The sequence below is a fragment of the Nelumbo lutea genome, chromosome 3 (genome assembly GCF_056320005.1).
Source record: "Nelumbo lutea isolate HS-2025 chromosome 3, American lotus-T2T, whole genome shotgun sequence".
In the NCBI taxonomy this organism is placed as follows: domain Eukaryota; kingdom Viridiplantae; phylum Streptophyta; class Magnoliopsida; order Proteales; family Nelumbonaceae; genus Nelumbo; species Nelumbo lutea.
The window spans coordinates 108075346-108147434 of NC_142686.1; the positions used below are offsets into that span (position 1 = coordinate 108075346).

Below are 72089 nucleotides of genomic sequence, written 5' to 3' on the forward strand. Positions count from 1 at the left end.
CTACATACGGTAATTCAACAACCCTAATACAAATCGTGGTTTGATTCAGCACAATTTCTAAATATGCCGAAAGAAAAAAAATAATAATAATTAATCAATTCATTGGACAAGAAATTCCCATTAAATTAATTCACAAATAGATACATTAAAGTTACCAGAAGCCACTTAACAAAACAATAAGATGAAAATATCTTGCAAGTAAATGGAAATTCCTCCAAACCCTAATTCCCAAACCTTGGCGGGCTCAATCCGAGCCCGACCCAACCGAGGCAGTTCATTTTTTTTTAGAGAGGCTGGGTTCGGATCTTTGGTTGTATTTGGTTGTGATGTAAACGCAAATATATATTCTGGTTGTGATGCAAATGCAAATATGTACTTTGTATAAGTACTATTTTTCTGGTTCATGAATGCGAAGTATAACCCATTTTTCTGCATTCTTCAACGTGAGCCCCATCATTAAATACCTTAAATTTTTTGTCAAATACACCATTTATCAGAATAGCACAAGTTTGTATACAAAAAATGGATGCAATAATGTTCTATTTTCATGATACAAAGATGTCAGGAAAAAAAAAACATTTTTGACATCTTAATTATTACATTTTTATATGGCAACCAAATACTCGCAAAAACGAACCGGGGTACATAAATAGACCGGCTCTGCGTTTGTATTGAAAATAAACGCAGCCTTCAAAACTTGAACTGTACTTGATCAAAACTTTGGCTTTTCTTTATCGTTTTTGGAGTTAGTCCAATTAGACTACTAGTATATTCCTTAAATAACCCATACCTAATATGACCTTATCCCAACTTTAGTTAAATCTAAATTCAACCTAATTATACAAATACTATAAGTGTTAGAGTACCTATTATACATATGGACAATTATTAAATATTAACCATATATGATATATAGTATTTGGATTTACCAATTGAGTGGTAGCTTGATTGATACCTATAAAAGATGCAGTTTTGAGTCCCGCTATTGGCTTGCACCACCTTTGGAGAAAAGTTATTAGATTGTTGCTGAAAAGAGTATGCCAAGAAAAAAAAATAGAATTAAGGCCCTATGAGGGCACAAAGGCATGCATTTCAATACCAAAAAATAGTTATTTGGATCTCACTTTTATGACATGCAATGGAATCAAAGCAAATATCTGCTTTATAATATCTATACATATAGACATGTATGTATAGTTATATATCAACTTTCAGTATAAGCTAATTGAACCAATCTAAATACTAGTAAAGGCCAAGTATATACAATTGAGTAAGATGTCGATATAAAGCGATGATCAGATTCATTATGGAGACAATAGATTTTTATTTTACCCGTTTACTTTACTTTAATTTATTTTACTTTGTTAACATTATTTTAACTCTCTTAAACCCAAACCCTAATTATAGGTATAAGCTATAATCATGATTAATTGGGTTTGACCGGACTGTGTCCATTAATAAATTAATAAATGGAAGAGAAATTGTCTAAAAGTCATCATGACTTTTCAGCATTCCTGAGATTACAGAATTCCTAAAACAGTTCGTAAATGCAACGTTTTAAAAAACGATTCAAAAATGGAACCGTTTTGATCACCAATTTCTGGGTTGACTGTCTGATTGTCCGGTTCGAATGGATGGCCCATTCTGACAGCAAAAATAAAAAAATAAAAAAAAAACAGTCAAAAACCGTTAAATGGATTGATGGGCCAATGATTTGACCACCTGAGTCAATGGTTTATTGACCATCCAGGTCAACCATGGTTAAAAAACACTGCATAAATGTGTTTAGTGAACCCAAGGGCTTACAACCTGTACGAAGCAGAGATCATGCAATAACCCTAGTCAATGGAGCTGGGCCTGTCAATGTAATGTTAAGCCCTATAGGTACCCTCAATTTCAAAAAGGAAATCCAAGAAATGATCAGAACCATATCAAGGGAAGGAATAATAAGAACAAGCACAAGGTCGTTTTCAGCTCCCCATTATGCTGGTGCGGAAGAAGGATGGGTGTTGGCGTCTATGTATTGACTATAGAGCCTTAAACAAGGCAAACTATACCCGACCGCTTTCCCATTCCCATAGTGGATGAGCTAATTGATGAGTTCCACGTTATTGGGTATTTACCAAATTGGACTTGCGATCTGGATACCACTATAGCAAGGTGATTAACACAATACGGCATTTCCGAACTCGTGAGGGGCACTATGAATTCTTGGTGATGCTCCTCGGATTGAGCTACGCTCCCTCCACCTTTCAAGCAATCATGAAGGAAGTATTTAGGGATTATTTGAGAAGATTTGTTCTTGTGTTTTTTTTTGGTATTCTCGTTTATAGTAGCTCAACGATGGACTATATATCATACTTCAAGCTAACTGAAACCATGTGGATGCATAAGTTATTCACCAAATTGATATTTTAGTAGCAGGGGTCAGCATGGACTCAAAGAAGATCCAAGGGGTCTTGACCATCCACACTTGATTTTTGATCCTCTACTTCACACTTTTCCTGAAAAGGCTGAAATCCTATTGTCTGTTTCACATTTTAATACTTTTGTCAATAAAATATTAATTATTTTACTTAATTTTTAATTTTTAATTTTTAAATTTTAATGTTTTATTAATAAAATAATATTTAAAATATTTAAAATTTTCATTATTTTACTATTGTTTTTATAAAAATATTAATATTTATTAGTTAATATTAATTCATTGATGCATTTATCATATAAAATGCAAAATTAGATATTTATGATTAACTATGTATATCAAGGTTTTTGAACTGATGTTGATCCGGACGGTTGGACCATTCGGCTCGGGAACCGTCCAGGCAAGTGGTTTCGTTTTACCCCAAACCTAGTTTTTGGCAAAAAACTGTTGAAAAAGTCAGCAACCCGTTGACCTAAGCGACCAATTCAACGGTTTTTTTAATTATTTTTTATTTTTTAAATTTGTTTGTCAAAATGGGCCATTCGTTCGATCTGGATGGTCGGACTCTTGACCCAAAAACCAATGGCCAAAACGGTTTCGTTTCCGCGTTATTTTTTAAAATGTTGGTGTAGATCATTCATAAATGTATATGAGATACATGGAATTAAAAAGTGTAGTCCACACCATGCCTACAGAATGCCACTATGGGTGTGGATTGGTCCAATCCACACAATTTGTCCACAATTCATAATAGTTGTGGATTGTGGTGTGGTGTAGATTGGTCCCTGCCACAGGGTGTGGTGTGGACCAATCCACACTAGACCTGTTCATGGGCAAGGTTGGGTCGAGCTTTTACTCCTCATTAACAGGATTTTTTTCAGGCCCGAGCTCGAGCCTGAGCCTGGCCCGACCAATGAGTCTACAATTTGGCTTGAGCCTGGCCCTCTTTAAAAGCCCAAAGCCCGACCTAACAATGATTTTTTTCACTTTCACTAAAGATTGCGTAGTGAGTTTGTCTGAGTTCATCAGAGTTCACTGGTGGCGCAGTGTTCACTGGTGAGAATGAATTCACCCAAGTTAGTTGGAGTTCACTGGTGAGAATGAGAACATTGAGAAGTGAGAAGATGGAACATAGAGGGGGAGAGAGAGAGAGAGAGAGAGAGAGAGAGAGAGAGAGAGAGAGAACTCACCACTGCAGTTCACTAGTGGCGTCGGTGTTGAGTTCGCCAGTTCTTAAGAGTTGAGACCTAAGAGGCTAAAAGGGTGAGAATGAGATGAGTGAGTAGTTGATTTAGGACTATTAGGGTTTAAATGGGATATAAAAGTTGGGCGGGGCCGAGATTTTGTGACAAATCCCAAGCCCGACCCATAAAATAATCGGGCTCGGGCTTTTAGGCCCAAGTTCAAGCCTGCGGGCTAAAGTCCATGTGCAAGCCCATCCGGCCTGGCCCATTTACATCTACCAATTTTTCATCCACACTACAGAACACCCCCTTAATCACTGCAGAGATTGCATAAAAATATTAGCCGATCAACACTGAAGCGAGAAACAATTTGATGTGGGAGAGCTTGTATACTTGCGCCTAAAGCCTTACAGGCAGAGTAGCATTGGAGCAGAGATCTCATAAATTAGCGACACGCTACCATGGGCCTTTCCAGATCTTAAAACGCATTGGAGTAGTAGTCTAACTGTAAACTCCATCTCGTCTTCCACGTCTCTTAGCTCATCAAGAAGATTTTAGGAACTCAAGTTCAGCCCAGGCCCACATTAATAACCACCATTGACAACAGATGGTACACTCCAACCCAACGCACTTGCTAATTGCTATTCTGAGGCGCCGCATGACAAAGCAATAAGGCAATCGGGTAGTAGTTGAAGTCCTAGTGCAATGGCATCGGCATGGTACCCCTTCATGGGACTCCACTTGGGAAACTTGGTCTGAGTTAGTGAAACGGGTTCCAAGTGCACGACTTGAGGACAAGTCCGATTTCAGCAGGGGGAGTTGATACAGCTTCCAGAAGATGAAGCGGGCCAGACCCACCACCCAGTAGACGGCCCATGATCAACCCGGAGTAAGGGACCTTTCACGTGCATGGCTACATACCGTTAGGATGGCGGTCATAGAATATTCCACGGTGATATGGAAAAGATATAATATCTAAAAAACTTCTGACCAATCAATTAGAATCATAAATGTGATAGGTATTATTAATCAAAATTCATGGACCAATCATTGAGTGAGGAGTGACATCTTCTGTAACGGCCTCGACCTATATTAATCCCATGAAAAACATGCGATAAACGTCGATCATTTTACCTCTAACCACTGCTCAAAGGAAAGAAGAAGCTTTCTTATCGCCTTCGAGTATGATACCAGAAATATGATATGATCATATGACTAGGGGGAGGGCCAATTCAATTTGGCGGGGGCTGATTCGAGCTAGTCACGACATCGTTGCCGGTGATGGAGAGGAGCTCGATCGGTGAGAGCGGTCATGGCTCTAATCTGCGTCTCTAACGTCAATAATCGCTTATTCTAGAGGTTCTAGAAACAAGAGTTTTTGGCAATCGGGAACTAATCGGCCATGGACGCGCACTCTTCATTGCAACGCTCTGGTAACCGCTTCTCTTTTAAGTGGAGAATGCTTGTTCCCAACTTAAACGTTTGACTGACGGTTTTTCGGTGATCGCCAAACTGGGTTTATTCTTCTTGAATTTTAACTTGAGCCGGCCGGTGAGGATGACGCTGCCCCATCGAGTTGTCCTTTGGTCGCGACAGACAGGACTCGATCCGCAGCTTCACGTACATCTCGGCCACGAGGCGGAGCTTCCAGGGATGCAGGGATTGAGCAAGAGAAACAGAGAGAGATGGTGCAGCGGCTGGAAGATTGGAGCGAGAGGCATACAGGGGTGATTAACAAAATCAGAGAAAGATAATATCGGGAGAATAAATCCAAACCATAAATGACCCTTTTTCCCTAATTCACTATTTAGGATAATTTGGTTATAAAAATTGTATTTATGGATAATTTCTGTCAAAATAAACATTAATGATGTTTTAACAAAAGATGAGTTTTGAAAAACAAGACATTTTGAAAAGTTCTAATGAATTTAAGAAAAGTTGAGTTTTAAACAATTCCTTGAGGCCTCCTTCGTTAAATTGGTCAATGGATAACTTTTCAGGGTAAAACTTATTTATCTTCCTCCGGTGGATAAGCATCTTTTCAATTTGGGAGAAATTTTCATAAAATATGATAAAGCTATTTTATTTATTTTAATAATTGTATTTTATGGGTAAAAATATTATTTTATTATTTATATGAAAATCTGAAAATTAAAAGAACATGTGTAAATAAATTTATCCAATTAAAAGCTAATGCACTTACCCAAGTACTTACAAAAGAACTAGACCTAAATGGAACGGTTACGAGAATCCAGAGCTTTTTTTTTTTTTCTTTTTATTTTATTTTTAATCCGGAGAGTTGACTTCTTCTGAGCACGATGTGAGGACGAATTATGTGAGGACTGAATCCGGTCTCCGGTTCTGGGTCTGTAGTGTGTTACCGGTTATTGAATGGTTCGAGACAAGACTGGTATATCCTGTCCGGCTCGACCCATTGACAGCTCTAAACCGGAGGGCACTACCAGTACCGCAGTAACGCATCTGCTATCTTTCCCGCGCAAAGCGCATAAACCAGAGGTCATCTCCTCTGTGACTCTGTTGTAAATTTCCGACCTCGAACCAGGACAGAAGAAAGCAGAAGCAGTGTGAGAAGTGTAGTAGCAAGAAAAAAATGGAGCTGAGCCTTAGTGGTAACGCTCTTAAATCTTTTACGCGGTCTGTCACCTGCCTCGCGCGGGTGGGTCACGAGCTTGCACTACAAGCTTCTCCTTCTCAGGTACCTTCTCATGTCCTGCTCTTATCTGCAATATTCTTCTATGTAAAACGATTCAAGTTTCATTAACCGCGTGAGATCAACGTTAATCACCAAGGGGAGTGCTTTCTTTAGTTGAATTTCAATCAAAGCAATCAATTATGACATCGATAATGGGTTAAATCATTCTCCTTTTCCTCCTCTAACCCACCATTATATTAGGTAAGTGTAAGCAAAGTTTGTTCTAATTCTTTTCAAAATCTAAGCATTAAATGACGATTTTTTTTATAATTAGCATTAAATGATGATTAGTTGTCCATTCACCCTTCTAGGGTTTTGGGCTTGGATTTTTGTTTTTATGCCCTCTTCTCTAACACACACGCGTTGACAATTTGGTTTAGACCCCCAAAGGCGACTGAAATTCGTATCTCTCACTCATGTTTACTTCCCGCTGGTTGCTGTTCAGGCTGATATAAAGCGATAGAGAAGGAGGGTATTTGTAAATAATTTGAGAAGGCAGGATTTTACTTCTATTAATCGTTAGTGCATTTCCTTTTCTCTTGCAGCTGTCTTTCCACACTATCAATTCCTCCAGGTCAGCCTACCAGTCAATTACATTGAAACCCGACTTCTTTGATGTCTATAAAATTTCTGCTGCTCAAGTGCAATGCAGTATGCTTTTGAAGGTATACATCATTCTATAATATGCTTGATAAAATTATCCGGGGCAATACGGTAAGCCAGTTGCACTGATTAGGTGAGTTTAGGCTGTTTGCTCTATTCTCAGGACACCCATTACAAGTGTTGATCGTCTCTGCATCAATATGCCCAACCCTGACGCATCAAAAGTGCAGTGGACTTTAGAATGCTACAGTGGTACTAAACTTCTTTCCTTATTCTTATTTTTTTTCGCATAATCTTGGTTATCTAGGGGCAGGATATTTCCTAGGTGTGAGCATCTGGTTGGGCATTGAAACTCCAGGGTGATTTGCATTTTGGTATGATCACTAGTGTGTCCATGTTTTATCGGGTGGTAGCAGAACACCAGGGTGACACCACCCTAACTTCAATCTATGAATTTGAATTTGGAGAGGAGAGTACCTTATTGCATGATATGTTTATCCTGATATGTGTTTGTTCTTTTTTGGAGAGGGAAGTTGTCCGTCCTAACTCAACTAAGCCCTGTCTGAACTACATGTCAGCTACATGAATCTTATTCTGCTATTTCGCTTTGTTCAATGCTGTATCCATTGTTAAATTGCAGGCTCTGATCATTTATCACTTCTTCAATTCATGCCCTTTTTTGGATAGCCCCTGGACCCTTACTCTTGCAACAGATAACATCTTCCTACTGGTGCTATAGATGGTCTTGTTTGTTTTAGACTAAACCATTTTAGTATACTTTTCCTTATTTTATCACCTATTGGAGCCATTCTTAGGTTCATTAAAATAAGTTCATTTTTGGTCCTATATTTTTTTTTGGCTCATCTATCTCAACATTAACATTTTGCAACAGTCTTTTTTGGACACATTATTTTTTGACAGCTCTTCACCTCGCTCCATACAATATTGCCACATCATTATAGCTGTTTTATAAATTTTTCCTTTCAACACAAGTGATATTCTGCTATCACACAGGACTCTAGATGCAACAACACTCTCCTAAATCTCTCCCTTGCTGTGGATTATCTAATCAAGGTAGTGCAAGAGGTCATGTTTAGATATCTTTTGGTCTCCAGTCCTAATTGCAGCCCAATTTTTGCTCCTATTATTTTAATGCATCTTGTTTCAAAGGCATTTAGGGGCTATTAGGTTTGAGTTTGAGAACTGTCACTTTGTGCAAAAAATGCAATGGGTCGAGACTGTGTTCAGTCTACAACCTACCCTTTACCTTTCAAAAAAAAAAAAAAAAACATTTCCACAATTCTGATTTTGCATTTAATGCCTTTCTGGTTTCGTCAACTAATGCAAGCAATACACACCATGGGACCTCCTCTTAAATATGTTTGGTCAATTCATCCATTAATAATGCGAACAAATAGGGGCTAGGTGCTGAGATTTGGTGAAGTCCTATCATGATTGGAAACTATAACATCTCTCCCAAAGGCGTTCTAACACTGATTGTTGCACCCTCATACATGTCCTTGATTAGGTACATATACCTATCTAATACTGTTTTATTTTTTTAAAACCCACCGTATTATCTTTATAAGAACTCTATCATATATTATTTAGATCACTAAATACCACATGAATATATCTCTTCTTCTTTCTTAACTTTTCTATTAATTGTCTCTATAAAAGATGACTTCTATGGTTGATCTCCTTGGCATAAAACCAAATAGGTTTTTTGATATACTTGTTGTGTCATAACAAAGCTGTGTGCCCTAACTCTTATCCTAATATCATTGTCTAGTTAATATTAGCTATAAACCACTTAGATTGTTTACTGAAATGTACTCTTTGTGAAACATGGTGCAGGCATGAGGAAAGCATACTGGATCAATTGTAATGTCGAGCCTGACATACAACATCTTTCTCTGGATAGGAGACGGTTTCCAAGTAATTTTGTAGTTAGGCCTCGTGATTTCAACAGACTGCTAGCTAATTTTCAATCTTCTCTTCAAGAGATCACAGTGATTGCAACCGATCCTGCTTGTTTACCTCCTGATGCTGCAAGTGAAATAGGAGGAAAAGCTGTTGAACTTAGAAGTTATATAGATCCAACAAAAGGTTAGTTTAAGTTCTGTGGTTTTGCTGTATTCTCATTTCTGCAGTTTATCTTCTGTGGATCCTTATGCTTCTTTTGTAATTTAATTGCAGACGACAACGATACAGCCTTACACACTCAGCTATGGATAGACCCCAGTGAAGAATTCTTGCAGTATGTACACACTGGAGATCCCGTGGATGTGACATTTGGGGTGAAAGAATTGAAGGCATAGTAAACCATGTCCTCCAACCTAATTATTTCTGTTTAACTTAGACATAGGTGATAAATCATTTGTACAGGGAAGATGTTTTACAACTCATTGGTCATGATTAACATTTGTTTGGTTGTAGCAAATCACAACCATATCATTAACATTTATCTTACTTTGTAATGCTTTTCTAATCCAACACATCCACCAACATCCAAATAGTTCCATTTTGATTTACGTGAGGGATTGATGTTTTGTTTCCATCCAAATTGCAGGCATTCCTTTCTTTCTGTGAGGGTTGTGAAGTTGACATTCAATTGTTTTTTGAGAAAGCTGGCGAGTAAGATATTTGTAATATGTAGTTAACTTCATTTATCATCATAACCATCATCATCATTTTTGGTTAAGGTGGGGGATTAATATGTTTGTGACAGTCTGTCAGTTTTAGTAATTGTTGTTGATAAGTGGCTTTCTAAATAATGCATGCACTGGATACGAAGATTGTCTAATTGGTTGGCCTATCTTACCATAGGCTGGAACACCATAATCACAAATATTTTAACTGTGCATTTGTGACTTTACTTTCAATATTGCATGGGTACTGGTTGGATTGATGAAAGGGAAACTAATATTTAGTATATCGTTGATTTGATAACTTTACTTTCTGTTTTCCTTTTTATTTTTCTTTGGTATGCAATTTTATTGTATGATTGGATTATGATTTTGATTCTGAACAAACTGATTTTGGAGGAACAGGCCTATTCTAATGATCCCAAAATTTGGTCTAGACGATGGGTCTAATTCAGACTTTGAGGCAACACTAGTCCTTGCTACCATGCTTGTATCACAGCTTCATGAAGGAAACCCGTTTGAACATCCACCAGCGGCCACTGCATCACATGGTCAGGCTGATCAGGTAACACGGTCCCAAGCACCACAAGCAAGGTCACGAGTGGCTGTTTCTGAGCATCCATCAGATCACACCAGAATTTGGTCTGAACTTTCAGGTAAGTTTCTCAATCACTCAACTTTGACTTCTAATATTGAGACAAGGCTCTTCAACTAGCTTGATTTATAACAACTGCAGGCAAAAGTGGTGGTGGTGGTGTTGACAAAAGACAGGGTCAAATGGAAAGGGTTCCAAATATAAATGGACACCGTGCTACAGAAGGAATTAATACGATAAACAACCCAAGGAATGGATCTGCATTGGGAAACAGAACTGATGGTCCTGATCCGTATCCTGACATTGGGAAACAGAACTGCTGGTCCTGATCCATATATTCATATCTTGCAAATAAAGCCCTCTCAAATCATTCTTTACTTTGATTATTTTAATGAAATTAGGATTTGAGCTTTAACGGGGCGAATTGATAATCAGTCTTCTGTTGCAAGTTTTTTTTTTTTTTTCTTTATCAATAACTGTGAAATGTATTAATTAAGATTAAGAAAATTACAAAGCAAGGGGGCTAAACAATCTTGGCTCCCTAGAACAATCATTGAACACCAAAATACAATTACAATAGGACCCAAAATATAGAGTTTCTGTTCACCCCTTGCTTAGCTAGACCATCTGCCAGTGAGTTTGCACTTCTCTTTACCCATTTGTACTGAATTTCAATATCCTTAGTCAGCCACTTAAAATTTCTCTTTTCATTGTTGTAATTCCTTATCCTAGAGTTTTCCTCTTTTAATCAGTTCACCACAACTTCAGTTTCCTTCTTTGACCAACTTACTAAATTGCATCTCCTTGACTCTTTGTACCCTGATGAAGGAAGATTTGGCCCGACCTCTTGACCACCCAAAACGTGGTAGAAGCAACAGCTCGACATGGCAGTATGCTCAAGGCGCGAGCTCCTAGAGGAGGAACCAGTGGTCCGAGCTCCCCAAAAGGAGCCCAAACTCTCCCTTTGACCTTGAGCCTTACGAGGAGCGCAAAGGGCAACAACCCGAACTGGCTCGCCCCAGGGCAGTTCAAACCACACCTCTACCCGAACTCAAGACTTCACCTCGCACACCACTCCAGCACTTCGGCTCTAGGCCGCCGAACTGAACAACCGTACCTGACACCAAAGGAGTCCGTATCCTGAGGCGGTGCACCTGATTGACTTAGGATCTGACGCTTGACAGAACTCCTTGTAGTCTCCATGCCCAGAGATTTCAAACTCCCCCCTTTAGATAAGTATGATGGGTCCTTCGACCCTAACGACCACGTCGATGCCTTCTAGTCCCAGATGCACCTGGAAAGGATAGTGAATCATGCATGTGCGTGGCCTTCACTACCACTTTCAGGGGGTGGCCCGCACCTGGTACAGGAACCTGGCCCCCGGGTCAATAAGAAGCTGGACCCAGTTCGTGCAGGTTTTCACCGCGCACTTCGTTACCAGCAAGTGGTGCCCCAAAACCGAGGAGAGCATATTCGAAGTAGTCCAGAGAGAAGGAGAGTCCATCCGGGGCTACATCAAGCGATTCAATGATGCGTGCTTGCAGATAACGCGACTGGACCCCGCAGTGCAGCTTGCAGCAGCCAAGAGAGGAGTGACACATAAGGAGTTCAAGTGGCACATGGTAGTTAGCCAGCCCGCGATTGTAGCTGAATTCCTCAAGCTCACGGATAAATTCATGAGAACAGAGGAGGAGATCAACCAAAGAACCGAGAGCGGGATCGAGAAAAGGAAGAGGGAAGGCGAGCCCTCCAACCCAGATGACAGGAGGAGGAAAGATCCAGCTCGGGAGACGAAGTCGAGCTAGTCGTTCCGAGCTCCCTTAGCAGCTCGGACGGACTACACACCCTTAAACGCGAAGCGGGCTGAGATCTTGATGACGATCAAAGACGCCCCGTACGCAAAGTGGCCACCTCGCCTAAAAGGGAACCCCAACGAGAGGAACAAAAACTTATACTGCAGTTTCCATAGAGACCACGGTCATAGTACCAAGCATTGCAATAATCTCCGGGACGAGATAGAGGGACTCATCCGTCGCGGATACTTGAGAAATTTTGTACAGCATAATAATAATAATAATAAGACAGGTCGGCAAGGGGAGCACGGTAAGGATGCCCCCGAGTCCAGTGGCAGGCCGGCCGAACCGTCGCAAAGACAGCCTCTGGAGGAGAGGCCAGTTCGGGGAACCATCCACGTGATAGTGGAAGGTTTGGTAGTAGCGGGTTGCACTTCGGCAGTGGCCCGGGCGTCAGTTCGCGAAGCTGCCCGAGAAGGACAGAACCCTCCAAAGAGGTCGAAGACAGAGGAGCTGATTTTCTACACGGAAGACGATGCGCGACTTCGAAGTCAGGCGCGTGCTTTTTGATTCAAGCAGCTCAGTGGACATTCTCTTCAAGTCGGCGTTTGACCAGCTTCAGTTGCAGAGAAGCGAGCTGAAGCCCGCAAACACTCCTTTGGTGGGCTTCAGCGGAGAGGAAGTTAGGCCCCTCGGGAAAATAACAGTACTTGTGGAAGTCGGCACATGGCCCTGTGCGGTCAAACTCAACCACGATTTCCTGGTGGTTGTGACCCCCTCCCCATACAATGCCATAATAGGGCGGCCAATCACTCATGTCCTACGGGCAGTGGTCTCCACATACTACTTGGCAATGAAGTTTCCTACAGACTTCGGTGTAGGAGTAGCGCGGGGCGATCAACTTGAGTTCCGCAAGTGCTATGTTGCCGCCCTGAAGGGAAAAACCAAAGTGCCCGACCACCTCGAACTGGAGCGGCCTACGGAGCAAGGTGAAGAACGAGCTTCGCTCACAGAAGAAACGGTCGCAATCCCAACTTCAGCTGCGGACCCGGCTCGGACACTACAGATCGGTACTTCCGTCCAGGAACCTCAATGAACCGAACTGGTGAGTTTCTTACTTCAAAATTTAGATATTTTTGCATGGTCCGTGGCCGATATGCCCGGTATTGACCCCAGCCTTATAACTCACAAACTTAATATTGACCCTGTAGTCAGACCCATTAGACAGAAGAAACGCAACTTAGCCCCAGAACGCTGGAGGGCGGTCAACGAGGAGGTTGAAAAGCTCATCGCAGCAGACTTTATAAGGGAAGTTCATTACCCGAGCTAGGTAGCCAACCCGATGCTAGTAAAAAAGGCAAATGACAAGTGGCGCATGTGCGTCGACTACACCAACCTGAATCGAGCTTGCCCGAAAGATTGCTTCCCCCTCCCCAAAATTGACCGCCTAGTGAACGCAACCTCGGGACATGAGTTGCTAAGCTTCTTGGACGCCTACTCGGGCTACAACCAAATTAGGATGGACCAATCCGATGAGGAAAAAACCACCTTCATAACCGAGTTCGGCCTGTACTGCTACAAGGTCATGCCCTTCGGACTGAAGAATGCTAGGGCGACCTTCCAAAGACTCATGAATAAGCTGTTTCAACCCTTAATTGGCACGAAGATAGAATGTTATATAGACGACATGGTCGTCAAGACACAGTTTTCGCATGAATTAATACAAGACTTAGATTCTGTCTTCCAAATTCTGCATCAATTTAGCATGAAGCTAAACTCAAACAAGTGTGTCTTCGGAGTCACCTCGGATAATTTCCTAGGATACATCGTCAACTGGCGCGGTATTGAGGCCAACCCGGACAAGATAAAGGCCATCCTAGATATGAGACCACCCCGAAAGGTAAAAAGGTTCAGAGGCTAAATGGCCGCATAGCTGCTTTGAGCCGCTTCATGTCTAAGTTGGTAGACCGCTGCCTGCCTTTCTTTAAAGCAATTAAAGGCAAAGGATTCGAACGAGACTGCTAGCTCGCGTTTGACGAGCTAAAGAACTACCTCGCTAGTGTGCCGGTCTTAACCAGGCCCGAGGAGGGCGAGGTCTTGGAACTGTACCTCTCGGCAAGCGACGAGGTGGCCAGTTCGGTACTAATAAAAGAAGTAGATCGCGTCCAACGACCCATCTATTATGTTAGTAAAATTTTGCAGGGAGCAGAGACGAGATACTTGCAGATAGAAAAGCTGGCATACGCATTGATAATTGCAGCTCGGAAACTCCGCCCATATTTCTATGCTCACACTATCATCATCTTGACTGACAAACCTCTGAGGCAAGTCTTACTCAAGCCCGAGGTTTCCGGTCGGCTGATGAAGTGGGCCATCGAGCTTTGAGTTCACGACATCCAACAACGAGGCAGAGTACGAGGCATTGATAGTCGGACTGGCCCTAGCGCAAAAGGTAAGAGCGAAACACAGTTATCTGCAGCGATTCCCAGTTTGTGGTCAACCAGGTTACGGGCGAATACGAAGCACACAAGCTAATTACAATCGCCTACTTGGCAAAGGTAAAGGAGGCTCTGCTCAACTTCCAGTCATACTTCATCAAGCAAATCTCGAGGTCAGAGAACAGTGAGGCCGACGCCTTGTCCCGATTATCCAGCATCAGCCAAAACGCTATGAGAACCGTGTACATAGAGGACTTACCTCGGCCTAGCATTCTTGGTGGGGCAGAGGAGGTCGCTCCTGCCCTTGAAGCAGAGCCGAGCTGGATCGACCCACTCGTGAGCTTCTTGCTAGATGGGACCCTCCCTACGGACTGCAATGCAGGCAGAAGGGAGCAGCGCCAGGCAGCCAAATATGTCATAATAGACGAACAGCTGTACCGACGGTCCTACACGCTCCCCTACCTGCGTTGCTTGCGACCTGCCGAAGCCGAGCTCGTACTTTGCGACACTCATGAAGGTCTGTGCGGCGGACACTTGGGAGGCAGGGTCCTCGCCCAGAAGGCACTTTGACAAGGGTACTACTGGCTAACGATGAAGACAGAGGCCATCGAGCTCGTCAGAAGATGCGACAAGTGTCAGAAGCATGCCAATATCCACCATCAACCTGCCGCCAACCTCAAGTACCTCACCAGTCCATGGCCCTTTGCGCAATGGGGCATTGACTTCCTAGGGCCATTCCCGCCAGCAACAGGTGGAAGGAAGTTCCTAGTGGTGGCAGTAGATTACCACAAAGTGGGTAGAAGTTGAACCTCTTGCAACAGTTACAGCTCGAAACGTACAAAACTTCTTTTGGAAGAACATAGTATGTCGCTCCAGGTTACCTCGGGTACTGATCTCCGACAATGGCAAGCAGTTCGAGGACATCAAATTTCAAGAATGGTGCCAAGATATGGGGATTCGGCAGAACTTCACATCGGTCACGCACCCGTAGGCAAACGGTCAAATAGAAGTTATGAACAGAGCTATCCTCCGCGGGTTGAAAGCGCGACTAGACCGAGCTAAAGGGTTGTGGGCGGACGAGCTACCAAGTGTTCTATGGGCTCACCGAACTACGGAAAAAACCGCCACGGGATAGACCCCCTTTAACCTCACCTACGGCACTGAAGCGGTAATCCCGACAGAGATCGAAGTACCTACACTGCGACTAGAAGCATACGACGATCAGACAAACGGAGACGAGCTGCGTACCAACCTCGACCTATTGGAGGAGGTAAGAGACCTCGCGTACATCCGAACCGTAGCTTACCAGCAAAGAGTAGCTCGGTACTACAATGCCAGAGTAAAAAAGCGGAACTTCCGTGTTGGCGACCTGGTTCTCCGTAAGATCATGGCACCCGAGCTTGGCGTGGGAAAACTTGGACCGAATTGGGAAGGGCCCTACCAAGTAAAGAGGGTGCTCAGGGGAGCATACGAGCTCGAAACATTAGAGGGCAAACAAGTACCCCGAGCATGGAACGTTGTTAACTTAAAACGATACTACCTATAAATTACCAAGCGAAGTGGACTAGGAGTCGCTATCAGAGCCTGAGGGTTAGAATGACGAGCTAACAAGGACCTTGGCACCATAAGACTTAGTCACCTCTTCATGGACACGCAAAGGCAAAATGATAACGAGCTAACACGGACCTTGACATCTCATCATCGGAAGCATATGGTCAGTTCGGCAATATAGTCAGTTCGGGAAAAAGTGGGTGAACAACTTAATCCAAAGAACGTTTCATTACAAAACACTCTGTTTACATTCCAAACTTGTCCAACGTCTGGCCTCGACGGGAGGACGCCAAACTACCCGAGGCGACTCGGCCTACGGGTTCGAACTCTTCCTCGAGCTCCTCCTCGAGCTCTACCTCGGGTTCACTAAGGTTGTCGGGGGTTGCAGCTCGGTTCATAGAACCTGCATCTGACCCCCTCGAAGAACTGTCTGAGATGTCTGAGCTAGACACCGGGAGGAAAATAATACCAGGAAGAAAGCACCGACTCACCTGGAAAAAGCAAATGGACTACGGAAGATTGACGCGAGCTAAAAAACTTGGACGCGAGCTCAAGAAGCAAACACAGGAGAATGGCAATGGAAAGCGACTGGGGGTCCCCCACTATTTATACCCACAGTGACCAAAAACCAACGGTTCTGATCGAGGCAAATCCAAAGGCCCACGATCAAGTTGACCGCACGCCTCCTAATACCGAGACGTGACTGGCTGCACGTCCTTTGAAACTGAAGCAGCGCCGGCGCACGTCTCCCCGCATTGAAGGCAATAGCCACGCGCTTTTCAAATTTGAAATAACGCACGCTGTCACGTCTCCCAGCCGCACGTTTTTTAAATTTTGAAATAACGCGCTCTGTCACGTCTCCCAGCATTTAAAGACGGACTGGCACGTTCCCTAACTTTTTGGTGCTTGAGAAACCCGAAAATCTCCTGAACGAATGCACACTTTGCGCTATCAGTAAACCGGTTCGAAGTACGGGTCAAATCCACCCGCCACCTCGCGAACTCCCCGCGCCAGGGCAAGCCCCTTAGCGCGAGGAGTGGGGGGCAATTGATGAAGGAAGATTTGGCCCGACCTCTTGACCACCCAACCCGTGGCAGAAGCAACAACTTGGCACGACAGTACGCTCAAGGCGCGAGCTCTGAGAGGAGGAACCAGCGGTCCGAGATCCCCAAAAGAGCCCGAACTCTCCCTTTGACCCCGAGCCTTACGAGGAGCGCAAAGGGCAACAACCTGAACTGGCCCGCCCCTGGGCAATTCGGGCCACACCTCTACCCAAACTCAAGACATCACCTCACACACCACTCCAGCACTTCGGCTCCAGGCCGCTGAATTGAACAACCGTACTTGACACCAAAGGAGTCCGTATCCTGAGGCGATGCACCTGACTGACTTAGGATTTGACGCTTGACAGCCGCACTTCAACGGCCACCTGCCACCACCACCTCCAGTCACAGAGACGGCTCCAACAAAGAGAGCAGTGGCGGTTGTCTGCCCCAACAGAGGCGATGACACCCGAACTGGCAGAAGTGCAGAGGAAATGATACCCGACCTGACAGAAGCTTGGGAGTGAGTGCGCGAAGTGGTTATAAAAGGCTCTCTTCCGCCCAAGAACGAGGTATGTGATAACTTTGCGCCATCTGGTTTATTATCTTGCCTTTGAGAAGATACTAAATTGAATTTCGGAGCACTCTCACCGGGTTCCTCCCCAGAGATACTCGCTTTCTTCCCCGTTTCAGGCACTTTCTGCTCCAGCCAGAGGCAAGATCGTTGACAGCTAGGACCGGCCGGATTGCGCTCCATCATACCCTTTCAAGAGTTGCAAGTATCTCAGCCCTCAAGGAATCTCCTTCCCCTTTTGGTCCAAAAAACATAGCTAATAGATTCCCATGTTCATCTCTTAAAGCTCCCCCTGTTCCGGATTGCCCTGGATTACCCATACTGCTGCCATCAAAATTCAGTTTAATAAAGCCATGAGGTAGAGGAATCCAACAAGAGTTTGATGCCTTCTTAGTTGAAGCTAATTTTGCAATCTCCTTCCAGTTTTTTAACATCTCATCTATTGAGAATCTTGCAAACAATGCCAAAGTTTTCAGCCAATGTATCACCCTAATATGGATGATCTCCAATATTACTTCCAAGCTTCTCTCCTTTTCTGAGAAGATCCATGAGTTTCTCTCCTCCCAAACAATCCAACAAACTGCAGCCCTCATATACTTCTTAGGGATTGATGATCTCAAAAAATCATTGCAACAAGAATTTGAGATCAAAGATCTTGGTGAGCTCAAATACTTCTTAGGGATTGAAGTTGCAAGATCCAAGCATGAGATCTTCATTTCACAGAGAAAGTATGTACTTGACCTACTGCGAGAGACTGGGAAGCTGGGGACCAAACCAACAGACACTCTTATTGATCCAAATCACAGAATTAATGGTGTGGATGGTGAATTGGTAAAGGATGTGGGGAGATATCAAAGAATGGTGGGCCGACTGGTGTATTTGTGCATGACACGATTAGATATTTCTTATGCTGTCAGTGTTGTGAATCAGTACATGCATGCACCTCGGGTTCAACACTGGGAAGCTACTGAGAGAATACTTGCATATCTAAAAAAACACCCTGGCAGAGGCATTCTTTTCTCAAATCATGAGAATCTGAAGCTAGAATCCTATACAGATGCAGACTAGGTAGGATGCTTAGATGACAGGAGGTCGACATCAGGAGTGTGTACCTTTGTAGGTGGAAATTTGATCTCTTGGAAGACTAAGAAGCAAGCGGTTATGGCAAGGTCAAGTGCCGAGGTTGAGTATAGATCCATGGTTCATGGTGTCTCAGAACTTCTTTGGGTTATATCTCTTTTGAGTGAGATTGGGGTGAAAGCAGAGTAACCTATGATGTTATACTGTGACAATCAAGCTGCAATCAATATTGCCCACAATTCAATTCAGCATGATAGGACAAAACACATTGAAGTTGATAGACACTTTATAAGAGAAAGGGTAATAACCGGAGAAGTTTGTTTGTCTTACATCTCTTTAGAGTTGCAGCTGGCTGATGCTCTCACTAAAGGAGTGGCAAGAATAAGTTTGAACATGATCTACGCAAGTTGGGAATGTGTGACATTTACTCCCAACTTGAGGGGGAGTGTTGAAAATTAATTAGTTTTATGATGTTTTTCTGAGTAGACGCTTTATGTTAGTTGTTAGATAGGAGGTGGGGACCAAAGTGGTTATATGAGTCCAAGTTTTATTATGTTTTTTGAGTGTTATATAAGTTATTTTATGTTTTGCCGCCCTATAAGGGCATAGTTGTCTTTGTACTGTTCTATTATTTTAGTATAAATAATAAGTGAAGGGGGCGGCCAGATTATTGCTCTCTTTTCTTTCAACTTCTCTTCTTCTCCTTCTCTCTTCCTTCTCTCTTTAAGAAACTACTTTCTTTCATATATATATATTTTTTAATTCAGCAGATTCCTACTAACACCATCAAGTCGGGCCTTACACAACGAAGCAATGGATTCAAACGCCTCTTTCTTCCCTAGGTGGAAAGGCAGTCCAACAATTCTGACCGTAATTCCATCCATCAACTTTAAGTCCTTTGAGTTTGAGCTAGGGGACCATTTCATAACTGTGACTGTTTCTTCTGCTAACTGGAAGTTCAATTCACTTACTTCCACTTCATCCTCAAGCAAGTTTATCAAAGCTTTGCAATCTTCAAAAGGAATAATTAAGACAGGACCCTTCAGTCTCAATACTTCGATTAGGTCTTCTGCTATTCTCCTCCAATCCTCTGGTTTCTTGTTCACAACAGCTACTAATTTGTTTTCCCATTCATCTTTCTCTATTCCGCAGGTTAGCTTCCCGATACCTAGGCCATTCACTACCAAGTTGACCCCCATTTCTTTCTTAGAAGTAAATCTTTCTACTTCTTCTGGAGAAATCTCTGGAGACTTCTCTTCCTTCTGCACTTTCAGAAACTCCTGCAAGATGCTTCTAATCTCCCTCCATATTACACCTTTATTTTCCTTCAGGCAAGAAAACTAATGTTTCTTGCTTTCACCGAACACTTCCAATGCAGCCAGAAACCTGCCTTTAGTATTACTTCTTTTCTCTGCTGTGTACCTCCTCTTATCCCCTTCCTTCGAGCTTCTCCATTCTGCATTTCTGTTAGCAGTAAGTGCACCATCCAAACAACATCGAAACCATTCAACTACATCAGCCCCTACCAGTATTACCATGGCTTTCTTCATCTCCCTCATCTTCAATGATATTTTACCTTGCATTTTGGTTTTCTCGAAGAGCAAATTTTTTGCTTCAGCCTTCAAGAATCTTCTCCATGTGGATTGCTCCATTCTCTCAATCCCCAATGCCAATTGGACTTCAGAAGATCTCCATTGTTTCTACTGATTCCATCCTAGATCAACTGTTCATGTTCAAAAGGAACAGTTGGTTTACCTTCTCTAAGTTCCTGCATTGTAGGAATGAGATGGCTTAATAACATGATATATTGGGTTGGACTTCCTACCAGGGATACAAGCCCTTTCTACATCTTAAACTTCCAAAAAGATGATGTCTAGAAATCTCCAAATTCTTCCTCACTGAAGCACCAATTGTCTCATGTGATATAATAAGGAAAACCAGGACATTTAGTAGGCTGGGATGGTCTTGGGGATGTGCATAGAATGCCTAGCGCACTAGTAAGAGAAGTGTTGCCTTGAAAGTTAAAGGACCGAGAAGAGTAATGCTACTGAGAAATGAATTGATGGCTGATGCGGGAGATGAGGAGTCAAATTGGAATTTTGTGAAAATTTATGTATTTCTGTATTTTTGGACACAGGGGGATGATTTTTCCATTTTATATTTTTCTGCAGGGTCCAATAATTGGGTTTGATTGTCTATTTATAGTTTGTTTATGTTTAAAATTTCAGAGTCATTGCATAAGTAGGATTAGAGTTATTAAGTCTTCTTTGAATTGAAATAGGATATGGCAGCTTAATTTGAGTCCTACTAGGATTATTGAGTCTTAACAGTTTGAGTCCTGGGACTATTATGAGTCTAACAGTTTGATTCCTAGGATTATTATGAGTTTAGAGTCTATAAACATGTATGGGCGTTTTACATAAAGAGCAATGAATTTTATTGAGTTTTCTTCAGCTTATGTTACTTCCAATACCTTAGAGTGATTCTAGGAACCTTATGAGTGATTTCAGGTATTTTCTCTCTTCTTTCTATTCCTATTTTCTTTCTTGTTCCTTTAAGAATCCATTATAACCATCAACAGCCATAAACTTCTAATCAAAGAAGATCATTCAACATTCTCTAAGGACTAGAATTAAGCTGGTCCTACATCAATGCCTCACTATTTAACAATTTAATAGAGTGGAATGATGAAACAGGATTCATGTAGTTGATCCCATAAATTGAGCTGAGGCTTCATTGAGCTGGTATGATAATGTTTATATACCTCTATCTGTTACAATTCTATATCTTTCTTGTGTTAGAATATTAGTGCAGAACATTTTTCTACTGATTGGCTAGTTGATCATGCTCACAAAATCATCATCAACCTAAGGATTCTCAGCAAAAACCATATAGATCATTGCAGGTGATCTATATCTTGCCAATAGGCCATTAAAGTTGAATTGGTTCAACCATCTGGATTAGTTGTGCAATCATAGAATAGGCATGCAACCAATCAGAACAAAAAGTTTCTCAGAGATTAGCCTCCCACCCAAAAGACAAAAAGAGAGGAAATTTAAGGCCGATCTTATGGTAACTCATTTTCCAAATCAATGCGTATAGTCCACTTTTGAATCTATAATTTACTACAAAGTTCAATATGTCCTTGCTACGGTTTCTGTTGTAGTGGTTTAATGAGTGGGAGCAATTCTCACAGGAGGTTGGGAGGGTGAGAGATGGTATGGAAGATGGTTACATATCTATATCTATACTACTATTAAAAGTGTGAATGTGAGTGTGGAACTTTTGTTTAACTAAAATACCCCAAATTTTGAATTTGGTCCCTCTAATTGAAAGGACAGAAATGTAACTTGAACAACCACTTTTCTTATTCAAATCCCTCTCATTAAGTCTTATATTTAAGGTATTATTAATTCCTATTAACATTCATTGAATCCTATCATTGATCGGAATACCCTTATTTTTTAATTTGGTCGGCACAAAGTGTAATTTGAACTACTACATTTCTCGTCATTCAATTCCCTCTCATTAAGTCTTATATTTAGGGTGTTAACTCCCATACTTTCATTGAATCCTATATTAATCAACCATATTAAAGAAAAATAAGTGTGACAAGGAATTATTGTTTTTATTGATGATAGAAATAAAATACAAATTTAAATCCAACCAAAAAATGGAGTTGTTTTCCTCTTTGGTGGTGAGTCAACAATTCAACCTTTTGGGTCAAATGTGTTAACCCTGGATGTCACAATTAAATAATAATAAAAATTCAAAAAGACAAACACACAGAAGTATAAAAAATACAAAAAATGTAGAAAATGTTTGGGCACATCTCTAATATATATTCATCATATTAAACAAAAATAAGTGCGACAAATAAGAAAAATTTTTATAGACAAAAATATAAAAAAATCATAGAAAAATTTTAGAAACATATTATTTATTGTCATCATCATCATCAAAAATTGCCACGTGCAAAGCTCATTCACACTTACTAGTGCTTATATAAGCATAGTTGCATGCATATATAGTTTGTGCACATTTCATTATATAGCTTGTTTTATTTGTTGGTGCTTTAAATATAGGACTGATGCCTTTTAGAATGGCATGTGTTTCCTTGATTAAATATAGAATCCGGGATCCAATGGAGATGGATAATGTGGAAGAAAATCAAAGTAACTTCTTTCTTTTGTTGCTTTTCATTTGTAAAATCTTATGAATATATTGATTCCTTCTAGTAACTTCTTCTGTTTCCCTCTTTCAGAAAGGCTTGAGTTGAATGATAACAAATGGTCACAGCATCACCCTAGTAATTGGGTAGCTGCAGGTGATGATGATGAAGAAGAGGATGAAGGGGAAGTGTTTGTTCAGTCAACACCACCATACTAGGAATGACAACACTTTCTATATGGGTCTACATGTTTCAGATATTTTAGAATGGTGCAGAGAAGTTGCCAATTCTCTTTCATCTCTCATAAGCAATGGTTTCTCTCCTTATGGCATATTCTCTATTGTAAGTGCTCTCATCAACTATGTTCTTTGTACACTTTTCATCATTCAACTAAGGATATTTTCCTCAACAATATTTCATGGTTTACAGTGCATTTATCACTTTGAAAATATGCCATGACTATAGCGGTTTTTGAATGGCTTGGATTGTTTGCCTCCAAGATAAAATATACAATTTGAGTACATCTCTTTGATTGGAGAGATTTCTTTTGAGAATTGCATTTGGTTGATTAGATTTCTTTTGAGCATTTTGAAGGATATCAGATTGAGGTTTGATGTGGGACAATCAGAGATTGGGAATAATCCTACAAGTTTTAGAATGTTTAGAAAGAGAAGAAAAACTAGAGCATCTTCAATTATGCTACTGGAAGAAATAACACTATGCATAAAAAAGCAGCAGATTGATCCATGAACATGTTACACAATTATCAGCTCTGGATTGGCAGAGGATTTAGTGATTTAATTGATGCAAGGGCAATATCCATAACTATAAGCATTTAGAATATCGTAACTCATAGATAGGATCCTAGATCAGCCACTGTGATTGCTTAGGGCCTCTCTATAGTGGGATGTATCAGGCCCTGTGGTTTAGATAAACAGGTAATGGTTCTTGTGTAATCATTTTGGCTTTTCATATAAAGTGAGAATTATGTCCCCTTGAGCAATTCTCTATTGTAGGGTTTCCTCTATTGTGTTGCATCAATGAAGCTCCTTGGATGGGGTAGGTTTCTAAGTAACCAGAGCATTGGGGTGCATACCGGGAGGGGATCAAGAGCCTTTATTACTTATATTACGAATTATTAATAGTTTGTGAATTGCTTTCATAAATGTTGGTACTTACCATGGATCACAAATTATTTGTATTGGTATTCTTTCTACCTCTATGTAATTCTTTATTGGTTAATTCATCAAAAAATTCTTTATTGGTTATCTGATGAAAGATACAAGTCTATGCTACATTGGAGATAACCTAAAAGCATGGATAAACATTTCCATAATAGATAAATAGTTAGAGACAGAGTGCCACTTAAAGTTGGAACTAGGCTCCTAACTTTGTGGAAGCAATTCTGAATGATTAAAAATTCCCAAACCATGTAGTAGTGAATTCAGAGATGGAGTAGCACCTAGTACAGCAATTCTGTTTGAGCTATATGTTCTACCTTTGTAGTGATTAACTGGAGAAGATTATTTATAGACTATCATTACGGTGTGTTAACTTTTAAGAATCAGGAAGAAACACTAATTCAATTCAGAAAACAGCAAAGCTCTCCCAAGTTAGAGACTTGGCTTTGCCAGTACAGGCTTGAAGAAGTGAAAGAACAGCTACCTTCTTTAGCATTATGGCTCCTAGCACTTCAAAGAGAAGATAAGTGTTTTGCCAGTCAAGTCTAGGGGTGGATTCAAGCTGAGTCAAGTCGGATATCTGGCTTTTTGAGCTTGGTTCGCCAAAAAACTTGGGGGTTTGAGCTAGGGACTTGAGCTCGAATTCAGCTTGACTCAAAAGCGTGTAAGTTTGAGCTTGACTATGAGCAAAACTTCCTATAAAAATAAAAAATATACATATAAAAACTTATTAATTATACATACAAAAAATAAAAATTATATGGCTCGAAGCTTGGTTTAGACCAAACAGAATTGAGCTTTTCACGAACCGAGCTTGAATAGCTCAATTCATGTCCACCCCCTGGTCCCAAAGGCTTAGCTCACAGCAGGCTGCAGGCCATGGAGGGGAGCTGCCAGTTACAGAGATGTTATTTCTAACTGATTCTTGTCAATGACTTTGGCTCTAATATGCAGTATGTGGCCATTCAAAGCAGACTACCATTCAATAGAGAGCCAGATGTTAGCTCTCACTTGACGACGTTCTGTTTTGATAGTCTTGATTTTGTTGTCAAAGTGATCTCACCACCTTAAAAAGCAGGTGTCTGTTGATTGTCTTCCTGTGTGATTTATCCAGCAAAGATTTATGTAGGCATCATCTATGTGACAGACATCTAATACCCCGATGAGTTGTCCATGTATTCAATCAATTGATGTGATGTTTCAGGTATAGCAGATCTGTTAGAAGATACTAGCGGCCGAGTTATTGTATATTCCAATTCTTGTCTGTTAGTTTCAGCTTTCAGAGTCCTGCTAGCCCCCAATAGTGAATATTGAAGAGGCAAAATTGACTCATCGTCCAGGTATTAGTGTGTTACGTTTATTATGGAATTTGTGAAATCAGATGATGAAATGTTGAAGCAACGATATATGTTCTATTGCCTGTAAGTGGTCTTTTCATCTATATATATATATATATATATATATATATATATATCCCAAAGGAAAGGGTATGGCCGTATGGGTTCCTGTCTAATTACTTTATACCAAAAAACAACTAGAGGCGATTAGTTGTGTCCTGATTTCTTATACAAACAAAATTCCCTGTAATTTGATTTTAATAGCATTTTTTTTTAATTTTGGTAGAAATAGGGATATTTGATTCTCAATATATATATATATATATATATATATATATATATATTAGTGGGCTCTATGCGATGCATGGAATTGGACTTAAAACTTGTTGTTTTATGGAACTACACAACCTAGGGGTAGGGATGGTAATTTTCTCCATCCCCTCCAAGTACCCGGCCTCCTCGATCAGGCAGGGTTGGGAGGTTTAAGGAGAGAGGAGAGCAGGGGGAATAAGAGGAGAGGATTGCTGACGTGGGACTTAACCGCTTTATAATATATATATATATATATTTGCCTTTGACACATTAACTACAAATTTTGTTATCAGTGTAATAATGTATTCTCCTCGTAGTCATAGTCAATCAAAAATATTCTCCGGAGTTTGTTTTACACTTTTCCCCCAAAGCCAAATAGTATATTTTGTACGGTTATTTATTCATTTGGTCATACTATTCTGCTATCGTTCTTTTCTCCACATTTAAATTCTATCCTTTTCCAGCAACTTTCATAGTAAACAATTATTGTTTAGGCTATGTTTGTTTGGCTGTAGTGCAAATTTATCTATACTAGTACAAATGCATGGGAGAATGCAAATTCTGGCCTATTTTATTGGCAAAACACAAGAAAAATAGTCTTGATGCGGTTGGTATTATTTGGTCCGGGTTATACAGCATAGTGCACCTCAGGGTTTTTAAAACCAACCTGGTGACCGAATTGGTCAGGGGTCCGGTTACTGGGTCAAATGGTCCGACCATTCAAATCGAATGTTTGGACTGTTCTGACAAAAAAATAAAAAAAATCAAAAAGTTAAAAAAGGGTCAAAACTGTTCAAACGGTTAACTGCCTGGTTCAGCAGTTTGTTGACCAGAATCAACGATTTTGGAAAGAAATCTGATTTTTGGGAAAAACGGAACCAATCACCTGACCGGTTCTTTGTTTTTCCGGTCCGACCATCCGGTCTGGTCCCTCCAAGTGTTTTCTTCAATAAAAAAACAAAGGTAAAATCCTTAATTCTTATACAACACGCATGCGCATGCACATACGAGTCTCATGACCCATCAAATATAGACACAGGGTGGGTATGGGTCCGGGCACCCTGGCGGAGCAGGAATTGAACCCTCATCCGGAATCTTCAATGTTTTTTCCACGAAGAACAACCATATAAAAATACATAAAATTCTACCATTTAAATGTAAATATCAAAGAAGAGTTTTGAGTATTTCAGAAATAAATATTAAACATAAGGTAATTATAATAATTTATTACCAAAAAACCGCCCCATTCGAGGCCCGAATAATTGCCATACATTAAAAAATGATGTAAGATGTGTTTGGAATAATTGCCAATGTTTTCAACCCACAGTTGAAGTTGGTTGAACCGTTCAAGTCGTCATTCGGTTAGGATTTTGGGTCTGATTCGTAAGACCTGTCAAATGGTAAAATATTGTTGATTTGGTCAAAAACTGTTTGGCCTGGTGATTGAGTTGCGGGTTGCACATTTAATGCACAATTTTTTTGAAAGTTATAACTTTGCATTCCAATATCTGATTGAGTTTTTATTTTTGATTTTTGATTTTTGGTAACTTTTCAAGATCTATGCATACCAAGGTGCCTGTATGTCTTGCCTTGCTATTTTTATGAAAAAACCTTTTTTTAGCCTCAAATTACAATTTATTAATATTTTTATAAATAAAAATTAAAAACATAAGTTAAATATAAAATAATATATATATATATAATATTTAAAATTAATTTATACATTATTTATTATATATATATTTAATACATATATGTGCTGATATATGGTCTGTACCATTGGGCTTAATCGGTCGAACCGGTGACTGACAACCCGAAGGCAAGAATGATTTGGCATTGGTGTCGATTTTTAAAACATTGCATCCAATTGATTGGGAAGCGTGGCTGCAACTTGCAAACTTTCTGTAAAATGTTATATTCGAATTTTCTAATTAATTATTAGGGTTTAGATGGATTAAAGATAAAAGGGGGGGACAGCTGGATCGATGGAGGTTAAAAATCGGGACGCGCAAACACCGACCTAGCAATCCGCGCTGGGCCCCAATCAATGGCTGCGTGCAGGTCACGTCACGTTGGCTCCTCTCATTTTATTTCTTCTTCCTTTCAATTAACCGTCCAGGCCTCCGAGTGTCGTTTGGCGTTTGATAGAAAAAAATCAATAACTGAATGATTTATTACTTTTTTGCTTTTATAATGAGTTACCTATTAAAGAGGTCCTGAAAGCCTGGGAATAAAGGCCTAGAATTGGAATCCAAATGGTTCATTATGATTTCAGCCATTTTAAGCTATGCTTAGTTTATTGTTTTGGGCTTCATTTTCTTAATTCTTTTCCACTTTAGGTAGGAATGGACAAGAATAAATAACTTAGTGTTTGGTTACAAAATTCTTTCCAGGGTCACATTCTTTTGAGAATGAAAAATCAGTCCCATAGCACAAAAATTGACTAATCTTCAACATTAAAAATAATCATGCCTCATCTTGCTCATTTCATTCTTTGAGGAAACTCTACCTATACAACTATTGCCGTAGATGTTTACTTTTGTGAAAGCAGTTTTACAAAAGTACTTTTATGAAAGCACTTTTATAGAAATAGTTTTACATGAAAGCACTTTTGCAGAAGTTTTACATGAAAGCACTTTTATGGAATTATTTTTATGTAAGTACTTTTATGAAAGCACTTTTACAAAAGTACTTTTATGAACACTTTTATGGAAGTAATTTTACAAAAGCACTTTTACGAAAGTACTTTTGTAAAAGTACATTACTAAATCACTTTTATGAAAATACTTTTACATAAGCATTTTTACAAAGGCACTTTTACAAAAGTACTTTTTTAAAAGCACTTTTACAAAACATCTATGTCAATTGGTAAACATTGACTACTGGAGACCTAGGCTAGCGGTGTGTAAGTACTGGACATGATTTTTTTTTTTTTTTGAAGAATGAAAATGAGCAACATAGGACATATGTTAGTCTGAAAAGAATTTATTTTTAGGAAAAAAAGTGTTTGGTTCATAATAACATTTTCTCATTTTGCTTATTTTTACCCATTCTTTTCTATTTTAGAATTTCATCTTGGGTAAAAATGAGAAAGAACCCATTCACTAGTGTGGGCCTCATTCTTTTAATTCTTGCTCATTCTAAGCAAGAATAAATAACATTAGAGTGCTTGGTTACAAAATTCTTGCCAAGGGCCACATTCTTTTTAGAATGAAAAATCAACCCCATGGCACAAAAGTTAACTAGCCTACAACATGAAAAATAACCATGCCCCATCTTGCTCATTTCGTTCTTTGAGGAAACTCTACCTATAAAACTGTTGTCATGGATGCTTACTTTTGTAAAAGTACTTTTATGAAAGCACTTTTACGAAAGCACTTTTACGAAAGTAGTTTTATGAAAGCACTTTTATGGAAGTACTTTTATAAAAGCATTTTTACAGAAGTACTTTTACGAAAGCACTTTTACGGAAGCACTTTTATAGTACATTACTAAATCACTTTTATGAAAGTACTTTTATAAAAGCATTTTTACGAAGGCACTTTTACAAAAGTATTTTTATAAAAATACTTTTATGGAAGTACTTTTACAAAAGCACTTTTACGGAAGTTCTTTTGTGGAAGTACTTTTACAAAAGCACTTTTGTGAAAGCACTTTTACAAAAGTATAAAAGCACTTTTATGAAAGTACTTTTATAAAAACACTTTTATGAAAGTTCTTTTGTGGAAGTACTTTTATAAAAGCATTTTTATGAATGTACTTTTATAAAATCACTTTTACGAAATTACTTTTACAAAACATCTATACCAATCGGTAAACATTGACTATTGGAGACCTAGGTTGGCTAGTTTGTGATTAACGACACTTTTTTTTTTTTGAAGAATTAAAAATGAGCAACAAAGGACACTTGTCAATTTAAAAAAAAATCATTTTTAGGAAAAAGCGTTTGGTTCATAGCAATATTTTCTCATTCTACCTATTTTTTCCAATTCTTTTCCATTTTAGAATTTCATATTGAGTAAGAATGAGAAAGAATGAGAATTGAAACAAACATGACCTTAGTTGGGCAACATGAGATTCTGATTCCCATTTTCCTGGAATGACATTTTCCCATTTGAGGGAATGGTCATTTCAGCCTATTCTCTTGAGAATGACAATTTCATTCTAATCCGCCAAAAAAAATAGGATTTAAAAACCCCCTTAAATCCTACTTTTCTTTATCCACATCAATTCATCTTGTGAGTCATACATATCTTACAGAATCTGATTTCAATTCTTGTCTAAACCAAACAAACGAGGGAATATATGATTCCGATTCCAATTTTAATTCTAACATATTTTAATTCCAACTCTCTGATAATGTACCCTGAATTTGGATTGATTATTTACTGCATGTTGTATTACTTCACAAACATGAAACAACAAAGCAACAAGTGATTCAATTCAGTCATATCAAACGTGTGAACAACCCCCCAAAGTATGGGGACGTCGTCTGAATCAAGAAACACTGCATTTGCAAGCTGTGTTTGGACCAAGGACCACGTATGATGATCACGATGGTATGACAATTCAAATACTAATTTGTCATCACAAGGACAAATTGAAGGGTACAAGGACTTTCGGTTTTGGACTTGTTATTTAGTGGGTCCCACTGTTCTAGACCCTTTTGTCCGGTCCAATCACCCATGACTAGTTTGTTTCTTTTCCCTCACTTTCTAAACTGACAGCACCTTGGATATGGTAGGTCTACTGCCGATATTACTATGGTTTTGGCCATCTTTCCACGTGGCAATCATATAACTATTTTATGATTTATTTGGTACCTGTCCCAAAAAAGAAATGGGGTTCCCACTCTGCCACGTTTTATTTTATTTTTTCTAAAACATCCAGGGTTATCTTATCACTCCCAAACAGGACGATGGCATCCATGTAAATTTGTAGTGAGTAATAAAAAAGGAAAAATGCTGAAGATGTAGTGCCTGAAGCTGAAGATAATTCTCAAAACTTTGAAAATAAAAAGTAAATTAAAAAAATATGTGCATACATTCAATTATTCAAATATAAAGATAAATTTCAACATATAACTAGGTACACAAAAATTGAATAATCAAGTATACATAAAAAGCACTAGTTTATAAGTCCACGTATATTATAAAGCCATACAAACTGGTTTTATAAAAATAATAATAATATTGAACAAATATATTTAAGGGTTCATTTGGTTTATAGTTGAAATCGGAATTAAAATGATCTATTACCATAGTCTATTTGTAACAAGAGTCTGAATGGGAATTGGAATCAGCTGAAATGGGATTTCATTCCTAAGGGAGGGCCAGAGAATGACCACTCTCTCAAATGGGTGAATACTATTTCACCATGAGTGGGAATGAGATCCCAATTCCATCCAATCAAACGGTTGGAATTGGAATGAACCATTCCGATTCAGATTCCAGACCCTTATTTCTACAAACCAAACAAGCTCTTAATTTAATAAAACTAAAGTTCTAAGTATTTGTTTCACAAAGAGCATTGCAAAGATATTTATGAGATGAGTCTGGACTATTGCCTTTTAGGCTCAGTTTGGAAGGAATACAAATACAAATATAGAGTGTAAACCTTGTATTTTGTATTATTTTGGAAATATATGGACAAAATGGAAAATTAGGATAGGAGTATATGCAACTCCGTGTCTGCTGAAAACAACATGTGTACAATATGCTATATAATTCCAATCACGAAAAAATGTCAATTGGTGGTAATTTGGTAATAGTATAGATCATTGACACGTTTGTTTGTGATTGGGATGTGTAGACGTCTTGTTTTTAGTTGATACGAACAAAGTTTAAAATTTTGATATGATACATTCGATACGGGGCGTATTGTATCGTATTTTTGAAAAATAAATATGGGATATGTACGGAAATCGGACGTTTCATCTTTTTTTCATGCACATTGGATCGTATGGGCGTATCAAGGGTGTATTGGGGCGTACTAGTAGCGTATCGACGAAAAAGATACAACAAAAAACTAAAAAAATAAAAATAAAAGGAAAAAATAAGCTTCTTTTCCCTGAAATAAACTTTCTTTCACCCCCAAATGACTCTAAAGCTCCAAACCTCATTCCTAGAGTGCTAGATTTGCAAAAATTTACAAGAAACAAGTGTGAATTGTTTTATTCTTTTTTTTTGAAATTTTTTCAAATTTAATAAAATATGGCAAAAAAGGTAAATTTTTCCAATTTTTTATAATATATTGTGATTTCTTTTTTTCTTGAATGTTTAAATTTATGTTAATCTACATTTCTTACATTCAAAATCATAATTTTTTTGTGTTATTAATAAATTTATGGAAATTTCATGAGGATATTTGGGGAAAATATAAATTAATAAAAAATTTGAAAACATAATTTTTCTCTACCTATAAAGATTATATATGTTTTAAATCTATGGATTTATCTATCATATCCATAGAGCAATTGAAATTTATTCTTTAGTATTTTTTTATGTTTTATATTTTATAATTAAAAATTAAATAATAATTAATTATATTTTATCATTTGATCACAATAATTGAATAAATTATATAATGTTTATTTATTTTTTATAATTTTTAGAAATAAATAATTATTGATTATATTTTTCACTTAGAATTTGTGCCAATGCATGTTTTATGGTTGGATAGGAGAGATGGGTTTTTTCCATCCCATAAAATATTAAAATTTAAGAATTATAATTTATAAGTTGTAGTTAAGCATAGGATTTTTAATGAAATTATAATTTACTACAATATATTTCTTCATAAAACCATTAAAATATATTAATTATTGTATATACACCTCATTGAGGTTTTATATTTAGTTTTATTGATGTATTTTTATGATTTATTAAAATATTTATAGTGTTTTCAAGCGTATCTATGCGTATCTTAGTTTTCCTTCGATACGCATGTGTATCCAAGGCGTATTCCAATATATTTCTTAAAATTGCTATTCCGATACACTTGGCATTTCCAATACTTTGAACCTTGGATACAAAGCCTATTGAGACATTGAAAAATATTAAGAGTTTGTTTGGTTCATAAGAATAAGGGCTTGGAATCGGAATTGAAATGGTCCATATCGATTCCAACTGATTTCCGATACACTTGGCATTTCCAATACTTTGAACCTTGGATACAAAGCCCATGGAGACATTGAAAAACATTAAGAGTCTGTTTGGTTCGTAAGAATAAGGGCTTGGAATCGGAATTGAAATGGTTCATATCAATTCCAACTGATTGGTTGGGTGGGTGGAATGAGATTCTAAATCCTGTTCCTGGCAGAATGACATTCCCCCATCTGAGAGAATGGCCGTTCTGACCTCCCCTCTTGGGAATTTCTCATTCTAGCTGGCCAAATAATAAAAAGCAAGAGACTTACGCCCCCCCCCCCCCCCCCGTCCTATATTTCTTTAACTAATGCTAACCCTCTTTAGGACTTGTGCATGTGTTATGTAATAATTCTCGTTTGTATCAGGGCTTGCTCCTTTATTTTTTTAGTTTTTTAAAACCTGGTTGAGAGGGGTTGATTTAAGGCCTATCTATCCCTGAATCGGGTTAAACCCCAAAATGTCCTCTGTAAGGGCATATCAGAAAATCCCCGATACAATATGTATCAGCTGATATGGCCTGGTACATATAAAAGTTTTTGAATCTTATGTAAAGTGCAAAACCCTATATTTTATATTATTTTGTATGTATTTATATTGTATATATTTATAATTTTTCTTTTCCAAACTGACCCCCTAAAAGACAAGAATAATATGCATGTCCAATTCCAATTGTACAACCCAAATTTGGTTGGAAGGTTGATGTGTGGAGGTAACGCATCTAATGTTCGAAACAGAAGGGTTCGTTGGAGGGGAAAGGCCAAAGAGTTTTGGAGAGGAAAACCATGGAGGAGAGACCTATTGGAGGAAAACCTAGAGGAGAGTATACAATTTCAGTGGGAGGAAATTGGGGAGTTAGCATTAAATACATATAACTTATTAGCCCTAACTAGAGAATTTATCCTCTTTAATTCTCACTAATTTTATGTAATTTTTAGGGTAAAAGATTTAAGCCTCTCATCGGATTTCACCTAAATACTGAAACCTCCCCCCGGACTAAAACCTCCTTGTCAAAATTATAAGGAATCGATTCGTTAAAAAGTCTCTTTTATAACTTTTAAAATTTCAAAACAGTGAAATCATTTCAAAACAGAAATAGAAATGCCTCTTCTGAGTGAAATTTCTATTGTAATTCAAGCAACAAACAACAACCCAAATTGAGCGATTCATCCATGATCCACCTGCTCATACTAGTATTTCGGGCAATGTTTTCAACCCGTTGTTGACCCGGTTGGTTGAATCATTTGAACAATCACTCGGTCAGGATTTTGGGTCTGATTCAGTCAAGACTTGTTAGATGATAAAAAACCGTTGATTTGGTCAAGAACTGTTTGAACCAGACAGTTCGACTGTTGATTCATTCGACCCAGTGACTAGGTCGCAGGTTGCACATTGAATACATGCAAACTTTTGGAGGCCATAATTTTACACTCCAATGTCCGATTGGGGTGATTTTTTTATTTTATGTCACTTTTCGAGATCTATGCATCCCAAGGCACCGTAGCCCCACTATTTTCACAAAAAAAACTTTTTTTTTTGCCTTAAATTACAAATTTTAATAAATAAAAAAATTAATTAAATATACAATAATACATATAATATATCTAAAACATATTTATACATTATTTATTGCTAAAATATATATTTATACACACACACACACACATATATATATATATATATATATATATATATATATATATATATATATATATATATATATTGATGTGGCATGGTCTGAACCATTTGACCTGACTGGTGAACCAATGGCCCATGACCCGGAGACAAAAACGGTTCAGCCTTCGGATCGTTTTTTAAAATATTGATTTCAGTTATACTTCAGGTCTAACAAATGCAAGGAAAGTTTTACTGAGCCAATCCCAGGAGAAGATAAAAGATATGTAATTAATAATCGTGTCAACTCAGATGAGTTGACCGATCTGGCAATAGCAATCTGCTGGGTTCGACTGTGATATGGAAAAGATTATAATTATTTGTTATGCACGTTAATTATTACAAATTTAAAGATTTGCTCTGCTAGAACATCCTAATTCCAATTTTGCAAAGTTAATTACAGATTGAATCTTGTTTGCTCCATCAAATTTAGCATTGGTTTCAACATTTTTCAGAAAAAAAAAATAGAAAATGGGGACACCAGTTTTCTCTTTTTTTTTTTTTTTTTTGATAAATTTTCTTGTTTGACAATAAAAGGTGCAAAAATGGTTTTTTTTTTAATAGCATCACATACAGTCAGATTTGCCGGATTTTCAACGGAAGGGAACTCTTTGTCCGATGACATTTGCCCAACAGGAGAAGTCTTAATTAATTTTGAAAAAAAGGAGAGATTTCAGTATGTATGTAAAAAATCAAGGGAGACTTAAGTCTTTTACCCTAATTTTTATGCATTGGAATTTGAATTTTGAAGTTCGAGTTGAGGATGTCATTTTAATGAAAGTTAATTACCAGAGTTAACATTAGATACAAACATGCAGGCCTGAATTTGGATTTAAACTTGCATTAAAGAGTAATTAATAAGAACTAATTAGAGCTATCATTAAATATATAGCAACTAATAACCTTAAATAGAGAGTTCATAGATATTGGCTGATAATGGGAGTTTTTTTTTTTTCGAAAATGCCCGGAAACTCATCCATTCAACTTGAATTTTCATATACATCAAACTTTACGGAAGGGTTTAAAATATGGGTTAAGTATTGATCTGTATTGGTCAATATGTATTGTATTGTAGTCTTTTTGATACGTCCTACAATGAATATTTCAAGTTAGACCATGGTTCAAAGGGTAGTTGAGCCTTAAACCGACTTCTCTAAATTATATTCAAAAAATAAATAAATAAAAACAAAAAAAGCACTGATATAGACCGATACACCTATCAATACTTTGAACCTTGCTTTAGGGCAGCACGAACAAATGAGCTATATGATGAACTGCCTTATTACAAGATAATGACCAGCTTAGTGTCACATTTGGAGATAACCGAGTGTAGCTCAAGATTTAAGGCAAAATTGATGCTTTCAAGAAGAGCAGTGGCTAATGTCGGAGAAGCAGCAGTTGGAATGGATCGAGCAAAGATGAATGAGCCACTATCATCATAAAGAATCAGGCCAATTCCGGATTGAACGAAACAAAATTATCAAGCCTTATTTTGTAGGGGTGCAAGTCCAAGGTTAATTAATTTTATGCACTCGGGTTGGTTAATGAACCCATATATATATATATATATATATATATATATATAGTTGGATTAGGTTTTGGTCAGATTCGAACTACCTAAGAATTAGGCCTGAGCTCGATCCAAAAAAATAAAAAATCCTGACTTCTTGAGCCTGAGCCCAGACTGAGAATCGAAAATGCAAATTCAATCTATGCAAAATTTCAGGCCGGGTCCGCCCAAGTTGCACCCCCTACCTATTTGGGAGGGCTACGTTTGGAACGCATTGTGATAACTGAGCCGCGGTGGCTAAGCACCTGTGTGTTTGGCAGAATGGGTTCATATTTAAGCAGCGGTTTGAATGTTAGGAGAGCCCATGTTGACTTTGATTTTTACCGAACACAGCCAAACGTTCTCAAGTGAAGCTCAGTTGGGAATGCCAGAAGTCGCATTTGTGACTTGTGAGAGTTTTTAGTTTTCACTTTTTACTGGAATCCAATTGTTTTGAATCCTGAGTTTTCATTTAGCCTCGTTGGAAAATCGATTTATAAGCAGGTTGAATGCATATAGTGGCTTTCAGGGCTTTTTAGTTTTCACTAAACATAACTTTCTATGCGGGGCCTATCTTATAAACTATAAAGCCATGAGCCAAGGCGGAAAGCCCTCTATCACAAAGCGGCTAAGCAGCTTGGCATTTAGCAAAGTACATGAACATGAACCGAGAAAGTAGACTTTCTGCTGAAGGCTGAAGCTATTATCGGTAGTTTTTGGAAGCGGTTCAGTCAACGCAGAAATCATCCCAAACAAGCTCTTAGCTGATTGACAGCGAACCTGAGCTCTTCGGTATTCTCACCGAATATAGCTAATAGGCTGTCCGTAAGGAAGTGGAAGCCATTGTGTGAAAATGAAAGCCTTTCCAAACGGGCACTAGGACACGTGGATCGATAGATCATGAAATAAAAAGCCATATTACAGCTGCAGAGCAGCAATGGAGGAGGAACCAAGAACCCCACCTCCCCCACCTCCTTGAAGACTTGAGGCTGACCCGAGAGCAAAGAAGCAACATTGACGGTTAAACTCAAGACTAACGGCGAGCGTGTTAACGATAACGGAAAGGTGAGAGGAGACGTGTGTTGCTCTCTTGATCCTTGGAAGGATTTGGGGGAAAAGGAGAATCGATGCCGTCTTCTTCCCTTATCTTTCCCCTTTATTCTAACATTTTACTTAATACCAATCTACAGTCAACTAAGCATCTCTTGGGTCCACCAACTAATACCCGCATTTTTTCATTCTTATTACGAAACTGCCACCGTAGGACGGATTTTTTTCTCCCTTTCGCGTAACCTTAAATTATAGATTGTGTTTTAATTTATTGAATCTTAAAATAATTAAAAAGTGTAAATTATAAAGACCTATGGCGTTAGTGACAAATACCCTTAACTTTTATTTACAACAAAGACATTCCTGAATTTTCACATTGCAACAAATGCTCCCTTTATTAGAGTTTTATCTGTTAATTTCGACATTCTTTAAATTACTCTGTATTCATCTCCAGTGGTAAGCGTTTATTCATTGTTTTGTTGATGTGGTACCTAATGATGCCTAATTGTTAATAAATTATTTCATTATTGTTTTTTTTGGTTTTGAAAATAAATCAATTACAAACGTTTAGTGAATAAACAGAAACTATACTAAATACACACTTATTCATTTGAATGATTTATGATTTCATTAATTTTCTAAATATAACATTAAAGTCTCTTAGTTGCTCCAATAGATCTTTGTAGATTTCTAATTAAATTCAATCTTCAAACTGAAATGGTAGAGATTTCCTTTTAATAGATATAAATTTATGGTTTCTTTGGTTTTTCTTGATTCATTGGATAAATGAGGATAATTTTTATATTTTAAGAAGAAGATAGATATTTATGTGAATGCAACAGGTGAAATGAATCAAGATTAAAAAAAAAAAAAACTTTTTTATACTACTTAAATGATTCTTGTTATTTTAGTTGATTTCTTTTTAAGAAAATGGGGGTATTTTTTATTAATTTAGATTTAAGAGAAAAGGGCAAAAAAGTAAATAAGAAAGAATTAAGTAAGCATTTTGGCAATTTAATGCATTACCTCACTTGACTCAGGATACTTTTGCAAATTGAAAGTTCAAGAGTCGTAGCAAATAAAATTCAGGGATTTTTGTAATTTATCCTAAAAAAAAAACTCTATTTTGGGATAAAAAGATACTATTTTATCTACGTTGATCCATAAATCTAGGCCCATTTAAGAGGCAGCGTTTAGTTGTTAATCTCGAAGCAGGACCCACCAATCAAAATTCACAGTTATCTGCGTTTCTTTCTTCGAGAACAACGCTGAAATAAATAAAATAATAAATAACAGTGTAGACCTTGGAATGATGGAAAACCAAGTGCCATTTTCGTAAATAATCCATGAAATCAGTGTCAAATTGTTTCATGGACCCATGTTATAACACATGACCCTCTGCCTACCCTGCATCTTGTCACTGCGCCGGTGAAGGAGAGAGAAGACAAGAAAAGTTAGAGAGAGAGAGAGAAAGAGAGAAGGGAAGAAAAAAAAGAGCGAGCTGAGCTGAGCTGATTCACGACGACGATAATGGCGATTTCTCATGGGTTTCTTTTGATAATAGGCGTCTTCGTCACGGCTGTGATTATCTCGTCCTCCGCCGTTGATGCCAGTGGAGAGCACCAATTGGGTTGGCTGCCGACGATATCAACCTGCCAGGGCTCGATGGGGGAATGCATGGACGCCGACGATGAATTCGGGATGGACTCCGAGATCAGCCGGCGCATTCTAGCGACCAACCAGTACATAAGCTACGGCGCTCTGCAGCGAAACACTGTACCCTGCTCCCGACGCGGCGCATCTTACTACAATTGCAAGCCCGGAGCTCAAGCCAATCCTTACAACCGCGGTTGCAGCGCCATTACCCGATGCCGGCGTTAGTTCTTTCTTTTTCTGATTTATTCCTCTTCTTTTCTTTCCTGGGATTTACTTGGGAATATGCGGTATACATGGTGGGTGAGGAGGAAGCTGGTGTCGGTCGTTGTTTGAATTTACATGGGATCTTTCTATAATCATAATTGACTGTTTGTGTGTAAACAATTCTTTCCTTTTTTTCTTCACAATTATTATTTACTTATATATATTTGATTCATCTCTTATCTCCTGGGTATTTGATATTTCTTCTTCTGTTTCGTTTCCCTTTTTCTTTTTTTTTTTTTTAATTCTGGGTTGCTTTTGCTCTGGTTGGTAAAGGAATTTATGGGTCATTGGAACTCGTAAAACGCATATCAAACGGTTGAAAAAACAGAGATCAATTGAATAACGACCAAGCTCTCTCTCTCTGGTTGTTCTCCTTCCGTACTCATTCTTTATTCGGCTTTTCAGATGAAGCTGTGCTCTGTTTTGGTCTATTAATGTCATTTCCTTTGGTTCTGGACTTTTACTGATCGCGCTGTAACCAGTATTTTCTTTTTGGAACCCTAACTTTATGTGATCGAGTTTGAAATTGGAATTGTTGTTGTCAAATATGAAATACCCATTTTTCCTTTTCCTCAGTATCTAGGTAGAAAGGTTTTGTGAAGAAAGGAATAGGAAAGCAGCAGGAGAAAAAGGCAGATTTCTTCCGCCTCAAGTAAAATGACTTTTGAAAAATCATGACCAGAAGGACGCATTCAGGCCACAAATTCGTCTTTCGAAAAGAAAATTGGTAAAGATATTTTCAAACAAATGGTATATGATGAAGAGAGATGAAGAAGCAACTTTTGAGTTTGGATCCTGTACAGTAGAGATAAAGAAATGAAAGAAGAGTTTTTTATACAAACAAAACACTTTTTGTTTTTGTTATGGGTTATGTGCTTGAAAATTGGATGGTGGTGATGAAGGGTGGGCAGTGGGCCAACCGTTTAGAATTCAAATCACAAAATTGCGATCAAGAATCAACGGTTGAAATCTGTGGCAAGTGAAGGCTTTCACGAGGATGGCATGATTATTAAGGCGGAGCGTGTAGAGCAGGGGGCTTAAAACATTGTTGTGTGCATTGGTGGTGGTGGGGTTGATGAATGATAATAATGGAGGTATTACGTTACAGACTCCATAATCAAATCAAAGCCAGCTGTGGTGGGCAGTGGCTCCCCAGCCTCCACCTATGTTTCCTATATATAATTGCCAGCCAACCCAAAATGATCTTGCAAAGTGCAAACTGTTATGGCCTGTTTGATTTAGAACTGTAACTTAAAATCCTTAGAAATTGAAATTGAATTGAGCTATTCCCATAGCTTAAAAGCTGGAATGAGAAATAGAGATGAAAATGAAATTTAGATTCTAACTCATACGGTTAAAATTCCGAATGCATGCCATTCCACCAGAAATGAGAATGAATTTAGATACTGATTCCAGACCCTATTCCCATGAGGCAAACGGGCCCTTAATGAGGAAGCCTAGGAGTGCTAGCGCCTGGGTGATTTGAATAATCATCACCCCGACCAGCGACCAGGGTCGGTCTCTGGATTTCGATCAGTGATTGGAGTGTCATTTTTGAGCAACCACGGCCAGCTGCATGGCCATTTGACTGCCATCCCATCCCATGAAGCTTTACAGGGCAACACCACTGCACATGCAGACGTGGGGACAGACAGCAGTGCAGGCAGGCGCAGGCAGCTTTAGGGGCATCTGAGAATTCTGAATCAATGCACGTAATGGTTATTGGTGATAGACTAGTAGTAGGACACACACACACACACCAGGACGTAGCTCCCAACTCCCAACCATCGGTCTAACCGACATTTCCCAACCGCTGAACATGGGGCTAGGGCCTTTTTCCGTTCCCAAGTACACCAAGATGGAGCCGGAGGTTGCAAGTTGAGCAAGGATACCCTACGCTTTCTCCACTTTCGGCAATCGCGCATATATTCAATTTCACTCAGATCCCTCGCCCAAGCAAAGTGGATGTTCTACTTTTATTAGCTGCAAGGCCCATCGCCACATGCAACGTTCCCCCACTACACTTCAATCCAAGAATCAGACCAACCACACACCACAGCGCCTATGAAAAAACAAATACAGCATATGATTCTCTCTCTCTCTCTCTCTCTCTCTCTCTCATGTCACAGAAATTGAAAATGAAAAAGAAAAGCTTTATGTCACAAACTCATGAAACACAATAATTAGCAGTTCTAAATTTTCGGCATCCGTTAACAACAAAGAAAAAAGAAGGTAGACGATTTTAATTCTTTAAGATCTGTAGAGCACAAAGTAGTGGGGCTGGGCTCCGACATTTGGATTCACAACAACTACGATCCTAGAATCATGCTGAACCATCTGATGATTTGGCCTCTTCTGGCTTTGGCTTGGAAGGGGCCAAGGGAGAAGTAGAGCCCTCTGTTCCCATCTCATTTCTTAGCTCGTTGATGCTCTGTTCCAGCTCATCTATTCGCTGGCCCATCTCATCGAGTGCTTTCTAGTTAAAGAAACCAGGATCCTTCATTCATTCACATCATTCCCAGTTGCAAAAAGACAGATAAAACATATTCATAACTTGAAATAACCTATATATCCCATATCAGATTACAAAAGCAGAAGAGGGGACACAAAATCACAACTATTCACATCAATAATGACAGAAAGAAGCTATTTTTGTGCCACAAAAACACATACAAAAGAGGAGTCGGGACCTGCCATTGCATCTTGCAGGCCAACCCTTTCGTCAAAAGACTCAATACTACACATTATGACCTACCTGTTTCTTGCAATCTTCTAATTTAAAGAAACGGTATAGTGGACAATTAATGATGGAAACATTAATTACCATGCAGGGGCCAACCTAATTACGATCATGATACTCATTGAATATGCAACACGTTTATGGCATTAGAGTCAGGAGAAAGGCTCCTCGTTATAGCCTCCATCCAACGCAAGTAGGTTAGATTAACCCCAACAAAGCCCTGTTTTAAATACACTCAACCCAAACCAACATTCAACCAAATGGGAAGTGCCAATTGGCTCGGTTGGTAAGGTCTCTGGCTGGCTGGTTGTAACAGAGATTTGTGATGGATTGGTCCTCTGCCTTCACCTGGGTTAGGGGCTATGGCTTTGGAGGGTGGGGGGGAACGGGCTACCCCCCATTGGGAAGAGCCCCATGACCCCCCTCCCCCAACAAAGAAAAAAACTGATGTCTTCGATCATAATACAGCCTGATCAGATATTTTGCTTGGTTGAAACTTGAACCTAATTCAAAACATGTGTACAAGCATGCACATCCACCATCCACCCATACAATAGCAGTAGTATTTTAGAGAATACCCACCCCATACCCTCTTATATTATATAGACATGCATATATACATAAATACAAACCTATATTAACATATTTAAGTCAATACAAATATAGCATATCAGGTCCAGACTTCCAGTTAGGTCAGGTTGTTGACTAGTGCCTCGACCCTAACCAAACTCAAGACGCAATCCAACCTTTCTCAACCTTTTTCCAGGTTGGGTTCGGATTGACACTGACACAAGTTGTACGGCTATCATGTACCAATGTACTAGATTTCTACACATGAAACTACCATGGCCATCCACAATATTGAACCAAGGAAAAAGGATATTCTTTGTAATAATGGAATCAGACATTGCCTGGAACCTAGATTGCTGCAAAACCATAACAAGGGCACAATCAGAGGATACACGTTATGGGGATAGTAAATAGAAATAGCATACTAATTAAGAAAGAAACTCACCATCTGCTGAAGAAGATTTTGCACCTGGAAAACCAAATAGAAGATCCAATTAGGCCAAAGCTATACACCAATTAACTGGAGGAAATAGTACATGTAGACATGATACAGGCACAACAGAAGACTCCCTCCAGACAATTTTGAAGTAAAAAATAATGTGATTTTCACTTGTTGGAATTTTCCATCTGTTATATATTCTTTAACCAAATCACGGTTGATGGTTTGAGGATTGAAAGGAGTATATAAAGTTCCAGAAAATAATAGATTAGAAACTTTAGAACCACCAACAGAATGTGTAAAACTGTGCCTTCAAGGCAACAACCATTGTTTGATAACCCACGCCATATATCTTCTAAGGCTCAGTTTGGAAAGAGTACAAATACAAATATGTAGAGTGCAAAACCTTATATTTTGTATTCTTTCTTATTTGTACTCCTTCCAAACTGAGCCTTAGCAAAAGTTTTTGACTGTGCAAAGAATGCAAAGATCTAACCAAGTATAAAAATCTGGTTGACTATCAATAGAGGGAACATCCTACTTCTGGCATGTGCAATCAAATCATGCCAAATCCATCCTCAACAACAGATAGTAAGCACTAAGTTTTCCTTCCACCCCTGAAATAAGATGCCTAAAAATGAAGCCCTCACATTATAAAATCTTAAGAACTTACAAAAGCAGACATATCGGCGGTGGTTTGCTTAGAATCTTCTGAATCATGTCCATCCTGCCACCATAGTTAATCAAATCTTACTGCACGACATATACACAAAGAATATAGCCAAAGAGGGGCCATGGTATGTAACAAGATAATGAACTCAAACAAGCTCAGAATTTTAAAGCATTAGTGTAAACAAGCTGATGGTGGCTAAAGAACTGCTTTCCACAATTATCAAGCCCATTATATTCATAACTACAATGATGATTGAAATGAGAAATTAAAATGATTGGGATCATCCAACCAGGCTGATCTGTCCCAAGGAATTTCTTGGTTTTAGTTCCTTTTCACTCTCTTATGAAAGTTTCTAGGTTGGGAGCCAGTACAGAACATGCACCCTGTTATAATATAACCTGGAAATTTTGAATTTTGTGTATGAGGCCACATTATGGCATCAAACGAGCAGAATTTCTAGCATTTGACAGAATATCAACTCAATTCCAGAAGCCCCAAGCCTTATTCCCACCATTCAGTGTTGCCCATAAAATACTATTTCAACATTTGTTATGTTTGCAGCAGTTAATTCTTATTTTAAATTTCTTAAGGTATAGTTTTGTTTGGTGGAGTACTGGGTTCTTAAATGTAAGGTTTTTAATTGACTAGTTAGTGTATTAAAGGATGCGGTTAATGTTAATTATGTTAGTTTCCTAATCAAGCCTATATTCAAATGCAAGTGATCCATTGGCAGGAGAACTAAGGAGCCAATGTCTCGAAAGAAAGGTCTCTTGAGAGATTCTAGGAGGCCTTCCACCCTCAACGTAGAATCTCTTATCTATTTCACCTTTTTTTTTTATCTATCTTAAAAAAGCACATAATAGAATGGTATCAGAGTGGACAACCCTTGGGCTAATGGAGGAGATAAAAAAGGCTACTGAAAAGCTATGAGTTTCAAGAGAAACGGCATCTAAAAGGTTGGAGCAAATTTTGAGCCTTATTCAACATAGTACCCATCAAGAGCAATGATGACAATGGAAAACAAAGATCATTAGACACCATTGCCACCTATACTCCTAGCCACCAAGCTGAGGAAATCATGATAGAAAAAGATGATTGGGCTAAAGTATTGAAATATTACAACGAAAAAGCTAACTTGATTCTATAATCATAAAAAACTCTAGAAGATAAGGTGCAATTGTTGCATACAAGCTTATCAGAATCAAAAACAATCTAGGAATATTTTTCATGGGCCTTTTTTCATACTACCCACTGGCTGAGCTTTAACTCTTTCATCCAATCAGTAGAGCCATTGTAATAATATGGGAGCCAAGGTGATGATGACCTTCGGGACAGGGTCAGTTTTGTGGGAGACTGGATGTTACATGTCTAGTAGTTATATTTTGAATTTCTTTAGGTGGTTTTTCGTTTATGGAGCTCTTGCATGTCAGTTTTTTAAATGAGTAGTTAGTGTATTAAAGGGTATTGTTAGTTGTGTCAATTTCCTAATTCAAGTCTACATATTATTATTAAATTAGAAGCTTGCTTAAACAAACTTTTCCTCTCAGGCGGTTTCAGTTCCAGAAGGTACTCATGTTAGTAACTAACCCAAGCAGATTTTCCTTCTAATTCACTTCAAACTGAACCCTAATTCTTTAATTCTTAAACTATATCTTCTCAACTCATCTTCACAAAATGGAAAGAAAGAGGGAAAGTGGATAATGCCGCAAAGGATTTTATTTATTTTCAAGTTAAAAATACCACAAGTGTATAGACTATGAACACATTCCAATGAAGAAAAAATGAAGCAGCACTACGAAATAATGTGGTACAACCTGTAATGCTTATTCACAATTAATGAGTTGAAAATAGGATTAAACATCTAGACACGAAGTCATTCGTAGTAATTGACCGGAAATAACAAATCCAAGACAGCCGTACTTTGTCATACCAAAATTGCTACATGATCTATGGCGTCAAAAATCAACACTAGGACTTTCCCTCAAAGCACAAATGAAGTAATAAACCAAAACAGTACCATGAAGCCAGCCCACAAATCATAATCAAATAAGACTGAACAAATGTATGTAGACGCTTGAGACATGCCATTGTTTTCATGCACTAAAGTATAAATTGTGTATGTAAGCATGTGTTACGAAGTAAGTTATCCCATCGGATGCCCCAGAAAGGATCAAGGCACATTTTCCGCCATTCTTCTCCAATGAGGGCATCATTACTCCTTTCAAACCCCTCATACAATTTAGGAGCTCAAAAACGCAGCGGAAATGTGAAAGTTAGCATACAAAAGAGAGCATCAACGAGAGTATTCGAATATGACCAAGGATTTTAACCGGAGATGCTAGGCTTTGAAAAATAAAACCAAAATTTCTGAAAACCCTAACTCAGTCTGGGTAAAGGTGACATTCCACATGTATCAAACAGTTTCTAGGAATTTTAAAGAGAAGATAGGCATGATTAGTCGGTAGTTATAGAGAAAAGGATAAGAGAAGACGGAAATGATCGATGATTTCTGCAGAAAGGAATTGAATATATGCGAAAATTTACCATTTTGATAACGAGCGACCTCTCTCTAGTCTCTTCCCCCTTGCTTTCAGACTCGGTGGATGGCCTGGACTTCGCTTTAACACTGTGGAGTGTGGAGTTGTAGAAGGAGAAATAATCGTACATATAATAGAAATTTCTACAGATACAAAAATACCCCTGATATTACATCGTAATCACCCCTGTGCCATCATGGATGGACTTTGAATCATTTGGATTTCGGATCATTACCGGGTCGGGATCATCTAAAACGGAAGTAGGGCTGCAAATTGGGCCGGGTTAGGTCGGTTTGAGCCAACCCTAGCTTAACCCTAAGTTCTAAACCCTCAACCCTAATCCTAACCCAACCCAATCTTCAATCTGATATATCCAACCCTCACCCTAACTAAATTCCTTCAACCCTAACTCAATCCAATTTCGGGTTTGGCCCAACCCAACCCTATTCCCATCCCTTAAAATCTCATAAAACTATTTAATCTCAAATCTTAACTCATGTTTCACTATATATATTAGTCCTATGTTTTATTAGTATTTGTTTGTTGATATTTTTATTGCTTCTTTTAGTACAAAATGGAAAAATAAGTGTTTGAAATGATTATACTTTACTATGAGTTATAACTTATGATAGATTTTTTATAGGCGGCAAACATTAGAGAGGACATAAAGAATAAAATATTCAAAAAACATAAAATATGTTATTAAGGTTTTAATCTTTTCATTTAAGATTAAGTGAAGTGATTATCTTAAAAGAAAGACACGATAGTATGTAGTGAGGGCTATACAACTATCATACATCTAAAAAAATCAATGTATGATATATAATACATATATAACATATCTTTATATATGACATATACTATAGAGTTAGGTTCGGGTTAGGTCAGGTTGTCCAAGGGGTCAACCCTAACCCAATTTGAAATAAAGTTGGGTTCATGAATTTCAACCCTAACCCAAGCATCAACCCAACCCAACTTTTTCAGGTTGGGTTAGAGTTGGGTTTGGGCCAACCCGACCCAAGTTGTAGCCTTCAACGAAAGTTAATAAAAGGGGACCCGGATACATTATACAAACAAAAATCAGAGTGCGCTGAAAGGACATGATATCGGAAGAATTCTCATATGCACCCCAAAGAGCGTGTTCCACAACATATCCTAACCGTGTATTGGGAATATCTCCCAATAACAAGTATAGGAGATATTTCCGATGCACGCTGAAATGTGCCCATGGGGTGCAGATGTGACTTCATATTGGAAGGGCTTTGACCAATTAGGGCTCGGATCTACTACCCATTACTTGTTCCCACATCTCAATCCATAGGCAGAGGATATAATAGTTGTGCATTGGGAATATCTCTCCCTTTTCATTCATAGGGTGATATATAGAACCCACTTCCATAAAAGAGAAGTATTGATTATCACTTTAATGATATGGATTGATTGGTTACAAGTTTTTTTTGGTATCATAAAGTGACCTAATCGGCATTAAATAATAATGTATGTATAGAATCCAAAGTCATTTTGCTGAATTTTTAACACATAATTACTATCTAAGAAAAGGGTTCGACTATGATACTAAAAAGACATGATGCTTAGAAAAACATACAACCGATCAACTGGTATTAAAATGACAATCAACTAAAAATGGGTTCGACTATGATATAGAAAAGATATGATATCTGAAAAACTTCTAACCAATCAACTAGAATCATAAATATGATAATGAATTAGGTATTATTTATCAAAATTCATAGATGAGTTTTGATTGATCTTCCCGTACCATATTTCCCTAAAAATAATAACAAATATATATTTTTTGAAATGCACAATAATAACAAATATCAACGCCTTGTTTGAATATTATTTGATATTCAAACACATTACATTCGTTTTAATCAACGCCTTGTTATTTAAAGTTGCGGCTTATTCCTAATTCCTTATATTCAGTGTATTGACAACCTCAAAACCAATTTGATATATTACGCTAGGATATATACTTTGAACCTGGCTCCGGACCTAACTTAGTTTCCAGACACGAGTAATGAAAATTTGTGTTTATCTGTAATCACTTTTACATAATAGTATATAATATGTTTCTAAAAATTTTTACATTTTTTTATATTTTTGTCTATAAAAATTATTTTTATTTATAATATTTATTTTTGTTTAATATGATGAATACATATGATATTAGAAATGCGCTCAAATGTTTTTTATAAAGTGCTTTTTATACTTTTATGGTTTTTTCTTTTTTTTTTCTAATTTTTATTTTTATTTAACTATGATATCATGGGTTTGATACATTTTGGCCCAAAAAGTTGAATTGTTGATTAGGGGTGCAAGTTGGGTGGGTTGGGCCGGGTTTATGGTCAACCCAGGCCCGACCCTAAAATTTGGGCTTAAGGCCCGAGGTCAAGCCCAATTTTCCCAACCCAAGCCTAGCTTGCCCTATAATTCGATGCACTTGGGTTAGGCTCGGGCTCGGGCCTGGGCCGAGCTCGGGTTGGTCAATGAACCCACTCTAAAATTATACATATATTGATGGAGGACGATTTGGCTCAACCCCATGAACCCAGGACACGTGCGCATGACCTAGCTTGGTGAACAGTCCGGCCTAGCAGCACGATCCTGACTCGACACGGAGGAAACGCCAAGTCAAAGACAGCCAACTCGCCGAGGGCTAATACCTCGGTGAGTCAGTCCCCCGCCTAGCTAGGAGAGCCCGGACTCTCCTATAAGGGACGCAAAAGCTTTTACCCACCTGGGAAAGAGTACCTCGGTGCTTCGAGGCAGGGACCCATTTGCCCTGAAGCACCCCAGTTTGTGGTAGCTCGACGAGCCGCATGAGGGAAGGCAGGAAGATCTCTTGCCCGACCGCCGTACCAGACAAATCTGGTGACAGCAGTCGAGTCCCTCGTCAGGCAGCGTCGTGCCTGCCACCTTTAGAAGGTGTCCTACAACTGACTGACACGTACCCGACGGTGATGGCCTTACGCATGCCACCTCAGCCCTGCCAATAACGGCTGCGATAGGTTGGCAGTGACGGCTATGCCCGCCTGTCAGAGGCTGACGGGGAGAGGTAACAGGTTTCTGCTATAAGGAGTTTAGCATCAAGGCGAGAAGGGGATTCATCTACGGTACACGCACTATCTCCACTCTTAGTCTTCATCTTCCTCCTTGCTTCTCCTACCAAATACTAACTTAATCATCGGAGTGTTCCCACCGGGAAACTCCCTCTGGGAATTTTCTTCTTCTCAGGTATCTTCCAAGAGCCACATGAACGCCAGCTAGGAGTGGTCGGATCGCACTACATCATTAGGCGTTGTTTGTAGGAAACGCTTCAAAAAGCCTTTCTCTAAACTTTCACATCTTTTTACTCTCCAAAAATTCAACGCTCATGATGTCCTCAAGCAATATCGAACGAAGCACGGAGATGAATAACTTCAGGGAACAACCCCAACTTCCTACTGTCTACATCGGACAGTTCACCGTTCCCCTCTTAGCGGACGGGACCCCTAGTTTGAATGTGCCTCTTGCAGGGGCACCCGTCGTTGCTCCGCTCCCTACCACAGTCAGAACAACCTTCACTGAACCCTCGATTGTGCCCCCAGCGGCCAACCCGAACTAGCTGGAAGATTTGGTGCAGTGCATGCGGACCATGCAGGCTCAAATGCAGTAGTTTCAACAGTTTCAGATCTATCAACAACACGTGCTACACCAGATCTCCCAGTACCAGTATCAGCAGCAATTCCCTCAACTGCCCCAACCTAAGCATCAGCAGTCGTAGCTCCCTCCTCAGCACCCGGCCTCGCAGCAAGCCAGGTCTCCCCGCCGGGAGGAGCACCTTTCCCACCAAGGAGAGGCCCCCCAGAACCCTCCTAGGAGCCAGGCCTCCTCCCGTAGAAGACGTGAAAGAATAGCCACCCGGCCTCACCGCGAGCAGTCAGGTCGGGAGGACCTCAGCTCGGCAGGTCCACATCTCCTCAACCCTCGAAGCCCGATACCCTGTTCCTAGAGAACCGGTTCAGGTTCCTTGCCATAGGCTCCAAGCAGGATCCCTCTATCTGCAGCCAGCACCAGCGGCCTGAGCTACTTCCGGCACACACCATCCCTGACAGCACGAAGATGAGCAACACCAACGCCGAGCCCGCCAAGAAGCAGAGACGCCGCCGCCAAGCTAGCCGATCTGCCACCCACGACCTGCCCGAGATCGCGGGCAAAGAAGAGGTAAGCTCGGGCGAAACCAAGGCACCCCTCCTTTCAGTCGAGTCTCTCCTATCTCCCGAGCTCCTGGCAGTCCCAATGCATAAAGACTTCAAGCTCTCCCCTCTTGACAAGAACGATGGGTCATTCGACCCAAACGATCACATGGACGCTTTTCAGTCGCAGATGCACCTGGCGAGAGCTAGTGAGTCGTGCAAGTGCGTGGCCTTCTCCACCACTTTTAGAGGTCCAGCCCGTACATGGTACTGGAACTTGGCACCTGGATCGATAGGAAGTTGGGCGCAGTTTGCGCAAGCCTTCGTGTCCCACTTCGTTACTAGCAAGCGGTGTCTACGAACTGAAGCCTCAGCATAGTGTAGAGAGAGGGAGAATCCATCCGAAGTTACATCAAGCAGTTCAATGATAGTTGTATGCGCATACCGTGCCTGGACCCACCGTGCGCCTTGTAGCAGCTAAGAAGGGCGTGACACACAAAGAATTTAATTGGCACATGGTCGTCAACCAACCAGTGACCATAACCGAGTTCCTGAAACTTGCGGACAGGTTCATAGCCACTGAAGAGGAGATCAACCAAAAGGGCAAGGGCGCACCCAAAAAAAGGAAGAGGGAATGAGAGCTTTCCAGCCAAGGGGACAACCAAAAGAAAAAGGACATAGCTCGGGGGGCATAGCCGGGTCAGTTTTTCCAACCTCCTGTAGCAGACCGAGCTGATTACACCCCACTGAACGCGAAGTGGGCTGAAATCCTGATGGCGATTAAGGATGCCCCGTACGTGAAGTGGCCACCCGGTTTGGGGGGTCATCCCAATGAAAGAAATAAGAATTTGTATTGCAGATTTCACAAAGATCACGGTCATAGTACCGAGAGTTGTAAAAACCTCCGCAACGAGATAGAGGAGCTCATCCGTCGTAGATATCTAAGAAACTTTGTACATAATAATAATAACAATAATAATAATAATAATAATAATAATAATAATAATAATAATAATAGTAATAATAATAATAAAACAGGTCGGTAAGGGGAACATGGTAAGGATGCCCCCGAGTCCAGCAGCAGGCCGGCCGAGCAACCGCAGAGGCAGCCTCTGGAGGAGAGGCAGTTCGGGGAACCATTCACATGATAGTGGGAGGTTCGATCGTTGCAGGTTGCACTTCAGCGATAGCTTGGACGTTGGTTCGTGAGCCCACCTGGGAGGAGCAGAACCCCCCAAAGCGGCCAAGAACATAAGAGCCAATTTTCTTCACAGAAGATGATGCGCGAGGAGTCCAATACCCCCACGACGACGTGCTCGTAATAAAGCTAAGAATCAACAACTTCGAGGTCAGGCGCGTACTCGTCGACTAAGGTAGCTCAGCCGACATCCTCTTCAAAGTAGCGTTTGACTAGCTCCAGTTGCAGAGAGGCGACCTGAAGCCCACAGACACTCCTTTGGTAGGCTTCAGCGAAGAAGAAGTCCGGCCCCTTGGGAAAATAACAGTACCTGTGGAAGTCGGTACGTGGCCTTGTGTGGTCAGATTCAAGCACGACTTCCTGGTGGTCGCGACCCCCTCCCCATACAATGCCATAATAGGTCGACCAATCACCCATGTCCTATGGGCGGTGGTCTCCACTTACCATTTGGCTATGAAGTTTCCAACAGACTTCGGTGTGGGGGTAGTGCGGGACGACCAGCTTGAATCTCGTAAGTGCTACATCGCCACCCTGATGGGAAAAACCAAGGTAGTTGATGACCTCGAGCTGGAGCGGCCTATGGAGCAAGGCGAAGAACAAGCCGCGCCCACAGAAGAAACAGTCGCAGTTCCGACCTCAGCAGCAGACCCAGCTCGGATGCTTCAAATCGGCGCTTCCATCCAGGAACCTCTACGATCCGAACTAGTAAGTTTCTTACTTCAAAATTTAGATATTTTTGCATGGTCCGTGGCAGAGATGCCCGGTATAGACCTCGAACTCATAACTCACAAGCTGAATATTGATCCTATAGTTAGGCCCGTTAGAGAGAAGAAACGCAACTTAGTCCCGGAGCGGTGGAAAGCGTTTGACGAGGAGATCGAAAAGCTCCTCACAGCTGACTTCATAAGAGAAGTCCACTACCCGAGCTAGGTAGCCAACCCCGTCCTAGTAAAGAAGGCCAACGGCAAGTGGCGCATGTGCATCGACTACACCGATCTGAACCGGGCTTGCCCAAAAGACTGCTTCCCGCTCCCCAGAATCGACCGCTTGGTGGACGCGACCTCAAGGCACGAGTTGCTATGTTTCTTGGACGCCTATTCGGGCTATAACCAAATCAAGATGGACTCAGCGGACGAAGAAAAGACTGCCTTCATCACGGAATTCGGCCTATACTGTTACAAGGTTATGCCCTTCAGGTTGAAAAATGCAAGGGCAACCTTTCAAAAGCTTGTAAATAAGTTGTTTGCGCTGCTAATCAGCAGAAAAGTAGAATGCTATGTAGACACCATGATCATCAAAACTCAACTCTCACAAGAATTAATACAAGATTTGCACTCTGTTTTTGAAATTCTGCGTAAGTTTAGTATGAGACTGAACCCAAACAAGTGTGTGTTTGGTGTGACCTCGGGCAAGTTCCTAGGATACATCATTAACCGGCGCGACATCGAAGCCAATCCAGATAAGATTAAGGTCATTTTAGATATGAGACCACCCCGAAAGTTGAAGGAGGTTCAGAGGTTGAATGGCCGCATAGCCGCCCTGAGTCGCTTCATGTCTAAATCGGCTGACCACTGTTTGCCATTCTTTAAGGCAATTAAGAGCAAAGGGTTCAAATGGACCCAAGACTGCCAGCTCGCGTTCGACGAGCTCAAGAAATACCTTGCTAGTGTGCCGACCTTAACCCGGCCCGAGGAGGGCGATGTTTTAGAACTATACCTCTCGGTGAGAGATGAAGTGGTCAGTTCGGTACTAATAAAGGAAACAGATCGGGTCCAACGACCCATCTATTATGTTAGTAAAGTATTGCAAGGAGCAGAAACGAGATACCCGAAGATGGAAAAGCTAGCATACACACTGATAATCGCAGCTCGAAAGCTCCGCCTGTACTTCCAAGCTCATACTGTTATCATCCTCACTGACAAACATCTGAGGCAAGTATTACTTAAGCCTGAGGTCTCTGGTCAGTTGACGAAGTGGGCCGTTGAGCTCAGCAAGTATGACCTCCAGTACAAGCCGCGAATTGCCATTAAGGCCCAAGCCTTAGTATATTTCATAGCCGAATGCACATTCAGCTCCGAAGTCCCCAGGTCGGTTGAGCACAAGGCTCCCAGCTCGAGTGAGGCCGAAGCTCCTAAGTCGGTCAAGTTCAAACCCCGTGAGGTAGCAGCTAGTGTGGCATCTCTCCTAGCTCGGGCAACCGCGAGCTGGGATGAGGAGCTCTGGATCCTTCACGTAGATGGCTCCTCGAACCAGCAGGGCAGCGGATCCATAATAGTTCTACATGGCCCAAGCGGCACGAAACTGGAATACGCGCTACGCTTTGAGTTCGCGGCGTCTAACAATGAAGCAGAGTACGAGGTGTTGATAGCTAGACTAGCCCTAGCCAGAGAAGTAAAAGCAAAGCACATTGTTATCTGCAGCGACTCCCAACTCGTGGTTAACCAGGTCTCCGGCGAGTATGAATCTTGCGAGCCAACCATGATTGCCTACTTGACCAAAGTTAGAGAGGCCCTGCTCGACTTCCAGTCACACTTCATCAGACAGATCCCTAGGTCGGAGAACGCTGAGGCCGATGCCCTGTCCAAGTTACCCAGCACTAGCGACATCACCGTGAGAACTGTGTACATAGAGGACCTATCTCGGCCTAGCATTCTCAGGGGGGTAGAGGAGGTCGCTCCCGTCGTTCAAGTAGAGCCGAGCTGGATTGACCCGCTTGCGAGCTCCTTGCTACACGGGACCCTCCCTGCAGATCGCAATGCGGCCAGAAGGGTGCAGCGCTAGGCAGCCAAATACAACATGATAGACGAGCAGCTGTACAGGAGATCCTACATGCTCCCCTATCTGCGTTGCTTGCGGCCTACCGAAGCCGAACTCGTACTCCGCGACACTCATGAGGGGTTGTGCGACGGGCACTTGGGGGGCAAGGCCTTTGCCCAGAAAGCACTTCGACAAGGGTATTATTGGCCAACAATGAAGGCAGATGCCGTTGAACTCGTTAGAAAATGTGACAAATGCCAGAGACATGCCAATATTCACCACCAACCCGCTACCAACCTCAAGTATCTCACCAGTCCGTGGCCCTTTGAACAGTGGGGCATCGATCTATTCGGGCCATTCCCCCCAGCGACGGGTGGAAGGAAGTTCTTAGTGGTAGCAGTGGACTATTTTACCAAGTGGGTAGAAGCCGAACCCCTCGTAACGATAACAGCCCGAAATGTCCAAAACTTCTTTTGGAAAAACATCATATGCCGCTTCTGATTACCTCAGGTATTGATTTCCGACAATGACAAACAGTTCGAAGACATCAAATTCCAAGACTGGTGCCAATACATGTGAATCCGATAGAACTTTACTTCAGTCGCACACCCTCAGGCAAACGGTCAGGCAGAAGTAACGAACAGAGCCATCCTCCATGGATTAAAGGCACGGTTTGACTGAGTTAAAGGATTGTGGGCAGATGAACTACCCAGTGTTCTATGGGCATATCGGACCATGGAGAAGACCGCTACGGGAGAAACACCCTTCAATCTCACCTACAGCACTGAAGCAGTAATCCCTACAGAGATCGAAGTGCCTACGCTGCGACTAGAAGCATACAATGATCAAACGAACGAAGATGAGTTGCGCACCAACCTCGATCTACTCAATGAAGTAAGGGATCTTGTGTACATCAGGACCGCAGGCTACCAATAGAGAGTAGCTCGGTACTATAATGCCAGGGTCAAGAGGCGGAACCTCCGCGTCAGCGACCTGGTCCTTCATAAAGTTATGGTACCCGAGCCCGATGCTGGCAAGCTCGGGTCCAACTGGGAAGGTCCCTACTGAGTGAAGCGAGTGCTCGGGGAAGGAACGTACGAGCTCGAGACCCTCGAAGGGAAACAAGTACCTCGAGCATGGAATATTGTCAACTTAAGACAATACTATCTGTAGCAACCGAGTAGGCCACGAGCCGCTCCCAAAGCCCAAGGGTAAAAATGCCGAGCTAACATGACCTCGGAACAATAAGACCCGGTCGCCTTTGAGGCACGGGCAAACCTCAAAAATAGACTATAAGTCACCCCCAAAGCCTAAGGGAAAAGAACGACTAGCTGACATGACCTCGACACAACAAGACCCTGCCGCCTCTATGGCATGGGCAGATTCCAAGAGTGGACCACGATCCACTCCTCCAGCCTAAGGGTTAGAACGCCGAGATAATGAAAAGACCTTGGCAGCATACAATATCTAGTTCTCATCGGCATAGGCTAAATGCTTGCAAAACCTAAGGCACAGGCACTTCGGCCAGGAACCCTGTGACGGATAGCCCGTCCTGGCCTGCGACAAGTTAAACCCGTAAGAGACAACCAAATGCCAACTTAACCCGGGTGTAGACAGGTCGGGCATGTACCCTACTATGTCACTCACCTCGATGTACTTAAGGCTACCCCTACTAAGTGTCGGAATACAGTTCTGGACCACAATGGTTGAGGAACCCACACTCCGGGTAATCAGCCTAGTAGCCTAACAGCTCAGAGTAAGACAACCACTTTGGCAAGTAAAAGAAAATTGCGCAATTATTTGGCGAAAAATGTTCCTCATTATATAGGCTCCACTACACTACATAAATACATTCAATACAAAAGAGAGAGAAATCGAGCTCGCAGGCCCAGAATACAAGGAGCGCCTGACTACTTGGGAAGCTCATTGGCCTTACTCGGGGTTTCTTCAAGGGTTTCCTCAGGAGAATCAGTCAGATCGGTGGCGTCAGCCTCCCCGTTGCCACTGTCGTCTTCAGAGTCTGGGTCATCCGCGGCCTGGCGTGCCATGTCATCTGAGATGTTGAAAGAAATGAAGGCACTTATATCCAGATCGGGGTAGGTATGCCTTATCCACCATCGACCAAGCTTGAACCCCCTGCGGTAGGCCTTTGACATTACGTTGTCGAACCTCGAGGATTTGACGTAGTCGATGACAGATTGAACTTGGTCTGTTACAGAGCATCGTGAAAGATTTCCGTCTTCTCCTCGATATCGGCCTTGAGAGACTCCACCTCGTGCTTTAGGGCCTCCTTGGTTCCCTTGAGGGCCTGCATCTCAAGCTGCAAAGCCATCTAGGCCATTTTGAGGCTTTCCACCTCGAGCTTTAGGGCTTCGTGACCAACTCAGAGCCTGTTCACCTCTGCCTTCAGTCTGTCTTATTCCCGGCCCAGCTTCTCCCTCTCTAGTGCCAAGGTGTCGTTCAAACTTTTCTGGGCGGCGAAAACACTCTCCAATTGATGGACTTTGTCCTGTGTTGCCTTCAGCTCGGCATGGGCCACACGGGATGACTCCTCATCAGCCAAAGCGCGCCTCATGTGTTTATCAGATTGAAAAGTTAAGGCGTGCACGACGGTGTTTGCCTAACAGAAGGAAACTAGTCAGCAAAAAACAAAAAAAAACAAACAAACAAACAAACCTACCACGATGATGTGGGTTGTGGCGCGACTTTCGAGCTAACCTGGGGAGAGTTCGGCCCAGCTCATGACTTCTGCATTGATGACACCCCTTTTGCTTCGGTCGAGGCTGACCTCGAGTCTGTAGTATGCTGAACCGAGCTAGACGGTCCCCGAGCTGGACGCCACCGCGTCTGTAGTATGCTGAGCTGACCCCTCTGTAGCCTCAGCGGCCACCCCTGTTGAGCTCAGAGCCTCAGCAGTAGCCCCTGTTGGCTCGTTCTCCAACCCCCTCGTAGTCTCAAGTCTTTGGGGTGGAGAGTCACCCTCCAGATCTATTACCGGAGGGGCACCGTCGAGTCCGGTCTCAGGGGTAGGAGCCCGGGAATGATCGGGTTCGGGGGAGGGAGCCCTCGGTGACTCCACACGAGCCCTTTTGGCAACCTTCTTTGCGGTCCGCTTCTTCCTCCTCTTCATTTGGTTAAGGAGGCGGGTAGCCATGATTCTCTCTTCTTCGTCGATGGGGCCTACAACAAAGTCGGCGTCAGTAAATCCAAAAACAACAAGCAGATAAAAACAATGCGCCAAAAGACAGAAATAGACCTACCCGAGCTCAAACCGACCTGAGCGATCTTCTCTTCGATGATGTATTCCCGATGATCGAGCTCAGCCTGAGCCCACGAGTGGAAGGCCTCCCAGGTCTACTAGTTGAGGGCGATGCTGGTCGCCTGGGTAGCCACCCTCCAGCTGGTAAGGAAGGGCCATCTTGTGCTGGCTCAAACCACAAAGTAGTCCCGCTTCCAAGCCAGGACCTTGCTCGGGAACTTATGTTGTAGCTTAAAGCCTAGGCAAGGAGATAAGTAGTAGACCTGCCTGTGCTCAGGGGGAGCGCTAGAGGCGCTCTTTTTTATCAGTAGTATGGAGTAGAGTATGTTCGCATCCAAAGAGAGCCACTTTTCATGGTAGAGGGAAATGGTCCCCACTAAATTCCGAATGGAGTTGGGGTGGAGCTGATCCAGCGTGATATTGAAATGCCTTAACACCTCAGGGATAAGGGGGTGAAGGGGGGAGACGAAACCCGCCAATGAGTTGTTCCTTGAAAATCACAACCTCATCTGGACCGTGCTCCCAGGGGAAATTACCGGTGGGAAGGCTATAGTCGTACTCAGAAGGAAGGTTGAACTACTGGATGAGGTCTCAAAGCCTCTCCGGTGTTAGAGTAGAGGGACCGAACTGGTCCGGCACCTGACCTCGATGGGAGGTGGACGTCAACTTACCCGAAGCTGCCCGTGCTTCGCGGGCAGGTCGGCCGAGGAAGGGTCACCATGACCCATAGTGCCCACCCCGGGCTCATCTGAGAAGCTACTCTCGCTAGACATAAGGAGGATGGGCTAAGAAAAGAAGAAAGAAAAGGAAAGGAAAGACTCAAAGACTCACCTGAAATAGGCAAAAACGAGCTGAAAAGACCCGAGCTAGAGACTTCAAACACGAGCTCAAAGCGAAAGCTACTTAGCAACGAAAAGAATGCCACAACCCCACTATTTATAGACACGGGGCCCGGTGACCAATGGTTAGGATTGGATCAATCCAATGGACCTCAAAGAAACCAGTTGCGGGGCTCCCAACACGAATTTAATTTAGCACGTTTTTTGGTGTCTACGCAGCATAAAGTGCCTGACGTCCGTGCGTGAGTTGCATGAGATGTGGGTTTTTTCCCATAAAGAACCAAATGCACGGCCGGTCCAGCCATTGAACCGCCTAGCATGGCAGTGTGAGTAACCGAGCCAAATCCGCCGGCGAACATTAACTCCCCGAATTGGGGCCCCCCGTCCCTAGCTCGGGGAGTGGGGGGCAATTGATGGAGGACGATTTGGCTCAACCCCATGAACCCAGGACACGTGCACATGACCTGGCTTGGTGAATAGTCCCGCCTAGCAGCACGATCCCGACTCGGCACGGAGGAAATGCCAAGTCAAAGACAGCCAACTCACCAAGGGCTAATACCTCGGTGAGTCAGTCCCCTGCCTAGCTCGGAGAGCCCGGACTCTCCTCTAAGGGACGCCAAGCTTTTACCCACCTGGGAAGGAGTACCTCGATGCTTCGAGGCAGGGACCCATCTGCCCTGAAGCACCCCAGTTTATGGTAGCTCGACGAGCCGCATGAGGGAAGGCAGGAAGATCTCCTGCCCGACCACCGTACCAGACAAATATGGTGATAGCAGCCGAGTCCCTCGTCAGGCAGCATCGTGCCTGCCACCTTTAGAAGGTGTCCTACACCTGACTGACGCGTACCCGGCGGTGATGTCCCCGTGCTTTCCACCTCAGCCCTGCCAATAACGGCTGCGACAGGTTGGCAGTGACGGTTATGCCCGCCCTGTCAGAGGCCGACGGGGAGAAGTAACAAATTTCTGCTATAAGAAGTTTAGCATCAAGGTGAGAAGGGGATTCATCTACGGTACACGCGCTATCTCCACTCTTAGTCTTCATCTTCCTCCTTGCTTCTCCTACTAAATACTAACTTAATCATCAGAGTGTTCTCGTCGGGTAACTCCCTCCAGGAATTTTATTCTTCTCAAGTATTTTCCAAGAGACACGTGAACGCTAGCTAGGAGTGTCCGGATCGTGCTACATCATATATAAATGTAATTATACAAATATATATACATATATTTATGTATGTATATAAATATGTATGCAAATTATTTATACAAATGTTATATATAATATGTATGTATATATATATATATATATATATATGTAATATGTATGCAGCATTTACATATATACACACACACACATATATATATATATATGTAATATGTATGCATCATTTACATATATACACATATATATGTATAAATGTGTATATAATTGGGCTAGACTCGGGCCGGGTTCGAACTACCTAAGGGCTAGGTCTGCTAGTCCGAACCTGACTCAAAAAGAAAAAAACTCAACTTCTTGGGTCCAAGCCCAGCCCATGTAAAATTTTAGGTTAGGCCGGTTTGAGCTCAAGTTGGGCCCGCCCAAGTGCACCCCTACTGTTGATTCGCCACCAAATAGGAAAACAACTCCATTTTTTAATTGGTTTTGAATTTTTAATTTATTTCTATCATCATAAAAATGATTATTCTTTGTCACACTATTGTCTCTTTAATATGGTAAATTAATATAGGATTCAATGAAAGAATGAGAATTATTACCCTAAAAACAAGGCTTGGTGATAGGTATTTGAATGAGAAAAAAGTGATTGTTCAAATTACATTTCTGTTTTTACAATTAGAGAGGCCAAATTCAAAAGTTAGGATATTCTAATCAAACAAAATTTCCACACTCTCATTCACACTTCTAATAGTAGTATAAATTATATATATTTTTGGAAAATTTTATAATGCGGGGAAAAACATAATATTAGAAAGACTTTAATCAATTAAAACGCCTTGTGAATTTTGATGAAAACCCACGGTATTAACACTTTCATGATCCCGGTTGATTCATTACAAGGATTTTTGGTATCAAAACACCTTCTCCAAAAGCTGCTCTCACAGAATTTAGGGCATTCAGCGTTGTTAGAAATGGTTTAAAATCGCTTAACAAAAAAAAAAAGCAAGAGAGAAACCAAATTGCCTACATGGCACTGACATGACATAAACTACTCTAGTACCAAATACCACCTTCCTCTAAAAGTTGTCGTCATAGAACTCAAGGCATTCAACGTTGTTAAAAATGGTTTTAAACCATTTCCATACCAAAGAAGAAAAAGTGAAGAAAATAACAAAACACCAACATCATATATACTGACCCGTAAGAAACAATTTCCATACCAAAGAGAGAGAGACTTGAAAAGCATCTACCACCTACCTCAAAACAAGATAAGATGTCCAATAATTTCGACATTCCTATACAGTAAACGTTGGCGTGCGTTACAACAAAAGGTGGAACCGGAAGAGGGGTTTCCAAATGATACATGAAATATGAAGGTCCATTTGGTAAAACTCTTCCCTTAAATACTTTCCTTCCTCCGTCATTGCATCCACTCCCTCTAATGCTTTAGAGAAGCAATTGATGATAAACTCGACTCCCTTTGTTAAAGGCCAGCTGTTCATACGATCCACAATGAATCACAGAACAGAATATTAATAAAACTCCTTTACAACCTGGAAGAGAAAAAATTATATTAATTAATCAAAGTAAGAATCTTCCTAATGACTCCTTATCTGTTTCTCACATCAACCTTACCAACGTTTTAAAAAACGACCCGAAAATGAAACCGTTATGGGCATTGATTTTTGGGTTAACGGTTCCACTGTTCAGTTTGAGCGGACGGTTCGTTCTAACAGCAAAATTAAAAATAATTAAAAACAGTTAAAAACCGTTGAACGGGTCAATAGGTTAATGGTTCAACCACCTGAGTCAATGGTTTGTTGACTTTTCAACGGTTTTTTATCAGATTTTAGGTTTTGGGTAAAACGGAACTGGTTGCCTGGACTGTTCCCAGGCTAAACGGTCCTACCATCTAGGTCAACAGTGGTTCGAAAACGTTGAACCTTACATCATGTTCAGCCGCATAACCAGACATTGGAAACATTTGCCACTCTTGTATTTTGTTATTCATGGAGAGATATTGTCAATACATGGTGTGATGTGTTTGTGAGATCAGTGTGAGAAGTGCTTTATGAGGAGTAAATCCCCATTCCTTCTTAATTTCCTCTCATGCATAAGTTATGCAAAATTTAAGTCAAGAAATTTCCCTAATAATGAACACGGATCAGGGGAAGGGGCGAAAGTTAATAAACATGGATGAGGCATAAGTGCAATATCAATAGGAATTATGGGGATTTTTAACGCAATGTTTTCAAACCACCGTTGACCCTGATGGTCGGACTGTTTGGCTTAAGAACCGTGCAGGCAACTGGTTCCATTTTACCCTAAAACCAGTCTTTGACCAAAAATCATTGAATTGATCAATGACTCATTGACTCCCAAGCGGACATACCATCGACCCGTTTGAACAGTTTTTTATTTCAAATATTTTTGTCAGAATAGGCTTCCCATTTGAGTCAAACGGCTGAACCATTGACCCAGAAACCAATGCCTAGAACGGTTCCAGCCACCCCTGACTCTGCTCTTATGGCACAGCCAAGTTGGTCAAGGCGAATATATTAGGCCCAATGGCATATAAAACCTACAATCATGGCCTTTGGATGTATTTTGTGGCCACACCACAATGCCACTTCATCCAATTCAAGATGATGGGGCCACATCAACAGATTAAGTTGTGATTCAAGGCTTTAACAAAGGCTATGTTATGGGAAATTTATTATTTTGGACGAGTTAGGTGATGTTGGGTTAACACATTTGTGTTGTTTTTGAGAGAAAAAGTAGTTCAATTTTTTGTTCTTGAAGCTTAGTTTGAAAGGAGTATAAATACAAATATATACAATACAAATACATATAAAATAATACAAAATATAAGGCTTTGCGTTCTATATATGTATTTGTACTCCTTCCAAAATGAGCATAAAATTCACAAATGTTTGATGGGATCGCACTACTAACCAAATACCCACCTCGGTTGCAGCCTTTTGGGCTGGAAGCCGAGAATATCAGAAGTTTAGGCTGCAATTGGCATGATTTCAAATAATAACTTCTGATGAAATTTGTGATTCTAATAATCATTTTTAGTTTGGAACCAATTTGGCTTATTTAAGTGGCTATCGGAGAAAAACACCATCAAACACGCAATATAAAATAAATATTCATTTTTTAAAATAAATACTTAAAAATTTTGGTGCCAAATACAAATAAATTATAAATACAATAAACACTTATTTTTAACAAAAACACTGCCAAACATAACATAAAATTCATCTTTTTCAAATAGTGGGGATTCTTTGGAGCAGAATTTCAACCCAAAGTTTATGTGGTTTGCAAGCAAGCCACCCCTAGGGCAAAACAAGACATGAAGCATCGCCTCAAAACTTCAACAAAAATCTCACCCGTCCATCAATTTTCATTTTATTTTAGTCAATTTACCAAATCGCACAACGGGGGAAGGGGGTGATTTTATTGTCAAACAGCGTTTGTATCACTCTATATTTGTCTCTTTAGCATTTTATTTTCTTATTTATTAATGGCATAACACATGGTTTTCGAACCGCTGTTGATCCGGACAGTTGGACCATTCTGCCCAGAAATCATCCAGGCAACTGGTTCCGTTTTACCCCAAACCCGGTCCCTAGCAAAAAACCGTTGAATTGGTCAATGATCCATTAAATCCGGGCTGTTGAACCGTTGACCCATTCGAACTATTCAACAGTTTTGACCGTTTTTAATTTTTAATTTATTTTGCCAGAATGGACCATCCGTTCGAACCGGATGGTCAAACCACCGACCCAGAAACCGGTGGCCAAAAATAGTTCCGGTTTTGAGCCATTTTTTAAAACATTGGCATAATCTGATTACATTTACTTAGATATTAATTTTTGGCAAAATTTAGGTACATCTGCCACAAGAATTCAGATCTGCTGCACCCCACAATGCCTATAGCATATTCTGACCTTGTATTGAAAACATCTCTTGATGACAAGTACAAAAGATGATAAGACATCATAGGGAGACATTCCCAAGGTTTAAATGTGTTGTGAGACATTGTGGGGCGCAGATGTAAATTCAGTTTAAACATTTTTTAACATTTAAGACCAACGGTTTTGGGTTTAGCTTAAAAAAGGCTTTACCGATTAACTACCGATACGATACGATATATCGGACCGAAGCATATCATGTTTGAAAGTTTGAACTTTGGCCAATATTAATGAATGCACCGTAGCTAAACTCTTAAATGTTTTTTAATATTTGAAATTATGACAGATATTCACAGGAAAAAAAAATCAATGGAAATCATCCATAAAATGGCTAAAAGCTTACCTTTGCAAAGCTGGCTATTGAGAAAAGATGAGATACATTGTAACTGATTGTCAATCGTTCTGCCCTTGTTGTTTCTTCTTTGGAGGCGGATGGAAAGATGAAAGACTGGAGGGACATACCAACCAAATAATTAATACAACTAATAAACATCTTTGGTGAAGAAAAGGATGAAACATAATGAATGATAAGCATACTTTGTTAAACGTAAAAATATAATTTATAGGGATAAATACTCTATTTCTCTCCAGAAATCTCAAATTACAACCTCCTCCTAGTCTATTAGTAGTCCCTTAAAAATCGCATCCTGCCTATGGATTTGGCATTGATCCATGGACAGGATTCATTCCACTTGTACAGTGGAGCTAAGATTTCTAGAAGTGGACTGAATAGTAAAACATGAATTCGCAAAAAGTAAATAAACTTTAACATGATTGGTAGGGGTATCCACGGTTCAGTTAACCGAATCATAGGCAATTTTTGCAAACCGAACCAATACCATATGTTTTTCCATTTCTCCAAACTGATACCATCAGTTAACTGGTCCGTCGGTTTGGTTCTTCAGTTTTTTATATTTATAATATATTATATAAATATATGTATAATATTATATTATAAATAATAAATAATACATAACATATTATAAATATTATAAAAATATGTGACATATATTAAAAATATATAAAATAATATATATACCGGTCGATTCGGTTAATCGTCATTCTTTTTGTAAATTAACCAAAAAATCAAAACAATTCTTTTTTTTTTTTTAAATACCAAACCAAAACCGAACTAATCATTTTAATTAACTAATCAAAACAATTCGATTTTTCAATTCTTCATAGACACCCATAAGGATTGGTTGAGATCTAAATTTAAAGTGCAGCCAATATCAATGAATGCATCGTAGTTGAATTCTAAAAAGAATAGATAGGTTAATGAGCACAAAGTCCAAAGTTGTGGATGGCACCTGCAATTATGTGGGACCCTCCAGAATTGCAAGCTGGAGGCCTTCACATTTGGTGGAGAAGACAAATATTTTCTCCAATCCTCCATCATAATTCTGAGATCTATGAGTTTGCTATCCAGGCCATAACAACAATTTGCATGCATTGTACAGACCAGATTCAGATCTCTGCTAGGCTCACAAAACCCTCCAAAGTAAGCAGTATCCAAAAACATCATTTTCAATCCAATCTGGGTGATGAAAGGATCAAATTTGATCATGTTCAGCACATCCTGATCATGATACCCAGGATGGGTCTCTCTTGAGGAGTACCAAAATTTATAGAATTCTATAGTTCGGTTATTGGACTTGACATAGTTAAATCCTCCGTTTGGTCTGTTGCTTAAATCACTTGAGTTGCCCATGAAGTTATCACATGCTATTTGGAAATCTGCATCCTGATAGAAGTGTGGAAATGGGTTGCGGAACCACATTATATCAGCATCCTGAAAGAATCAAAATTAGTTAAAATGTATTTGTTTATTTGTACTCGTATAAACAATTAAGGAGTTCAATATTATGTTTTTTTTTTCAGATTTGATTAGGGATGGCAATTTCTCCCATAAAACCGAGGCCCTGCCCCGCCCCGCCCCACCCCGAATGGGGTAGGATGGGTTTTGTATATAATTCCCGAACTCGAAGATAAATTAGTAAAATATCTCTAGGTTTAATATTGATATTTAAAATATCTCTAATTTTTTCCTAAATTTTTAAAATCCTAGGATCCCCTAATATTATTTTTGAATTACCCCTAAAGTATTATAATTCAATTCTAAAATACTCTCAAATTCCTATATCCTATGCATAAATTGTCCATAAAATAGATAATTTTTAAGTAATTGCCTTAGAGAGAGGAAAATTTGAGAATTCCTCTCCCTGATGGGAAATGGATGCCCTGCCCTGAACCCGCCCCGCCACCGAGGGTGGGGCGGATACATTGAAAGGTATCGTGACTTCGGGGCAGGAGCGGGGAGGGGGTGCCCTGCCCCGTTGCCATTCCTAGATTTGACTTTGTTTTGCTTGTACAATAGGAAGTAAGATGAAATGTTTCCCACTCTATAAGAAAGATAATGGAGAGAGGAAAACTATTTGTTTGGGAGTGTGGTAGGAAGCAAGATGGTGTGATTCCCACTTGATATGAGAGAGAATTGAAGTATGAAGAAGGTAAAGAAAATTTTGTATCAGTTTCTGGGATGTAAATTTTGCACTGCTAATGAATGCAAATGAGACAAAAAAAAAATACAAACTTTGTATAAATTATAGTTATAAACACATAAATCAAAACTGAACAAGGTGCAAAATTTGTATTCATTCCATTTTTGCACTGCAAACTAACAGCTAGCAATTGATTCAAATATAAAATTTGAAAAAAAAAAAAAGAAAAAGTACTAACCGAAACCAATTAATCAAACAAGATGAAATCAACTTAAGAAATGTGTATGCACAAATCTCAAACATTGAACTTAAAACTTAGGCTATGTTTGGTTTGATAAAAAATAAGAGAAAAACAGAAAATTGAGGGAAAAACAGCCTTAAATGTGTATGATTCCATAAAGCAAGAGAATAAGAAAGTACCGTGAAAATGAAGTGGTAACCCATCTCAAGAACAGATCTTAGAAAATCAATCCTTCTCCACATCATTTCCAAGTAATCAGATGTCATGAAATAAGCTTCTCCACTGAAATTTAACCCTCGAGTTACAAGAGCAAAGCAATGGGTATGTATCACCAAACAACGAGTGTATGCCTCTTGATCCAGAGCAACAACTACCAAATGCTTCAGAAGCCAACTGGTTCGATCTCCTACTCGGAAGCTATCAATAAAGAGATCGATAATTGAACCAGGTGCTGCCCATGCTTCATTTAAGGTAGTTAAGATGACAGTTCCATCCTCCATGGCTGCTGCCTTCAAAATTCTTTCTAGACTTGTTTTCTCATCATCCTACAAAAGTGTATCTCATTTATTTTCTGTTATGTTCTAAAATCTTCTTGCAAATGAATCCACCATAGAGCAGATAATCACCCATATCAAGCAATCAGGAACTGAAATCCACAACCCAAATGGTCATATAATGTGTACCTATGGCTGCATTTGTTTTCGGCCGAAAAACCATCAATGTAAACCTCACTTTTTGGAAAAGTCAATCGATGGGTTTAGAATCTTATGGTCCATTGGAGCTTTTTTTTATGTGATAATCGATGGAAAAGTCAACCGATTAGAAGGTTTACATTGATTTTTTATATAAACTTTGCACTAGAAACAAACACGTGAAAATATGGACCAGGTGTAGAGTTTTATACTGGTTTGTATCAATGTTTTAAAATGCCAAGGCGTTCCACTAGGCGTGAGGTATAAGCCTCCCAAACATAAGGAGGCTTAAGGAGGAGAAGGGTTAGGAGGAAGAAGGAGGAAGGGGAGGAGGATGAAGAGGAAGGGGATCTCTTTGTTTTTTTTTTTTTAATAAAAATATTTTATATTAAGAAGAATAAAGATGCATAGCATTAATTGAAAGGGGTGGGGGGGAGGGGGGCTGGGGGCAAATCACTTTCTTTCCCCTTATCTTTTCTTCCCTTCCCTTTCCTTTTCTTTCATTTTCTCTTTTTTTTTTTTTTTCTTTCCCTTCTCTTTTTCTTTTTTTCTTTTTTTTTCCTATCTTTTTATATAAGATGTGCATGAGGCACATGAGGCGTTTGCCTCTAACATGCCTCATGAAAAAAGTGCCTCTTGCACTTGAGGCGTACACCTCTGGCATACGCTCTAGGGCGTTTTGGGAGTGTCTCGCTTGGAAGTGTGCCTCCAGGCGTACACCTCCCACGCCTTTTAAAACACCGGTTCGTATTTACACTGAAAACAAATGCTTGTAAATGTGAACCGACGATGGAGTTTTACATCGATTTGCATTTACACCGAAAATGAACTCAGCCAATGGATTTGTTTGTTTGTACTGCAAATCTAAACCCAATACAGATTTTGTGCCCAATTCAATTTTGCATATGTTACTTTATAATTATGATTTACACTTTTATCTGATTCAAAGTATATACTTTTTGTTTTATTTGCATCCATTGGCAATGTAAATTTTTCGTCTAAAAAACTGTTGCAAAATGTGCACCACCTTCCTACTACATTCATTCTCTTTCATGTAAGGTAGGGAGTATCACTTTCTTCGTTTTTTTCTTTTGGGACAATATCATATAAGGGTAACTTTTGGGGTTTAATATCAATAAAAATAATACTTTTAAAAATTTTCAAAAATAGGTTAACTTTTTAAAAATAATATCAATAAAGGGCAAAAACATTGTTTATTATCTTCTTCTTGCCATTTGTTCACCAGTGCCGCCGCCCGCCACCGTCGTCTGCTGCCGCCCGCCTCCGCCTCCAACAGCGTTGCCGGAAGTGGCTGAAGGCAGAGGTGGCGGCGACGATGTTGGTGGTCATTTCTCTACCCAACGCCGCCACCTCTGCCCACCTCCGCCTTTGCCTCTGACAACATTGCCGGAGGTGGGTGGAGACAGAGGTGGCAACGGCGACGGCACTGGGCAAAGGAATGACCACCAGCATCACCGCCGCTACCTCTACCTCCAGCAATGTTTCCGGAGGCGGAGGCAACAGCAGATAGCGATGGCAGGTGGTGGCGTACGACGGCAGGCAGCGGTGCTGGTGAACAAATGGTAAGAAGAAGATGATGAACAGTGTTTTTACCCTTTATTGATATTATTTTTAAAAAGTAAACCTATTTTTATTTTTTTTAAATATTACTTTTATTGATATTAAACCCCAAAAAATTGCCCTTATATGCTATTACCCCCTTTTTTTTTTACATTTCACAAACAATTAAGATAAGGTCAATTACAAAGGCATAGTTTGGAAAGAGTGTAAATATAAATACATACATCACAATTCTTTGTATTCTGTATTTCTAAACTTGTATTTACACTAAACATATTTGTATTTGCACTCCTTCCAAATTAAATCGAAATAAAAATAAAACAGAATTTACACGCTATGCATTTATAACAATGCAAATAAAATTTGTTGCACAAATAAGCTAAGCCATGAGACAGTTAATTACAGGATTCCCATTGTAAAGTACATGTGAATGAAAATTAATAGCTACTGCAGAGTCTTTAAAGAGGCCCACCTATTTTCGGGCCCACGAGCTCGATTCGAGCCTGAGGTGTTGAGCCCATGCCCAGCTCACCAAGGATCCTCAACATCAGTAAGACCTCAGCTTATTTAAGAGTTCAATACTTTAAGTCTTCAATCCAAACATCAGACCAATGCAGACCAAATGTTTGTAAATATAAGAATTACAAAACAAATAAGACAATCAGAAAGTCTTAAAATCACTTATGGGTTAATTTTACTTGACGTAATATGATATCCAATCAGTCGTCCAATCCGAACCAACGAAAAAATGAAAACGATTTCAAGTTTTCAATATTCTATGCCGTCTGAATCTATATCCAACCAGTTTTGACTTTTCAAAGACGACGCAGTCTAAACCCCAATGGATGTAACTTGGAAGTATTGGAAATTCATATTATTTTGGAGGGTTACCGGAAATTCATATTGTTTACCGGTAAATTTTGGAGGGGAAATTGATTAATAAAAAAGGTGATCAAATTTTTCATATTTTTTTTCCAAGTTTTTTAGCAGTTTATCCTAAAATATTACTTTTCTACTCTGAAAGAAAGTTGTTAAAATTTAATACGACAAAAATGCTTAATAAGTAAATGATAAAAAAAAACAATGGAAAAGTACAGACAAGCCCAATGCATATTTCTGAATTTCACTACAGATTTATAAACATTCAAAATCTCAAATATTCTATACACCAATATCCACCCGTAAATTGACATCAATTATGATTTGTGCCTAAAATTTCTAACCCTGGGCCCAACCGTCATTCTCTCTAAAAACAATATATAAAATAGAAAAAGTTATTAAATGCACTTATTTGAATAAGTATTATATGAAAAGCACTTATAAGAGCGAATGCATTTACCGGGGTAAGTGATTTACCTAGAAAACTAAGGGGCCTATTTGGTGTACAAATGGACCGGATTATACATGCTCCAATCCAAATTCAAATATGATCCCATTTATTTATAGTCATTTTATAACTTATTTTTATATTATTTATAAAAGGACATGTATACCCCATTCCTTTTTAAAATACAAATGATAAAATGGTCGTAATTTTATTAATAATATAGGCCTAAAATTGGAAAGTAACTAAAACTCTTGGATCAAAAGATTCAAAACGAATTGGATCCTTAGAAAAGGGTGGAAAATAGGAGAAAATCCCAGACTGGCCCGTGATGGGTCCATGAAAAAAAGTACGCGACTGGCGACTGATGACATAGAATTTGCGTGACCGAGTCAGGTCGAGGAGCGACTCGGCAGACCTCAACAAGACTCTCAGAAATTCAGATCGTGTCCAGATAAATGTCGACGTCTAGCTCCCCCACCGCATCTCCTAACCCCAGCGGCAAAAAACTCAGAAGAAGCTCGGTTCAGTGAAAGAGCTATCTATCTCCTGTCGGTTTTAGATAGTCTCCCGACTGGACTGCAGAGCTTTGTTGTCACCCCAAAAACAAAAAGCTTGTGAATTGTTAGATCTAGTTGACATGGAGCCGGTTTCCGATCAGTCACACTATTTCGTATTTTCGGCCGGCGGGAAATGCGCAGAGAAAATGGAAACAAATCTCCGGAACAGGATTCTGCTAACAGACACGAGACACTCTCTCTGATTCTCTGTCCCTGAGTAAGGAATTTTACTAACAACCCAGTAACCAACACGTCCGCAGTACGCGCCACAAGCCCACAGCACAGTAAACAGAGTAAGAGCGGTTCCTAACCGCCCACCCCAACGTCGAGGTCAAGCCAAAAGGATAACGAAGAAATCAGCAAAAATAATAAAAGGATCGATTATATTTCACGAACCTTCAATTCACTCGCTTTTAATCACTAAAACTAAAAGAATGAAGAATACAATTTCGAACAATAATTGGTTTCCATGATATGTATTCAAAGAAAAGACGTAGAAACTGACCGGAGACGAATCGACGGTGTGGAAGGAGAAGGTTTGGTCAATAGTGGAAGAGGCACCGAAAGGGCGAGGAAGAACTCCGTCGGGATTGACCACCGCACTGTAGAGAACAAGACAAATTAATGCCACTGCAACGAAGAGAATCATACCCGTCAGTATTCGACGGACGAGAGAGCCGGAATCCGGCGATATTTCGGATTGGTTTCCAACGGTAGAGCGGTTCATTGCGATCCCAGTGAGAACTCTTTCGAACATCCGTCTCTCTCTCTCTCTCTTAGCTAGTGAGAAGACTTTCCTTGTTAATTCGTCGACGAGCTAGCTGAGGTGATCTAATAATTTAGAAAATTACTACTGCATTTACCTCGGTTTGGTATAAACAATATTTTCGTATCTCAGAGATATCCGGAATCGAGAGTTTCGGAAAAATTTTCAACGGATCGGAGGCTTTAGAGAATTCCATCCAATCTCGTGTGCCCACTCTCTAAAACGAGTTCCGATCATCTGCCAACAAAATATGTTCAACACCCTACCAATGACTCCGGATCTCCGGCCCATACAAACTCTGCCCACGTCTACCCACAACAGACTACCCCATAAATTGGGAACATATTCCCCTACATAATATACAGGGGTATTGATGAAAAACCAAAAAATCAAACCGAATGGAAAAAAACCAAACTACAAAATGCGGTTAACCGAATCAATCGGTTCGAGATTTTTGAAAAATTGAAGGATCTGTTTGGTTTTTGGTTAACCTACAAAAAACCGACTAAACCGACCAGTATATATATTTTTATGTATATTATATATCTATTTTTAATATATGTCACATATTTTCTATGTATTATATATAAATAAATATATATATATATTCATTATATATAAAAATGTATACTTATATTATATTTATAATGATCTATTTATAAATATATTATATATTTTTCAAATATTTATAATATATTATATATCATGTATTATTTATAATATAATATAATACATATATTTGTATAATATATATTATAAATATAAAAAACCAAAAAATCGAAGAATCGAACCGATCAAAAACCGAAACCAACGGACTAGTTAACTAGTGGTACTAGTTTGGTTTCGGTTTGGAGAATTAGAAAAACTGGTACCACCGGTTCGGTTTACAAAAAAGTGCCATGGTTCGGTTAACCGAATCGTGGACACACCAAATAATATATGTAGGAGGGTGAGATGTTCTCCATGTGTAGCTGCGATGTTATGAGGGTAGACATGGATAGAGTTTGTATGGAAAGGAGATCTGGACTCCCTACCAATATCATCTAACACAGTACATCTCATACATGACATGATTTACATGATCATTCTCAC

At 40.0% G+C, this 72089-nt stretch overlaps 3 protein-coding genes across 9 annotated transcripts; 1 reads left to right on the forward strand and 2 right to left on the reverse strand.

Moving 5' to 3' along the window:
* Positions 1 to 4729: 4729 nt before the first annotated feature.
* RAD9 (cell cycle checkpoint control protein family) lies at positions 4730 to 25476 on the forward strand. Of its 6 annotated transcripts, none has more exons than XM_088981433.1 (11): positions 4730 to 5042; positions 6868 to 6987; positions 7069 to 7177; positions 8783 to 9034; positions 9125 to 9240; positions 9498 to 9562; positions 9979 to 10229; positions 10310 to 10460; positions 22779 to 22822; positions 22912 to 23160; positions 25204 to 25476. In XM_088981433.1, the coding sequence occupies exons 2-10, from the start codon at positions 6976 to 6978 to the stop codon at positions 23034 to 23036; spliced, it is 1125 nt and encodes a 374-aa protein (XP_088837559.1). In that variant the 5' UTR covers positions 4730 to 5042; positions 6868 to 6975; the 3' UTR covers positions 23037 to 23160; positions 25204 to 25476. The 6 variants fall into 6 exon arrangements, with proteins under 6 accessions (XP_088837559.1, XP_088837557.1, XP_088837555.1 ...); XM_088981431.1 differs by having other exon boundaries at positions 4902 to 5042; positions 9973 to 10229; XM_088981429.1 differs by lacking the exon at positions 4730 to 5042 and adding an exon at positions 6076 to 6325.
* Positions 25477 to 41051: 15575 nt separating this feature from the next.
* On the reverse strand, positions 41052 to 46170 carry LOC148867491 (heat shock factor-binding protein-like). The gene is made up of 5 exons (XM_088979756.1): positions 45953 to 46170; positions 43409 to 43462; positions 42742 to 42765; positions 42610 to 42652; positions 41052 to 41455 (listed from the first exon to the last, which is right to left on the reverse strand). Exons 1-5 carry the CDS (start codon positions 46073 to 46075, stop codon positions 41310 to 41312), a joined length of 390 nt encoding a protein of 129 aa, XP_088835882.1. The 5' UTR covers positions 46076 to 46170; the 3' UTR covers positions 41052 to 41309.
* Positions 46171 to 60441: 14271 nt separating this feature from the next.
* Positions 60442 to 71225, reverse strand: LOC148867492 (uncharacterized protein At4g15970-like). Of its 2 annotated transcripts, none has more exons than XM_088975536.1 (5): positions 70737 to 71225; positions 66254 to 66619; positions 64643 to 65124; positions 63676 to 63780; positions 60442 to 60846 (listed from the first exon to the last, which is right to left on the reverse strand). In XM_088975536.1, the coding sequence occupies exons 1-4, from the start codon at positions 70986 to 70988 to the stop codon at positions 63726 to 63728; spliced, it is 1155 nt and encodes a 384-aa protein (XP_088831662.1). In that variant the 5' UTR covers positions 70989 to 71225; the 3' UTR covers positions 60442 to 60846; positions 63676 to 63725. The 2 variants fall into 2 exon arrangements, with proteins under 2 accessions (XP_088831662.1, XP_088831661.1); XM_088975535.1 differs by having other exon boundaries at positions 60442 to 60905.
* Positions 71226 to 72089: the final 864 nt, after the last annotated feature.

Excerpts from the sequence above, each read along its gene's own strand:
- LOC148867492 (XM_088975536.1), bottom strand. The coding sequence starts at position 70,988 with ATGTTCGAAAGAGTTCTCACTGGGATCGCAATGAACCGCTCTACCGTT. Across the intron at positions 66,620-70,736 it reads ACACCGTCGATTCGTCTCCG|GATGATGAGAAAACAAGTCT; the intron begins GTCAGTTTCTAC and ends ACACTTTTGTAG. Across the intron at positions 65,125-66,253 it reads GTTACCACTTCATTTTCACG|GATGCTGATATAATGTGGTT; the intron begins GTACTTTCTTAT and ends TGATTCTTTCAG.
- RAD9 (XM_088981428.1), top strand. The coding sequence starts at position 6,221 with ATGGAGCTGAGCCTTAGTGGTAACGCTCTTAAATCTTTTACGCGGTCT. Across the intron at positions 6,326-6,867 it reads TACAAGCTTCTCCTTCTCAG|CTGTCTTTCCACACTATCAA; the intron begins GTACCTTCTCAT and ends TTTCTCTTGCAG. Across the intron at positions 10,461-22,778 it reads AGAACTGATGGTCCTGATCC|AATCCGGGATCCAATGGAGA; the intron begins GTATCCTGACAT and ends GATTAAATATAG.
- LOC148867491 (XM_088979756.1), bottom strand. The coding sequence starts at position 46,075 with ATGTACGATTATTTCTCCTTCTACAACTCCACACTCCACAGTGTTAAA. Across the intron at positions 42,766-43,408 it reads CCGCCGATATGTCTGCTTTT|GTGCAAAATCTTCTTCAGCA; the intron begins GTAAGTTCTTAA and ends TTGGTTTTCCAG. Across the intron at positions 42,653-42,741 it reads AAAATCTTCTTCAGCAGATG|CAATCTAGGTTCCAGGCAAT; the intron begins GTGAGTTTCTTT and ends ATGGTTTTGCAG.